Genomic DNA, 72,089 nt, shown 5'->3' on the forward strand with positions numbered 1-72,089 from the left:
AAGCAGGAGGAGGGACGGAAGGGAGCCCTTACAAGGAGCCCCTTCCGTCCTTCCTCCCCACTTCGCTGAGAAGCCAGCAGAGTAAGAGCAACAGACTGGAGCCATGGCTCCGGCTGCGGAGGCATCCCTCAGCTCACAACTGCAGCGGTAGCCGAGGGATCCCTCTGCCGCCCAGTGCATTCACTCCATAAGATGCACAGACATTTCCCCTTACTTTTTAGGAGGAAAAAATGTGTCTTATGGAGCGAAAAATATGGTATATCTTTTTTTCCTTGCCACCAACACAATGGAGATTCCACCACCTCCCAAGGGAGTCTGTTCCACTGTCAAAACAGCACTTACCACCAGAGAGTTCTTCCTAATTTTTAGTCGAAATCTCCTTTCTTCTAACTTGAAGCCATTGCTTCATCTCCTACCCTCCAGAGCAGGCGAAAACAAGTTTGTTCCATCTTCCATGCAACAACTCTTTAGAGATTTGAAGATGATTATCATATCTCCCCTCCGTCTCCTCTTATCCACATTAAATACACCAAACTCTTTATCCAGGTCACCCTCCTCTGCACACGTTACCGGTTGTCAATATCCTTCTCAAATTCTGGTGCCCAGAACAGGACACAGTACTCCAGATGTGGTACCACCAAGGCAAAATAGAGTGGTACTATTACTTCTCTTGATCTGGACACTATACTTCTGTGGATGACATCCCCTCCATCATTATGGTGACAACTCCCTCTGTACACACTTTTGCTTGACCAGTGTCTGGATCTGAGAGGCTTCTTTCTTTGTTTGTTTCCCCAGGAAAACCCACTGTTTACCACTGAATTGGAACAAAGGTGCCTTTCCTCAAAAGGCATGTGGTTTGGCTTGCATTCTTGAGCGATCTAGGCACCAAACACTCTTTCCAGGTAAATGCCCCAACATTTGTCTCATAGACCCAAGTCCTAAAGCTTGCTGACACACTGTCAAGTTCATATTTCATATTTATGGATGTTTTTTGCCTTTCCTCCAAGGAGGTATAACCTGGTTCTTCCATAATATCTTCACAACATCTCTGTGAGGCAGGTTAGGAAGAGAGATAGTGATTGGTGCGAACTCACCCAGATGAGTAAATCATTATAGCACATTGGCTCAGAGGACAAATAAAGTTCTGGGCACCTTTCCCAGGTAACTGAACAATTTGAGTAATAGTCATATTTTCTTCACCTGATCCTCTACATATTAATGTATTATCCAAGGTTAATATAAGGATATATTTGACTCCCAGTTATTAATAAAGGGCAAGCTCTTTGTGGCAGGCCCAAGCATTACAGCAAGAATGGGAAATTGCTTTCAGCCTTCATAAAAAAGAAGTTTTACAATGGCAATGAAAACCACTAAAATTAAGAGGGATGGTGAGCTTTATTTCCCCATCAGAGTGGCATGTTTTGAATCAGAAATTTCCTGCATCTCCTTGGAAGACTGTAAGTACGACTTGGTTTGCTATCAGTTCAGTGACTTTAATAATAGTGTGGGGACTTTAATGTGACAGCACTGAACTGTATAGGCTTTAATAGCATCTTTTGGAAGCTGTGATGGGCTTGGGCTTGAGCATGAGCTGTCTGTCAGGGCTCTGAGTTCTCGTAAACAAGTTCAGCAGATGACCAGGTAATCACTTCACTCTCCCTACTTTCTCCAGCTTGTGAAGGAAGCCAGAAGCGTGTTTATCTAGGGTTGCCATATGTCCAGATTTCCCCGGACAACACTGGGATTTCAAAGGTGGAATTGAGGTCTGAGGGGAATTTGCAAAAGATGGCACTTTGTCCTAGATCTTAGGCAAGTCAATCAAAAAATTGTGGTTTTTTTGGTGATGCAAAATGCAAAATGGCGGCAAACACAGTTTTTACACTGAGGTCCAGCTCCGAGGGCCTTCTGGAAGTTCCCTTCCTATGAGAAGTGAGGTTACAGGAAACCAGGCAGAGGGCCTTCTCGGTAGTGGCACCCGCCCTGTGGAACACTCTCCCATCAGATGCCAAAGAAATAAACAACTACAGTGGAGCCTCGGGCATGATGCATGCGGGAGGCACATTCGCAACCCGCAGCATTCACAACCCACAACGCCACGTCTGTGCACGTGCGGGTCGTGATTTGGCACTTCTGCACATGCGCAAAGCACAATTTAGTGCTTTTGCGCATGTGCGAGTGCAAAAACCTGGAAGTAACTCATTCTGGTACTTCTGAGTTTGGTGCAGTGCACAACCTGAAAATGCGTAACCTGAAGCGTCTGTAACCCGAGGTACCACTGTATCTGACTTTTAAAAAACATCTTAAGGCAGCCCTGTGTAGGGAACATTTTAATGTTTGATGTTTTATCATGTTTTTAATATTCTGTTGGGAGCTGCCCAGAGCGGCTGGGGAGGCCTGGACAGATGGGCAAGGTATAAGTAATTGTTATTTATTTATTTATTTATTACTGCAAAACAAAGCAATGAAGAAAGAAAGAAGTTGTGCTATTGCAATGATGAGTCCCATCCCTGAGAACTTGTTGTTTTGTTGTTTTCATCCTCCTGGAGAAATTCAGTGAAAAGTTCCTCCCCCCCCCCACCCCAATTCTGTGCCCACAATTTTGAGAGACCATTTGCAGAGTCTGCATAGAACACATGCAAATTCTCAACCATTTTTGGGGAAAATGTATAGATGCTCAGTCAGATACATAAGATTCCAGTCAGATCCTAACTGGTAGCATTGGTCTGTGGGCAAGCAGTCTTTCAGAGAAGCATGTTTGGTGGTTCCCCAACTGTGGAGTGCAATTCCTAGTAAAGCTAAAAGGTAAAGGACCCCTGGACGGTTAAGTCCAGTCAAAGGTGACTATGGGGTTGTGGTGCTCATCTCGCTTTCAGGCCAAGGGAGTCAGCATTTGTTCACAGACAGCTTTTCAGGTCATGTGGCCAGCATGACTAAACCACTTCTGGCGCAACAGAACACTGTGACAGAAACCAGAGCACACGAAAATGCCATTTGCCTTCCCGCAACAACAGTACCTATTTATCTACTTGCACTGCTGTGCTTTCAAACTGCTAGGTTGGCAGGAGCTGGGACAGAGCAATGGGAGCTTACTCCATCGTGGGGTTTCACACCTCCAACCTTCTGATCAGCAAGCCCAAGAGGCTCAGTGGTTTAGACCACAGCGCCACCTGCGTCCCTTGTGATGTGTGCCTGTCTCAATCATTATTAACTTTCAGAAGCATTTCAAATACATTCCAGTTTACCCAGGCATTGGGTGGCTGAAGAACCCTGAGATCACTGGGGACAACGTTTTTAACTGTAACTACTTTTAGTTGGTTTTAATTATAATTGCTTTTAGAATGTTTCAACTGCTTTAGAATGTTTTTGATTTGTTCTTAAACTATTTATATGTTTGCTGCCCTTGGCTCCTTGGGGAAGAAGGGCAGGATCTAATTAAATTATTATTAACAATGATAATAATAATTACTTTGCTGGTTTTCTGACTGGGGACCCATTTACTAGCATCTAAGGAATCCAAGCATTTTCACCAGCAAAACAGAAAACATTGGATTCATTGCATTATAAAATGGCTTGCAAACCTCAGAGAATTGATTTGTCACATCTCTTAAATATTGCTAAGCATTATCTCAAAATGTGACCCAAGAAATATTTCTGACGAATGCTGCGTTTAAGGGAAGGGGAGAAAAAGAAATCCAAATTGCTTAAGTCATTTGCAGCAATGAAATTCTTTCAGCTTCATTGCTTACCTTCATTCCCTGACCTTCATTTGCCCTGCAGTTTGAACAGCTCACAGGAATTAGATCCCACACAGATTAACTTCCACTTTGCCCGTCTACTGTTTTGCATCAGATTTGGACCTCTCATCTAAACTTCTAATACTTTCTGGACAGAGGTCTGAAAATAATGGACTCTGTTAGAAGTATAAGAGAGAAAGGAAGGGAAAGGCATGGTAGGAAGTGCAATACCCGAGAGTCCTCACACAGGTGTAAAGAGAGGCAAATATGCTATCAAATGTACCTGTGCTGCAGACACTGACATAAAAGCAAAGATAACAGCTAAAAATATATGTAGGGTTGCCTCTGAAGATGGTTTGGAAACTTCAGTTGGTGCAGAATTCAGCGGCCAGGTTGCTCACCAGAGCAAGATGGTTTGAGCATATTACACCGATCCTGTTCCAATTGCACTGGCTACCAATTAGTAAGGTAAAGGTACCCCTGCCCGTACGGGCCAGTCTTGACAGACTCTAGGGTTGTGCGCTCATCTCACTCTATAGGCCGGGAGCCAGCGCTGTCTGCAGACACTTCCGGGTCACGTGGCCAGCGTGACAAGCTGCATCTGGGGAGCCAGCGCAGCACACAGAATGCCGTTTACCTTCCTGCTGGTAAGCGGTCCCTATTTATCTACTTGCACCCGGGGGTGCTTTTGAACTGCTAGGTTGGCAGGCGCTGGGACCGAACGACGGGAGCGCACCCCGCCACGGGGATTCGAACCACCGACCATGCGATCGGCAAGTCCTAGGCGCTGAGGTTTTACACACAGCGCCACCCGCGTACCAATGAGTATCCAGGCCCAATTCAAAGTGCTGGTTTTGATCTACAAAGCCTTAAACAACTCAAGACCACAAAATCTCAAGAACCGCCTCTTTCCATATGAACCTACCCGGACCCTGAGATCATCTTCTGAGGCCCTCCTTCGTGTGCCTCCTCCTCAAGAGGTCCGGAGCGTGGCAACACGAGAACGGGTCTTTTCTGCAGTGTCTCCCCGTCTGTGGAATGCTCTCCCCAGGGAAGTTCACCTGAAGCCTTCATTATACACCTTTAGGTGCCAGGCAAAAATGTTCTTTTTTAACCAGGCCTTTGGTTCACCTGATCAACATCCCATACCCTTTTCAAATGTGGCTCTTTTTTGGGGGGGAGGGGGTGTATTATTGGGTTATTGCTTTTATTTTTATTTTATATCCTGTGATCTTTTTATTTGAACTACCCTGAGACCTCTGGCTTTATAGGGCGGTATATAAATTGAACATCATCATCATCAACAACAACAACAACAAAGCCATTGATCAGGAATCAAAAAGTACAGTGGTACCTCAGGTTACAGAAGCTTCAGGTTACAGACACTTCAGGTTACAGACTCCGCTAACCCAGAAATAGTACTTCAGGTTAAGAACTTTGCTTCAGGATGAGAACAGGAGGCCCCATTAGCTAAAGTGGTACCTCAGGTTAAGAACCGTTTCAGGTTAAGAACGGACCTCTAGAACAAATTAAGTTCTTAACCCGAGGTACCATGGCACCTTGTGCTACACTACTTATAAAGGAGACTTTTCGAGATTCCCTTCAACAGTAGCTCTGAGCACCTCAGAGCTGCTATGGAAGGTCCCATAAACTTTGGGTCAGCATTTGATAGGCTGGAATGGTGTCTTGCCTCAGTAATGGACTGGATGAGAACCAATAAACTGAAGCTCAACCCTGATAAGACTGAAGCAGTAGGCTGCTCCCTAGGCTGAATGGATGGGAGGTTGCCTGTTCTTGATGGGACTATAGTTCCACTGAAGCCGCAGGTACAAAGCTTGGGGGTCCTTCTGAATTCATTGCTGTCGCTTGAGGCTCAGGTGGCCTCAGTGGCATGGAGTGACTTCCATCAGCTTGGGCTGGTGGCCCAGCTGTGCCCCTATCTGGACAGGGATATTCTAACTTCTGTCACCAGTGTTTCATCAACCTCTAGGTTAGATCACTGCAACACATTATGTGGTGCTGCCTCTGAGGATGGTTTGAAAACTTCAGCTGTTGCAGAATTCAGGGCCTGCTTTAAAAAAAAAAACCTGCAGAAAATTACATGTGTAAATATGTATTTTAAATATGTATTTAAATGCATGCTTTTAAAGGTATTTCCTCGCCATACAGACATTTAAAACGTATTTTTAAATACCTTTTTTTGAGCAGCGAACTGTCAGAACCTTCCAAAGAGCAAAAGCCAGCAAATCACTAAATTCCAACCAGCACTTTAGTGTGGGAGCTGCATCTCAGAGTTTACAAAGATCGAAGTCATCAAACATCCTTAATTGTGCATGTCTCTTTAGATCTTGGACAGTTTTCTTGGCTTTCCCAAAAGCTTTAATTCTCTCTTTCTTTGTCAAGCATTACAAAGTAAAATGATTCACAAAGAGATACAAAGAGCAAATGGCTTTTACTTTTTATTTTGTTTGCTGTGCATTCAGGCTGTACTTTCCCAGAGTGGTCACATAATAAAAAGGAATGAAAGAGGAATAACCTTGGGGAAAGGTCCCCCCCCCCCCCCAATGCTCTTTTGGCCTTGATTTTTTGCTACTTTGTCTCTGATTCTCTAACTTGAGCCATTCAACCCAAATGCTTCTTTTGTGATGCAATTCCCTGTTCCCCATCTTCTGCCAATACACTGATGTTTAATCATAATACAATAAAGCACTTGTGATGGCTTCAGCAGTTTGTATGTTACCTCTTAAATGTTTCCTCTTCCCATTAAATAAGTGTGCAACCTTTGCATGACTTCAGGTTGGCATCAGGAGCAACATGAATGTGGAAGAAATGAACATACGTGCTATGCCTCCACCTGGAGCATGAGTATCGCCACAACAGGAGCTTCTGCAGACATGTTAATCCTGGATATCTCAGTTGGTTAGAGCATGGTGCTGATAACGCCAAGGTTGCAGGTTCAATCCCTGTATGGAACAGCTGCATATTCCTGATTTGTAGGGAGTTGGACTAGATGATCCTCAAAGTCCCTTCCAACTCTACAATTCTATGTTTCAATCTGGTTGTTATAGAGGAGTAAAGGTAAAGGACCCTTGGATGGTTAAGTCCAGTCAAAGGCTACTATGGGGTTGTGGCGCTCATCTCGCTTTCAGGGTGAGGGAGCCAGTGTTTGTCCACAGACAGCTTTCCAGATCATCTGGCCAGCATCACTAAACCGATTATGGCACAACAGGATGCCGTGATGAGTGCCAGAGTGCATGGAAATGTCGTTTCCCATTGCGCCACAGTGATACCTATTTATCTACTTGCACTGGTGTGCTTTCGAACTGCTAGGTTGGCAGGAGCTGGGAAAGAGCAATAGGAGCTCACCTTGTCATAGGGATTTGAACTGGCGACCTTCCGATCGGCAAGCTCAAGAGGCTCAGTGGTTTATATACTTATTATATTTTAAAAAACACAAGTGGGTGATTCTCTTCTCCATGTTCCTGCCACTGGGCAAGTGCTTCGCCCAAGGACACAAACTGGCAGAGAGGCCCTGGGGAAAGACCAGAACGGGCTAGGAAAATTCCAAGCTCTGACTGGCAGTTCTGTCCCTCTTTGGCCCCAGCTGTGAAGGAAAGGGCACCTTGGAGCCTCCTCCTCCTGGTCACCAGGTAAGGGATGGGAGCCTTCCAAGAGGTCTTGACTCCCACTCTGTGGCTGTGTGGGTGCCTTTGGGAGAGAACAAGTAGCTTGGGCATTCCTCCTCTCAATCTCTCATTGAAAGAGCAAGCAGGAGGGAACATGGCTGGGTGTGGGGTTTTATTTGAACACTGGAGCAACAGGTAGAAGTAAATTAATAATGATGATAATAATAATAATAATAATAATAATAATAATAATAATAATAATTTATTTATTTATTTATTATTTATACCGCACACATCTGGCTGGGTTTGCCCAACCACTTTGGGCGGCTTCCAACAGAATATAAAAAACACAATAAAACATCAAACATTAAAAATTTTCCTAAACAGGGCTACCTTCAGATGTCTTCTAAAGGTAAGGTAGTTGTTTATTTCCTTGACATCTGATGGGAGGGCGTTCCACAGGGCAAGTGCCACTGCCAAGAAGGCCCTCTGCCTGGTTCCCTGTAACCTCACTTCTCGCATTGAGGGAACCACCAGAAGGCCCTCGGTGCTGAACCTTATTGTCTGGGCTGAACGATGGGGGGTGGAAACACTCCTTCAGGTATACTGGGTCACCTTCAAAGGTAGCCCCACGTGGAACACATTGCAGTAGTCCAAGCAGAGGAGGACCTCAGTGTCCGAGCTGAACGATGGGGCTGGAGACACTCCTTCAGGTATACTGGGCCAGCACTGTTTAGGGCTTTAAAGGTCAGCACCAACACTTTGAATTGTGTTTGCAAACATACTGGGAGCTAATGTAGGTCTTTCAGGATCGGTGTTATACGGTCTCAGCGGCCACTCCCAGTTACCAGTGTAGCTGCTGCATTCTGGATTAGTTGTAGTTTCTGGGTCTCCTTCAAATGTAGTTAAGGGAAGGGAGGATGGTGGGAAGCGTCACATTTTCTTCAGCACTTTCCAACTTCCCCTTGATGCTGAATGGTCAAAACTGGCTGTCCTTTGTGGTTGAGGTTTGATGCTGGTTCCCCCCACCTCTATTTTCTTGGTAGTCACCATTTTAAGTAGATCAGTGTGTGTGTGTGTGTGTGTGTGTGTGTGTGTGTGTGTATATATATATATATATATATATATATATATATATATACACACACATAGAGAGAGAGAGAGAGCTCCCATATGCATTTTGTGCCCCTGTGGCCCTGATGCTACGCCACCAGCAAATACATACGTTCCACAATACTTCACCGTCCTGACATTCAGCTGTGAGACTGAGGACCATGTCACACATTGTGTGTACCTAAGATTTCTTCCAGCAGATGCCTAAAAAGCTAGGTATAAATGTAGCAAGCATGTCTTTGCAATCATACAGATCATGCAGGTACTTGGAAAGAGCACCTTGAACAGCTGGCGGTGGCGACCAGTGAAATTGTGCTTCTATAGGAAACTGCACCTTCCACTGCACTGCAGAGTAACACAAGGAGAGTCGAATTTATATCTGTATCTGTAATGGTTGGGAAGGCAGACCAAACCTTGGTCAGAACTATGCATGTATGCAGGAGGATTGCTGACACATCCCTGCAGGTATTGGCAGCCATCTTCTGTGCCAGGCAGTGCTAGTCAGCCAGGAACCATGTGCTTGCACAGAGCTGGCTGAGATGCGTTCTCACACACACTCCTTTCGATCACTGCCTCCATGATGGTTAGATATTCTTAGTGGGGACGCGGGTGGTGCTGTGACCTAAACCACTGAGCCTCTTGGGCTTGCCAATCAGAAAGTCGGTGGTTCGAATCCCCATGACGGGGTGAGCTCCCATTGCTCTGTCCCAGCTCCTGCCAACCTAGCAGTTTGAAAGCATACCAGTGCAAGTAGATAAATAGGTACCACTTTGGTAGGAAGGTAAATGGTGTTCCCGTGCGCTCTGGTTTCTGTCACGGTGTTCCGTTGTGCCAGAAGCGGTTTAGTCATGCTGGCTACATGACCCAGAAAGTTGTCTTTAGACAAACACTGGCTCCCTTGGCCTGAAAGCGAGATGAGCACCACAATCCCATAGTTGCCTTTGACTGGACTTAACTGTCCAGAGGTCCTTTACCATTTTTACATTAGAAATTCTTATTAGCAAACCCCTTCATCAGTCTTTGTTTTCCAGTGGCAAACTCAGGATTGCCTCTATTTCATTGCAAAATGGTCGCTTGCACTAAGTGACCAAGTCATGAGGCCAAGCAAGATACATGTGTGTGTGAACAAGCTGATAATTGCCTTGCAGTGTGTGAAATGGGGATCCATCTGAATGTGCATTTATTGGCAGGGTGGGGAGAGGTCCGGGCTGTTTTGTAAGCAAAGTGCGAGACAGAAAGCAAGCAAATGGAGACTACTGCAAAAAGTGCAGAGAAACAAGAAAGCACAGCACTACAAAGTTCCTTTCCCTTTATAGAAAATCCTTTCATACAAAAAGGAAATGTGACTAGAAATGGCCCTTGCTTTTGGTGAGGGGGGAAAATTAGAAGTAGAGGCACGAGTAGCTCCTTCAAATGCAATCACAAAAGGGGCAGCCAGTACAGCAGCTGCTATTTTAAGGCCAGGAAACGTTGTGTTCTGTTTGAAAGACGAAAAGAACCAGCAAATATTCTGGCTGCCCTTCAAAAGCAAGCTGTCATTGTTAAAGGCAGCCCATGATAGTCAATAAAGCACTAGATTGTTTTGCATGCTCCATGCAGGGAAATTGAAAGGAGGAAGCTCTTTGTTCTTCCGGTCCTTCTCTCAGTAAGTTGCAACTTCTTGAATTCTGAAGGAGTTTTTGGGTTTGATTCTGTGCTTGCAGAGATAAATCTCTGTGCCCACGTCCATCTTTAAATATTCCCTGTCATTGGTAGATTCACCTGGGGCACTAGATTTGCTTCACAGATATTAACATCGGCACAGTTGTATGAGTCACCCAGGAAACTGCACAAATAAGAACCCAAGTATAGCCTGCTGAAACAGGTGATTGCCCCACCAAATACAGCATTCTGCTCTCAGAGTGGACAACTGGATGCCTATAGGAAACATGCAAGCAAGACCAAAGCACATGGGCACGCTCCCCTCCAATGGCCTCCAGAATCCATTGTTCAGAAGAACTACTGCCTCCAATTGTCATAGTCTTGGGCTGAGCAACAGTGAGCAGAGCTCGGTGGAGTGGGAGACCAGCCCACCAGAAGAGTCTCTGAGGAGTACTTGCCTGGAGGTAGTGCCAGTATCCAAAGTCAGGTCCAATCCTAGGGTCGGGCAAACAAAAAAATCACATGATCAGACATCCAGGGGGCAGGGAATCTGATGATCATAGGTTGGGCCAGGAATGACAAGCATTGTTTCCAGCATCTGACTGCTGATGGAAGTTCTCCTTAAGAAGGCTGAAGTCAGATGATTCTCATCAGCACCTTCTCTGAGTCCTTGAAGGCTGATCAGCTGCAGGTAGAGTCACTCTGCCCTCTCCCCCTTCAGGCTGCTGTTTAGCTGGCAAAGCTGACTCCTGGTGCATGACAGGTAGTGCTGGAAAATGCTCCCTGTTTGAAACCCTGGGGGGCCACAGCCAGTTGGTGTAAACTCTACTGAGCTAGATGGACCAACAATCTGCCTTAGGCCAAGACAGTTTCCTATGCTATTTAACTCACAGTTAATTGAAGTCTTTCTTTTAAATCTTCTTTTGTCTATTTTTACTTTAAACCCTCATTTTAAAGTGCTAAGAGACCTAGCTCCAAGTCAGCCTGACACCTGCATGCATTCACAATGATTTGGTGCACATGACTCATAGGAGATGATGAAGAAGAAGAAGTGTTGATACCAGGAGAGGCTGGGCTATACATGTCTAATTGTAAATAAAGTATATGAGCCCTCCCCTCAAGGTATTTGGATTTCTCCACTCTACCTTCACAAGAGGAAAAAGAGAAATCTGTGAAAAGGAGGACCTGAACCCAGTCGTAGACACAAAGGAGTTTGTTTCTGGACCTTTAATAATTATGAAGAAGAGCACATTTAGCTAGGGCTGTCATGAAAGAGTGAGAAAAGCTGCCACTCACAAAATTCCTTCTTTTGTATAATATTTAAGATAGAAGAGCCCCATCTTCCTTTTCATCTGGGTGCCCTAACTGCAGAAGATAACACTTTGAGAGGGACTTGTGAAGACTTCTTCAGAAGTCCGTTTCAAAGCACTATCTTGCCCAGCATTTTGAAAGCGGCTTCTGAAGATTTGACAATCAGCTGATGGTCAAATCTTCAGAAGTGCCTTTAAAAGCATGACCACACAAAGCAGCACTTTGAAAGGGGCTTCTGAAAACCTCTGTGGGCAAAGAGAAGGTCAGTTGAAGTCAAAGTGGCATCAGGTGACCCCACCTGTCAAACTTGGTGGACGAAGGGTCAGAGAGATAACAATCTGGCCTGCAAGGGTAAAAAGGTTAAGCATCCTTGTCTTAGCACATTTGACTTCTGCATCTCCATACTAGAACTGTGCAAAAATGTCTTTTTTTGTCATTTCTTTGAGTGGGGCAAAACAAAACTTTTCTGAAAGATCACTGGGGAGGGTGGGGTAAATTTCTCCAAAATTCTTGGAAGTGGATTGTGCCCTGTGTTATATATTGTTATGAGGTTGTTAACCCCCCCCCCCAGTCTCACATCACTCAAAGTCATACAAGGCTTTAGCCCAGGCATAAGCAAACATGGCCCTCCAGATATTTTGAGACTACAACTCCCATCATTCCTGACCACTGGTCCTGTTAGCTAGGGATGATGGGAGTTGTAGTCCCAAAACATCTGGAGGGCCGAGTTTGCCTATGCCTGCTTTAGCCACAGCTGCCCACCAACCACACTGTCTTGACTGTCTGCTATATCATTTTATACAATGCACTTCCAAGGCATTCAGTTAAAGTGTGGTCAGCAGGAAATCATGTGAGATACTCTCCACAGCTTCCCAGTTGCCAGGATCCCACCCCAAAACACAATAACAGCCATTCTTACTTGAAAATAAAGAAGATATCCTTATTTAGGCTAATAGAGGGACAGATTCAGCACCAAGGACAAGGCCAATGTACCAAAATTCCAAGGTACACGAAAAAGGCAAGAGGAACTGAACGGAAGCTACAAATACGTTTAAACTGTTGAAAGGTCCTTCCTGCCAAACTCTTAAAAGATGCAGTGAGCTCACTCAAGGGACACTCTCGCCTTATGAGTCTGCTGCATGGGCACACACATGCTATGGCTGGGTGGGTGCATCTGATTCTATCTACAAAGGTGTTTATTGTGTCTGCCCCCAGCTCCACTGCAGCTCCTCCTGTTCTGCCCCACCTTCTGTTTGGTTAAGGCTCTGCTACCCAACGAGGCTCAGTTTTCTGCCAGAGGGGAGGGTGAACGAGCCAGCAGATCTACGGCTGCTCCTTCTCTGACGTCTAGATTCACAAAGGGAAGACCTCTGTCACCCATCCCTGCCTGCTGGTAATCCTGACCATGATCTGCTCATTCTTCTTCCTCCTCTTCTCAGTCTGCCTGGGGCCACCAAAACATGTCAGGTCCTCATAGAGTAGAGAGACCCATAACACCAATGGTCACACTATCTGCTGAGTCCAGTAAGGTATCAAAAAAAGAAATTCAGAAAACAGCAGGACATCAGCCCCTATTTTCATAGAAGAAGAATATGTTTGGGAAATACGGGGAGAGTTCAGCCCACCTTTGCTTCATACCACTTCTTCTCTAAGTCTCTCCCTTTCTCCCCCTCCAGAGTCTTTCCAAAATGGTAATTTTGTAATGTCTGGATATGGAAATGTGCAGCGTAAGAGTTTGACATTGCTGAGGCCGTTTCGCCAACTTGCAGAGCCGTTATGCTAATGTGCTATTACTTTTGCATGCAAATAGTTGAAATGAGCGCACAGGAGTGCAGCCACTTAAACCATATATACCCATTTCCATTTTTCCCCTCCTATTGTGGAATTTGCTTCTCTTTTTTTAATACTAGTAAAATGGTTCAGTTTTCCTCTGTTTATGGAACTCAATTTTACTTGCGCATCTCCATTCCCACTTGTCGATGTGGCAGTGGCGATGGTTATGTTATGGGAGTGTATAATTTCTTTTGCAGAGCCAAAACAATTTGTAGAAACTGCTACAGAGTGCATTCCCAAAATGGAATGCAAGAAGAATGAAAAGGAAGCTGCGGGATCGAGGCAATTTGAAGAAACATAACATGCAGCTAGGACTGCTGCTTTAGGATCCTACGTGTGGGAGCTATGAGTTTCAGAGCTCCCATTTCTAACCCTATCTCTACTAGAAACTCTATAGGGTAGATCACCCACTGTTCACTCACACACAACCCTTTCTCTGCAACATGGGAACAACTGTTATGTATTGAAGTTCTCACCCTGGCCACCAGGGGTATTGTGTATATAGTTTTCACTCAGGTCCACGTAAGTTAATTTAGGCAGGGAACCCTGGGTTGTTGTTGTTACAATGTTGACAGTTGGCTGCCTATAAAAGCAGGCTGGCTGAGCTGTTTGCAGTTCAGTTCAGTTCCAGCTTACTTATAAAGAATTACTTGGAGAAACCTCTGTGTCGTCTGCTATGTCTACCCACAACAACAACAACAACATAATAATAATAATGAAGTGCTAGTGGTGGTGGTGGGGTGTTCATGACCAATTTCACAAACAGCCCAAAATAGCAATTTATGAAGCAAAACTGAACCCTACACAAAATGGGCACATCTTTCATAGTTATATTGGCAGGGATGCTATAAGGTTTTTGACAAAAGCAGGATGAACGTGGGTTGTGTTTGCGCCTTTTAAATATGCTCCCATATGTGCTTTACCCAGTTCTTTTGCCTGTCCCAGTACTGGATTAACCATTAAGTGTCAGGGGCTGGACTGAGGAGGAATGGTAGGGACCCCCTCCCCTTTCTCCTGAACCTTCCAGAGAACAGGAGGACAGTATAGATTTAGAACAGTGGTTTGCAGAAGGGCATAGTTCAGAGGCTGCAGTGGGCAGAAGCTGGGAAATACTGGAAGAGGAACAGCAGAAAGAAGGAGAAGCATCAGGGGAGAGACAGCTGACAGACTCAGTGTCCTTGGAAAGCATTCCTGACCCCACCTCTCCCAAAACCAGACGGGCCTTGAGGGTATTAGAACAGAGAGCTCAGATGCAGAAAGCTCAGATTAACTGGCATAGGAGTGACATCGAATAGGGGAGTGACGCTGAATAGGAGAGACGTAGGGGGTGAGACTTTACTTAGAGCAACACCAATTTTAGGGAAGCCTGCATTCCTTCGTTGTTGTCTGTGAGTTATTGAATAAATTGCTTGGTAGAACTTTTATCACTTCTCTGATTGTGGGCTGCTACTGTGGGAGGGATCTGATTCCTCAAAGCCTAACACTCAACCAAATAAGCACATGCTTAGGGCATCAAGGGAAGGGGGCCATCATATTGCCAGATTTACCACTGACTGTATGGTGCAGCTGAACCAGGTACCACTAAAAGGCTCCCACAGTACACACAGACACACACACACACACACACAAAAAGAATAACAACATAGTAATAATAATAATAATAATAATAATAATAATAATAATAATAAATGATATGCTGCAATCTTGGAAATACAACGAAATTGGAATCTGGTTACTAGTTAACTGCCACTTGGTCCACTGAGGCTCACGTGATCATTCTTATTTTGGTCAGCTGAGCTGGATATAGATGGGGGCACCAAAATATTTTAAGTGTTTATTGTCTGTAAAGGTCTTAATCTGGCCCTGACCTTTTCCTCCACATGTCATAGTGAGAGATTATTTCAGGCAAAGGAATGGAGAGGGAATTGGAAATAGAGCTAAGCAACCCAGGAAGCTGCTTTAAACTGAGTAAAATCATTGTTGACCTAACTGTAGTGTAACCTACATTATCTGACAATGGTTCACTAGGTTTGGGGGCAAGGAGCATTCCAAACTGTACTCTTCTTAGTTTTTAATCTTAATTTTTGCAAGTTGCTTTGAGTTCATCTTTTAAAAAAGTGACATCATAATCATCCCTGGATATGGCAGGGATTGAACGTGAGATCTGCTTCATGCAAATGTTTTGTCACTGAGTTTTAGCCCTTCCTTCATAAGCCGGCATTAATACACAGCTTTCCTTTGCCTATATTCTATATACTGTAACATAATATAAACACAGGGATGGAACATATTATCAGTTTCTATCTCAATGTGTTTTACAATAATGGGGATAAAAAATCTTCCGTACCGTGGCCAGGTTTGCACATCATAGTCAACCATAGTTTATCAGTCTGTATACAATGCACCTTGGGCTTGTGCACTTCTTCCTCTGTTCTTCCTGTGTATGTGGCAGAAGAAGCCAAGATGCTTTCACTTCCTTTTAAAGCTTAACCACAGTTTGTTGTGTCATTTGGACTGACAAACTGTGATGAACATAAACTATGGTTAGTTTCATGTGAGCCAACTTCAACCCATTGTTCTGGAAACTGACTTAGCTAACCATAGTTAAGATTAGCCACTGTCTTGAGTCCAGACCACAAGGCAAACTACAGCTTATCACAAGCAGAAGAGAAAGCTTTTAAAATTCTCACACCCATGCAGGGGACAGGGAAAGGATTAAATTATGGTTTAGCAGGTTAGAAGGTTATGAATGCAGCCATTGCATAGTCTAGGTTCGCTTCAGCAATGACTATTCAATCTATTCACATTAAGGAAAAAGGTTTTCAATACTATGTAATTATTCAAAAGTGAATCATATGCCATAATGCTGCAGTCTATTTTAAGCAGACAGTTCAACCTAAGTTAAAAGAAGCACTCAGAGTTCCAGGAAACTACCTTTTGATCTTGCTCCCTGGTCCTGACCATATGGCTGAGCTACTGCATTAATGAAACATTCCAATTTTTTTGATGAAAGGCAGCAAGGTACTGATTTATGCCATTTAAAAATAATTGTCATATTGACTGCTGCTATAATATGAAAGGTTGTTTTTCTTTATTATTATTTTGCTTTGTGTACAGTTTGGCCATTCTCTTCCAGGTTACTTAGGGAAAAATTTTTTTTAACAGATTCAAAGTATTCTGTCAACTTCTCAGGAAAACAAAAGGGTTAGTATTAATGCCTCTCAGGAGTTACTGCTTACTTACCAATGGTTTTGAACTGTTTTTCTAATTACCTGGAGACTTCACCCGAGGCATATGATATTGAACTTTTGCTGTAGCTTTCCAGTGCAATTTTAACCCCCATTTTGAAAGATGAAAGATTCTGAAAACCCAGCAACAACAAAAGCCATTTAAAAGACTTATGGGTGAGAGGAGCCTTTGAGAATAGTTAGGTTCAACTAGGGGAGAGGGGGCAAACCAACAAACCTTGTTGTGTAACAAAATAAATCCCAGATATCAGGAACCTTAGAAACTGCTGTTACTAAAATGCTGCACAGGACACCATTCAGAAAAGGTTTAACTTATAAACTTTGTCTTTGAGAGTTTCCAGGATGTTATGCCTCATGTTTCAAAAACAGGAAAATGGTGCAAATATCCCAAATAAGGTGCCTAGAGGGCCTTGCCCTTCTTTTACAGAAGGGAAACCAAGGCACACCGTTTTATTGCTAAGCCCCTGCTACTGGAGTTCAGTACTGCTGGCAAAGAGGAGTAGATTCTGAGATGAAGGGGCACATTAAACCTTGTCTCGAAGGCCCACCCACTTTTGGCTGAGGCAAAATTACTGTACATAAGGCTTCTTTGCCCCCAAGCAGAGGCATCAGCTTATAAGGGCGATAGGGGATGGGCAAATGTTGTGTGTGTGGTGTTGTGATGTCCCAATGCTGCATGCCTGACTTCAGGACATTGGGAGAAGCCGGTGGTGGAGTCAAACCCAGTGACCACACAGCTTCAATGGGCAGTGGCTCCTCCTCTGCCTCCTCCATTGGGTACATAGGCTGAGACCCTACCTGCCCACAGACTGTCTCAACAGAGTGGTGCATGCTCTAGTTATCTCCTGCTTGGACTACTGCAATGTGTTCCACACGGGGCTACCTTTGAAGGTGACCCAGTATACCTGAAGGAGTGTTTCCACCCCCATCGTTCAGCCCAGACAATAAGGTTCAGCACCGAGGGCCTTCTGCTGGTTCCCTCACTGCGAGAAGTGAGGTTAAAGAGAACCAGGCAGAGGGCCTTCTCAGTAGTGGCATCCGCCTTGTGGAATGCCCTCCCATCAGATGTCAAGGAAATAAACAACTATCTGACTTTTAGAAGACATCTGAAGACAGCCCTGTTTAGGGAAGTTTTTAATTGATGTTTTATTGTCTTTTTAATATTGTGTTGCGAGCCCCCCAGAGTGGCTGGGGAAACCCAGCCAGATGGGTGGGGTATAAATAATAAATTATTATTATAAATTATTACTCCTGGTGCCACCACTGGCAGGAGGCTGCTTCAAACCGCCATCCCCTCTGCAGCAGGAGAGGAGAAGAAGGAGCTTGCCACTAGAGCTGCACTATGGTCATCTCCACACTTAGTCCCCTTGTGTTTGGAACATTGCGGGTGAGGGCCGACCCTGACCCCCAAAATAGAGGGGGCCAAAAGGGCTCGCTTATCTGGAGCTGGCGCCCCTGCCTACAAAATGTTCATGGATGGAAGGAAGCAGACATCCTTTCTCATTCAAATGTGTAAATCTGCACCAAAAGAAACTCACGCACGAGAAAGTGGTATGTGGCAGGGGGTGTACACACACACACACACGCACACCCTTTCTACACACCGATTGTGGCGTTCGTACAGAGCCCCCAGTCGTTTCCCAGACTATTGACCTGTACGTCACTGCTTTATTCTTCTGCTGCCACCAACCTGATTTCTTCTGGTGAAATACTGAGTCTCAGTCAGGTTGTAAAGTCAAAAACGAAGCTTAAAGTTTATTGAAGAACAAACACATTTTAAATATATTCAGAAAGGTTTCTCAAATGCGCTCCCTTAACTAGATGTGGCACTATTTCACACTGTCACACTCTCCTCTCTCCTCTCTCCGTTCTATCCCTGTCTCTCACTCTTGCTGTCACAACCGCTATGTTCGTTTTACTGGCTCAGTCTGACTCTGACTCCTCTATCTCCCAATGGTAAAACCCCTGGGCTGAGCCTCAAAACCAGGTAGGCTCCGCCTCTGAGCTTTCTCATTGGTCAATCTACATTAACCATTTCCATCCCCCTGTACAAACATAATCACAAGGAATGCGCAAACGCCACACCGATCAACCCTTGTTATACACAGTTGAATGCTCCCAGTGCTCAAAGTGGGAGGCTCTGATTTCAGGTTAGGGGAGGTGGCTTCCAGACAACTAATCTATTGAGCATTCCTTCTATTTTTTTGTACAAAGTTTGTGGAGTTGTTTTATTACATTAGGTGTTTATTAAACATTCGTTTTGATTTGTTTCTGAGCAGTGATGCTATATGACATCACTATAAGCAATCATCCCACACTTTACAGTACATTTGCCTGACGCAAAAAGCCCAACATTTCTGTGGTGATAGTCAGGTGAGCTTCACATGAGTGCCAGATAGGCTTTGATCTCATAACCTGAATTTTCTTGTATGTGATTGAATCCCACCCAGACTGGGAGCAGACTGGGAGATGGAATGGTTTATTGGTCTAGCTTCTTATTTAAATCATACAAAGTTATTTAAATCATACAAAAAAGATACACCATAGCTTGTTTCAGACCTTTAAAAAAGTTAATTTATTGCTGCATTTCATAAGGCATAATCTTTGCATCTAAAAATCATCAATGATTTAAGTTTTTTATACCTCAGCAATCTCTCCCCCCCCCCCCAATTCTTGCCTTTGGTAGATTAATACTTCAAGGTGCTGTTTTGTTAATGCTGTATGTAGCACTAAGCCCTGTGACTCCTCTTGAATATGTGTGATAGTTCTGGTGAAAAGCAAGGCTATATCTTTACAAAAATGACATTCAGATTTAATTAGCTGACAAAGCTCTCTTTAATTAACTTGAAACTAGTTGTATAGTGGCTGATAATACCAATTATTAGGAATAACTGTTTTAAGACTGTGATTATTAAGTCCCATAAATTAAGACCTAAGGATTAATGAAGTATTGTTTTAAGCATCTGGGATACTGAAATCTTTCTGAACTGTTTCCATGATCCCCTCAAACACACACTTTATTAGCTAAGATATTCAGTTTCCACACTCAGCTGTTCTGTAAATCCTAGAGTCACCTTTACATATATATATTTCTCATGCATTTTATTAGCACACCTTGCTATACTTATCAAGGAACTGTGAGCGACCGTTTTATGTTTCATGAACATAAGATTTTGTAATCTCCATAAGGCACACACTGAGAGACCATCTGCTTGTTTACTTTAGCTCTTTAAATGAGAGGCCGAGCTCTAAAAACTGATATTTTGCTTTTAAATGTTTGATGGCACACAGTGTTCATCGCCAATATGGTGTTCATTTGAGTGTGTCAGAAAAGCATTATTTGCAAATTAACTGCAGAGACTCTAACACAAAATGTTCCCAGTCTTCAAAGCCTAGGCTCATTCTTTTATTTTGGAAGGAGTTTTGCAAAGGAGGGAAATGGGTGACGCCACCCCAATTTCAGTGGGTAAGGGTAGAGGGAAATATAACCATAGGTAGGCTGATTTTAAGCTGATTATGTGTCTTACTTACATTTCATGATGCCGTCAAACATCAAAGAATGAAATTCCATCAGAATTGTGTGTGCTTATTTTTCCCCCCCATTTCTGCAGAACTCTCAGACATTTGAAGGTAGAACTGGCTGAAGTGGTATCAAAGCCCACAGAACCAGTTGGACCAGAATCCCTGGTGAAAGAGGAAATAATTCACATGCACCATATTTATTTATTTAGTACATTTTTATCCCACCTTCCTTTCATCAAAGAATACAAGGTGGCATGAAGGCAATCTCCCATCTAGAAACAGCTGTACAATAACATCCTCAAGTCTCAGAAAACTTAACCACCCTTTGCACAGTTACAGAGTGCTTCCATGATGAGGCTTAGCACCTGTCCCAAAGGCCTTATTGCAAAGTAAAGCACCAGGGATAATTTTTTGCTTTGTATGCATACACCGTGGAGTGTTGCTCTAGATTATCATAATTTTGTTACAATAAAGCAGATCACTTTACCAGGAGTGATGCTAAAGGCTTATCATGATCTGCGTTCTCTAAGCCTGAAGCCATTTAATGAAACTGGACAGATCCTGGGAAATGAATTCTTTTCTGAATTATTTCCAGAAATCCAGTGGCCTGAGAACCTGTTTATCCACAAATATTACTTCGCCAAGTGACCAGGGGGGAAAAGGGAGGGGGGTACAGAATTTACCTCTGGGCTGATTGCCAGGGTTTGTTGTTTTTTTTTTCTGCATAAAAGTTAGACTTTGAGGCTTTTTGCCCTAATTTTAATTTTATTTTAAGCTGGATGTGTTTAAAATAAAAATAAAAGTAAGCAGATTCATTTTCACTTCAATAATGTATATGGTAGATTAGACAGTTCACTAAACAGCCAAGCTGTTGAGCTGAACCTCATGTGCATCATTTTGCACACAGAAGCATGGCCAAGCTTCTGCCACAGCTACACCCACCCCCCACCCCCAGATTTTGGAAGAGGGAAGGCTGGTGGCAGAGTAGCACATCTAGTTATCAGTAGCACCAGTGAGGGTTGCTTTTGTCCTTATTTCCCTGCAAATGTCCTTCAACATGGTTTGGAGCCCAGCCACAGATTTGTCTCCCACTATCTGCCATCACCAACCACAGAGTGAAAAAGCTTTTGTTATTCCCTACCTGCAGTCTCATTCAGTGGCCTTGCCCAAGTACCAGAATTGCTGAAATCAAAAGCTGGTGACCCTACAAAGTTACTGGAGCCCTGTTAAGGCAATCAGTTATCCCACATGACTGAACTGCACGAGGAGGAGCAGGGATGTGCTTCCTAGCCTTGTTCCCTCTGCCACATGCCTGTCGCCGGGCTCCACCACCCTTCATGCTCTGTAGAGTGGACATCTACAGAGGGAAGATGCTCAACTCACATGGGTTCCTGAGATGATATAGAACCTTGATTCTGTAAATCCTCTGCTGTATGAAGGTTGGTGGAGCTGAGCAATGGGGAGGCGATGGAGAGGTCAGAACTTGCAAGCACATCCCTGTTGTCCCTCATGGGATTCTAATTGCATGGTGGAATCAAATGAACAAATATTAATATTACTAGCAGCCTTTCAATTTATTACGAGCCCCTCACCCTAGAGTCCGGGGGGAGGGAGGCTTACCACAACTGAGACACAACTTATTATTAAAACACAATATTAAAAACAGTTTGAGACAACTTAAAACTACCAAAATAAAATGTGAGTTCTAAAAATATTCATCTTGTGTGTCAAAAGCCAGAGTCAACAGTGTGTTGTCAACATTTGTCTGCTGTGGGAAGGTATATAGTGGTACCTCGGGTTACAAACACCTCGGGTTACAGACTCTGCTAAGCTGGAAGTAGTACCTTGGGTTAAGAACTTTACCTCAGGATGAGAAATTGCATGCCAGCGGTACAGCGGTGGCAGGAGCAGTGCCAGAGCTTCATGCTCCAGCACTGGAGCGTGGAGAGCAGGCAAGGGCGGGGCTTGCACATGTCCCGGGGGGTTGGTGCGCTGCCCACACGGGCATGGCACGCGTCCCGGGGGCATGGCATGCTGCCTGCAGGGGCGTGACGCCCGGGGCAGCCACGATGGCACCCCACCAGGATCGCGCTGCCGGGGACCGTGTGCTTCCCCGGCACTCCTCTTCCTCCGCCAGTGAGCAGGAGACCCCATTAGCTAAAGTGGTACCTCAGGTTAAGAACGGTTTCAGGTTAAGAAGGGACCTCTGGAACGAATTAAGTTCGTAACCAGAGGTACCACTGTACCTCTCAACCGTTCCACTTTAAGCAGGATATCCTAAAATTACAGAAGCCGTGCCAGCTTCTTACTGGATCCCAGGATGTCCCATTTTCACTCCCATGAGATTGTGGCCTCCAAAGACACACATTTTGGGGGGGCTGTGCTCTTGTGTGAGTCAGCTGGCTCCCACAGGAACATGGCCCTGAAAGACACAGGTCCTGCTTTTCCTCTCCCAGGCTAGGACCATTTATGTCTCCCTCTCTCCTTGCCTTCTCCCCTTCTTCCTTAGCCCTAGATATACTGGTCTCCTCCCCTTGACCTGTTCATCTGCTCATCTTCCTCTCACATTTGAGGCCCTTGCTGCTGCTGCATAACTTCACCACCTCTCTTGGTCTGTCCTGGCATTTTTTTTGCCAAGCACAGGGAAGGGTGAAGGATGCTGCTTCCAGCTGGCAGTTAAGTAACTGAAAACCTGTTAGCTGTTTGCTGTGTCTTTTTGAAATAATGAGCTCAGTGTCCCGGCCGGAGCTGGAACAGACAGGCTGCTGTGTCTTGCAGCTTTCTGCTTAGTGTCCTCCTGCATCACCGATGCCAAGGACAAATGCCCCCTTCATCTCTTGGGCAAGCTGCTTCAGCTGTTGGTATGAAAAAAATAGATGGAGGCTCTTCCACCTGTGAACTGTTCATCATTTTGCTCTTAAGGCTGTGAACTTACAGTATGTGTAAGCCTGTAAGGTCCAATTTGTCTTAAACATATTTCAGTGAAATTGTTCCTGTCAATGGCTTTGGAATTCCACCCCTTTCCCCCATTTCCTTTTCAATTCAGAAGATTTTCAAAAGGCACAGCAGGGACTACAATACGAAGCCCGCAACTGCTTCCCACAGCCGTCTATCTATCCCGAGGATCTTTGCTCTTCATTAGTTTCTCTATGAACTAACGAGCAACGGCCCATGCACAGAGCTAGAATGAACCATAAAACATCATTGCTGTTAATGGAGGACAGTCTGTGAAAATATGCCGGTTCCACCATAGGGTGTGCAAGAGGGAGAACTGGAACTCTTACTGTACCTCATTCGAATGATGAATGAAAACGCTGAGCCGTTTCTCCAAGACAGATGAGCACTCAGAGTTTGCAAAAGGTTGTCTGGGTAGGGCACATCTATAAAACTTGCTGTTTTGAAAGATGACTGCAGAACCTTTCTGTGTGGGTATTAATGGTGCTTAAAATGTATTCTTGAATATACACATCTGCTTACCGTTAAGGTAGATATAAAATAGCACGCCATGCTTCACAACTCTTTCCCTTAATAAATAGATTAGTGCAACGGGCTGCCAGATTTCAGCTTCATAACTTTACTAATGTAAATGGGGAGGGGGGGGAGTTTAGTTATGGATTTGACAAATGCTGCTATCCACTGCTGAACCACCATAATTTTTATCAGGAGATGTGCCGAAGTACCGGTGAATAATTTGGGCATCTGGCAAATTGTAACTTCCATTTCTTCCTCAAAAGAACCATTGCCTATTGTCCGTGCCATCTTTCCACTCTGTGACCAGGAAATTGCTGCCCACACTGTGATGCCATTGCTTCTCGAGCAGAATTTTTATTTCATTCATTATGGTTTCTTTTTGTGAGATGTGGTATAATGCACATTAAAAGAACAGAGATATGTGCCCGTTAATGCCTAAACAAAACCATCTCATTTATGCGATGAAGCTGAACCTTGAAGGTCTTCTTAGTTTTTTGTTTTGTCTTTTTAATAATATTACTTTGAAAGTCATGGATTGTAAACTTGGCATGTATTAGGCAGATGTCATCAGGGTTTGACCTCTGAGGTCATGCAGGTCACATGTTGATTCCCTCTTCCCTTTGTTGCCATTGATGCTGGTGGCTGGAAGTCAGGATGCCAGCAATGCAGCCCAGAATCCCCCAGATGTGGGAATCAGGTGATCTCAGAGAGGCAATCACACATTTCTCCCTGTTACGAACACCTCTCTGAATTGTTGCATGTCTAGACCATCCCCTCGTTGAAGAAGAAAACACATCAGGACACAGATATTAGGTTAATGTTATTGGGCAAATTTTGGCCACAACTTTATTGATTACAGAATTTGAGCGGTAATTGGCTTAGGCATTGAATGGACCAGACTATATCTAACTCTTGTCCGTTGCGCAGGGAGTCCAGTAAGGGTAAACCACCAGAAGGGGGAGCCCGGTCGATGCAGACCAACTCGAGCTCCCCCAGGTTTTCCCGATGGAGTCATGTCATGGCCCTAGCCCCGCCCCAGACTTCGGACAAGATCCACACCCGCAGATTCCTTTAATGGAATACCCTTAAGCTTGGAGAGGCAGGTGATGGCCACACCTCCCCTCCCCCATCAAAAGGTCAAACAATGCCTAACCGCAAAACCTTACAAAGTTGTGATGATTGCTATGAAGTAGGTGAGAACCAAATGGCCCATACCAATTTGCCAAGTGGAAAAATTCCTACCAGGCCCCTCAATGGTGACCAACCAAGGTCCATAGCAAGGCCAGTGTAGAAAACCTGCAAAAAGGGAGGGAGGGAGGGAGAATGAGGAAGCGAGCCAAGAGGAAGCTTGCACCCCCAATTAAATGGTCCCGGCCACACCCCCACCAGCCAGCAGATTGGCTGGCTGGTCGCTGGCAAAGCCAGGATCCCCTGGGTAACGTGGGACTACATCCCCCATCCCCAGAGGAGAGTGGGTGGCCACGCGGTCCACCGCAACTCCTCCCCACAGTGAAGTGGGGCGGACTTGCATATCCTCAGTCAGGGCAGCTAGTTACAGAAGTTGGCTCTGAAATCCTGCCTCCCTTGCTGATTCACTGACTCAGATATTTGTTGGCATGTGGACCTGAGTGACCAACAGTACTGCTGTGATTTATTATTTATGAATTGGTTAGCAAGATGCCCATCTTTATGACTCGCTGATGTAATTAGTTATTTAATGGGTAGGATGTAAATATTCAGGTAGTTGTATCTGATACCACCAGGAAGACATTCTCAGTGCAGTCCTGCATTCTGCTTACATGTTGTTGTTAACCAGGAGTCGAATTAGTTCTGTACACACACACACACACACACAAATGTGCAAGATTTCCCATTCTAAACCCCAATGCTAATCTTACCCAAGACCTAAAAAGATTATGATTGCTACACATGCATAATTCAGCCCTTATTTAAAGGTCCCTCACCCTCTATTTTCTTCCATTGACCTTCATTGATTTTCTGCTGCTTGCAGTTTGCGGCAGCTCTTTGAATGTCACCTATTTCATTTTAAATTGGTAACACTATAGAATACATAGGGGATTTCAGTAATGCAAAATGCAAAATGCATGCAATTTGAATCCTCAAAAAAAGAGAAAAAAAAGTTCCCTGTAGTCTAGCTTCACAAATCCTCGTCTATAAAAGCAATTGCTTTTAAATATCAACTAACCTACATATTGAGAGCTAGCACAGTATGGCAACTAAGAGGATGAATTCCATGACAGGAAGTCTCTGATTCACAGCTCACCTTTTAAATGGCATTAGACAAGCCACAGTCTTTCTTAGCCATAGGGTTAATAAAGTTGGTCTGCAGAACACAGACTTTGTAAGGATACCTGAGTTAATGATTGTGAAGTGGTTTGAATTAGGACAGAGTCCAAAGGGAAGTCCCTTTCTTCTTCTTCTTTTGCCGAAGCACGTGGTGACTTTGGGTATTGCTCCAAAAGCGAATGGAAAATCGATCTATCTATTTATTTGTCTATTTATTCAGCTTATAGCATGCACTTCTTCCAGAAGGAGCCCAGGGTGGCAGAGTGGGATTGGTCCATTCAGAGAATGGGCAATCCTACTCCGGAATGTATTCGCTTCATTTTCAACTGGATTTGTCAACTCTTGGTAACGTTGTGTCAGGAACGTCCCTTCCCAGAGTAACAGCGAGGACCCCAAAGGGGAGGGATGGCAGGCTGGGGAAAACAGGGGCTTGCCTTCTTCCCATGCTGAGGGTGGTGCAAGCCCCTCCTGTCCTGGAATGCAGGCTGTAAATTCCCGAGGTAGCAGACAGAGGCAAGTTCAGAGGAATTGCAGCCTTTAGACATCGCTCTGAGGGGGGTGGAGATGTCTCCAGAGGGAGATGGGCAAACTGTCCCCATGGACACGGCAAAGGAGTAGTGTCCAGGCTTGGCTTCAGTCCAACAGGAGGAAGGGCAGCCGATGGAGGATTTCCTGTTGGAGGAGGACCCACTTTTTAGTGAGCTCAATGTCATCTTTGGCAGATGATTGAGCTGTGAGCTTGGACTGAAACTACTGTGTAAATACTAATAAATCTAAGTGCAATTAAACTGCCAGCTTGCCGTGTTCTTGGTGTGAGAGGTACATCTGTAATCCTGACACGTTGTGCCTTTGTTTCTCCTCTTACCTTCCTGCTCCTTTTCCTTTTGTGTGATTTATTTTCTTGTAAGCTTAGGGGAAGGAATTGTCTCATTAAAGTTAGCCCCACAATAGAGGAATGGCAGACCAAACTGATGGACTATGCAGAGATGGCAAAAATGACGGGGAGAAACAGAAACCAGGAAGACCAGAATTTCAACAAAGAATAGGGGGAATTCATAATTTACTTTGGAGACCACTGTAAACAATTGAGCTCTTTAGCAGGATTTGAATAACACTTGTAGTGAAACAAGAACTTCGGATATATGGGATACTTAAAAAAAATTGGAGTAAAATATGCAACGGAAAGGGACTAGTGATGGAACCCACAGAAGGGTGGGGAGAAGTCCAGAGATTTGGGTGAATCTTTGTTTATTTGCCTTCTTATTACAGTACTTATAACTTTGAATATAAATTGTAATATGTAAAACCAAATAAAAACTATTATATATAAAAAAGCAACCATCAGTACAGTGGTACCTTGGGTTAAGAACTTAATTCATTCTGGAGGTCCGTTCTTAACCTGAAACTGTTCTTAACCTGAGGTACCACTTTAGGTAATGGGGCCTCCTGCTGCCGCCGCACCGCTGCCACACAATTTCTGTTCTCATCCTGAAGCAAAGTTCTTAACCTGAGGTACTATTTCTGGGTTAGGGGAGTCTGTAACCTGAAGTGTCTGTAACCTGAAGCATCTGTAACCCGAGGTAGCACTGTACATCTGAAATAAAATATATGACAAAAGCTTTTTAAAAAAAGATATTTGTGAGTGGGGCAGCCCAAGTCATTTTGCTACCCGAGATAGATAAGATGGATACTTTAGGGGCACAGGGTGCTGCATCAAGCATGCAATGGATATAAATTTCCATGAATCTCCCAAAGAGACTGATCCCTGGTTCCTTCAACTGCACCAGCTCACAGCTGGTTTAGGGAAAAGTACCAGTCTTCACAGGAGTGAACCAGCAGAATCATTGACTCAGTGGTAGGTATATTGCACTATTTCTGTCTGTGCAACATTAGGATTGCCATGCCATTCAGGGTGGAAAGGTAGGTAAGGTAGTTTAGCTGATGCAAATATTACAAAATATTACCTTGCTGGGCTATTGACAGCAATACGTCACTGTTGGAAGAGAAAGAATGATATTTTCACTGTGTGAACGTAGAGTAACATGGAATATCAATACTTCCATAATAATGTTTCTTGGTTGACAAAATACAGAGCAAAGCTAAAAGTAGAACCCATTCTCATAGGGGAGATCATATCATGGTAAAAATCTGTGCTAAGTATAAAAAAGATTTAGCATCCTCACAGTCGTCTGTTGCCTAGGTTCTTTATGTTTGTTGCTTTATATGTTAGCCATTTTAGTTTGGGGAAAAGAGCTACCATGAACACTATCATTTGCATATATGTGGCAGATTTATGCCATAGAACACCATCAGGAAGAAAATGCAAGATCATCTCCTTAATTGTTTCTCTCTCACACACCCTCTCTTTGAAAGAAAAATCTTGCCATGTCTGAAAACAAACAGTGGTCTTCTTTTAAAACCTAGAATCATAGAATCATAGAATCATAGAGTTGGAAGAGACCACAAGGGCCATCGAGTCCAACCCCCTGCCAAGCAGGAAACACCATCAGAGCACTCCTGACATATGGTTGTCAAGCCTCTGCTTAAAGACCTCCAAAGAAGGAGACTCCGCCACACTCCTTGGCAGCAAATTCCACTGTCGAACAGCTCTTACTGTCAGGAAGTTCTTCCTAATGTTTAGGTGGAATCTTCTTTCTTGTAGTTTGGATCCATTGCTCCGTGTCCGCTTCTCTGGAGCAGCAGAAAACAACCTTTCTCCCTCCTCTATGTGACATCCTTTTATATATTTGAACATGGCTATCATATCACCCCTTAACCTCCTCTTCTCCAGGCTAAACATGCCTAGCTCCCTTAGCCGTTCCTCATGAGGCATCGTTTCCAGGCCTTTGACCATTTTGGTTGCCCTCCTCTGGACACGTTCCAGTTTGTCAATGTCCTTCTTGAACTGTGGTGCCCAGAACTGGACACAGTACTCCAGGTGAGGTCTGACCAGAGCAGAATACAGTGGCACTATTACTTCCCTTGATCTAGATGCTATACAAAAAACCTAATGGTATTTTGATCGCTATGCACCACACATTGCAGGCAGTGCAAGAACTCCCAGCCCTATGTACCTGTTACCCAATGGAGATATATCTGCCTGACAGATCTAGCAATCTCAACAAACATACTAGTTAACACAGAGAAGGCATCAAGTGAGTAAGCCCCTGCAGGCTGCTAGGGCTGTTTTGGAGGGTGGGAGGTATATTGATTTCTTGAAAGCACATTTAAATGAAGAAATATATGTTTGCAATAATGTTACATACCTGCAATATTTTTAAAAAAATAAAAAATAGAATTTCAGGTGCCTCTTTAAGGATCCTAGGTTTTAAACAATTTTGATGGGACATGATTTATTTTCAAAATTCATTTGCCCCGCCTCACCAAAAAATCAATAAAATCCCATGTATACCAACTAAATTATACAAGGGATGATTTTTAAAATGTTATTAAAGCAGCAACAGGAGATGCTCATGCCACAGGCTGGATGATCTGAGAAACGGCCAGTGAAAATGAAACGTGGGACATTCGTTAGTAATTTATTGGAAAAGGGCTTTTTGAAGAAAAGTGAAAATGTCAATCCAGCAGCAGAAGAATGGTGTAGAAAGACATAGGTTTGTCTCCAATACTAATCCTATTCAGAGTAGACTTGCTGAAACTATGGAGCCTAAGGTTAATGTTAAAAGTTAATGTTCATTAACTTCAATGAGTCTGTTCTGAGTAGGAAGTAATTGTCTACAACTGATAGAATAGTAATCTACAATTAGTAGTTATTAATGCACAGGCAGGACAATATTAATGAAATAACTGACATTGTGCATAATTGGGAAAATTATTCTATAGTGGAATAGGAATATCCCTTAAGAAAATGCATTCACAAAAATAATAGAAGTATTGTAAAGCTGGTGTTTTGAGTACCTGTGACTTTTTTGCTCACAGTTTAAAAATCGTTTATTCATTCATTGTTGTAAATAAATGTCCCGGACAACAGGTTTGAGAATATTGTTAGATCTTCACTCCATGCACCTCCAGCAATGATTAGGGTTAAAGATGGGGTGACAGAATGCTTGAAATATTCTTGGGAACAAAGAGACAAGTTTCATAAACCGTCAAGATTGCAGGAATGTGAATATTATTGCAACCCATCCAAATTGTTGATTGGCCAGTGCTGTAGTTTATCTGCTTGGGCTATAAAGCTGGAATTGTAATACTGTTTAGGTGGGAAGTTTAAGTTCCATTAGAATCCTTAGGCAGGCATCCTTAAATAGGATTAGGAGTTAATTCGCAAGGTTGAAAATCCATTTTTACTCAGGAATCAGGCTACTTGAAAATGTAGCAGCATCTACATCCTTACCCACCTGCTCTGCTCATGAAGACAGCTCCTGGGACTTAAATCATGGCAATCTCTAGCATTTATAATGCATTTTAGACATTTCACATTATTGTGTTGTGGTCCTTAGACCAAACGTCTAACACAGGTCACTGCTATTATTTCCCTATAGCACCTGGTTATGAAATCACAGTGGACTCCCCTAAAGCCCCCTACTGAGTTCGCAGCTGCAGCAAGATTCGGACCAGCGGCTCTTTGATTCATAGCTCAGTCTCTTCTCTGCTACACTATACCAGCTACCGGTATGTTCATCCATCATTATATTTCTCCTACATTGCATTTGTCATGTATGAAATGTGAGCAGGGCTTTTGCACAAGTAGGCTGGCAAATAGGTCATTTGCATCTGTTCTGAACTAGCATCACTGGTTGCAGGGGATGCCTAGAGAGAAGGAAAGGGCATTGCACTGCCATCTTCACTAATGCAAATTCAGGATCACTTCTGAAAGCCTATGCAATTGTATAGCCTGCATAGGCTGTGGTCATGTGGGACACTGCAAAAGGCTGCAGCAGATATGACTCCTCACCCATCCCTAGGTGTGACAAGCAGCTTGTCACAGATGAACTCTAAAACTGCACCTTGTTGTTGTTTAGTCATCTAGTCGTGTCCGACTCTTTGTGGCCCCATGGACCAGAGCACGCCAGTAGCTTTGAGAACACTGTCCAACCATCTTGTCCTCTGTCGTCCCCTTCTCCTTGTGCCCTTCGTCTTCCCCAATGTCAGGGTCTTTTTCAGGGAGTCTTCTCTTCTCATGAGGTGGCCAAAGTATTGGAGCCTCAGCTTCAGGATCTGTCCTTCCAGTGAGCACTCCATTTCCCTCAGAATGGAGAGGTTGGATCTTATTGCAGTCCATCGGACTCTCAAGAGTCTCCTCCAGCACCATAATTCAAAAGCATCAACTCTTCAGCAATCAGCCTTCTTTATGGTCCAGCTCTTACTTCCATACATCACTACTGCACCTACAGGTGCACAACATGGCTGAATAAATCAGTTGGATTTAAGCAGCTTAGCTGGAGTCATCGGTGTAAATCCATAAGAAGTATACATTGATTTGATTCTTTTTCTAACCTTTCCCCTCCCCATTAAATTACTGGTGCTGCTTCTTTAGCTGTCTCCGCTCCAGCAATGTTTGGTTTATCTCCCTTCTATTTTATTTTATATTTTTGCTTTCTTTTTGTAAGCTCTAGGAGGTGTATAGCCAGTTCGGGGTGGAGGGTAGACTTGGAAGCCCTTGTTGATTTAACCTGGTGATTTGAACTAATTGGGCAACTTTTGTTTCCTTTTAGAAAACTGAGTTAGCCAAAATAATAGTTGCCTTTGACTGGACTTAACCATCCAGGGGTCCTTTACATTTTTACCTTACCTTTATAGTGATACATCATTTAAATAGCTTGGAGTCTGTATTTAAAACAAAAATGAAAGTTGAGACAGAAAGCAAATAGTGCTAGTTTACACATCCTTCAAGTGAGTAAATTTGTGTTCTGTGAGCTGATTCAAACGTTTAAGATAGTCCTCCTGGGACTGCACCATTTCAGAGTGCAGGTAAGGTGATCACATTTTAGAATACTTCTGTGCACCAGAAAATGATTGGGCGTGGGTTACTGGCCTAGAGTTATCCTGTTGTGCTACTTTTTATTGCTGAGTGATGGAGCATTTTAAAATGAAACACCCTTGCCTGAAGTGGTGAAGTCCCAGGAGCAATGTACTATGTGCTTTCCCCTCCGAATGTTTCAATTGGCTTTCAGGCCCAAAATATATGAGTTTGAAAGTTCCACAAGTTAATACTAATGTCATAAAATATTGACCAGAGGGAAACTTCTTCTTTGCTGTTCCTGAGGGCAAGACTATAGCTCATGGGCTTAAGCTACAGGAGAGTAGATTTTGAATGAACATTAGGAGAAACATTTCGGTAATAAGTGCAGTTAAAAAACTAAACCAGTTACCTAAAGCAGGAGAACCTTTGACCTTCCAGATGTTTTCTTGTTGTTTAGTCGTTTAGTCATGTCCGACTCTTCGTGACCCCATGAATGAAAGCACGCCAGGCACTTCTGTCTTCCACTGCCTCCCGCAGTTTGCTCAAACTCATGCTGGTAGCTTCAAGAACACTGTCCAACCATCTCGTCCTCTGTTGTCCCCTTCTCCTTGTGCCCTCCATCTTTCCCAACATCAGGGTCTTTTCCAGGGAGTCTTCTCTTCTCATGAGGTGGCCAAAGTATTGGAGTCTCAGCTTCACGATCTGTCCTTCCAGTGAGCACTCAGGGCTGATTTACTTAAAAATGGATAGGTCTGATCTTATTGCAGTCCATGGGACTCTCAAGAGTCTCCTCCAGCACCATAATTCAAAAGCATCAATTCTTTGGCGATCAGCCTTCTTTATGGTCCAGCTCTCACTTCCGTACATCACTACTGGGAAAACCATAGCTTTAACTATACAGATCTTTGTTGGCAACATCTGTTCCAGATGTTGCTGAACTATAATTCCTGTCATAGTTCCGCAACATCTGGGGGGCCAAATATTCCCCACACCTGGTCTAAATGAATGAGGGGGCCTCTATTTTGTTTGGAGGTCCTCAAGCAGAGGCTGCTTGTTTCTTTGTTTCAAAATGTTATAATCTAGAAATCCCACTCAAGGAATGGAGAGCCTGAGGGGTAAGGGGCTTTAGTTCCTTGTTCCCGCCCCCCCCCCCACTGCAATCCCATTCTGAATCTGAAATTTGCAATAGGAGCGAAACTCTCATTTCCTCCAATGGGCTCTTATACTATGTGTTTCACACAGTTGTTTGTAAAGAATTCCCTGGACACAATTGGGACACCCACTTGACTGGGTGTCCAAATAGCACTGAGTCCTCCTTATTTCAGACAACTGTGCTCAATACACAGTTGTTGGAGGAAGAAGACATTATGTCAGGGTAGGTCTAAAAACGCAGCCTCACTCCAAGGTAAACACAACTATGTCCTACATGTTAGGAGAGAGAGGTGAATCTGTTTCTCTCCTGCCCTCATTTTCCCCAATCTTAAGTTTTGTTTGCGCATTTCCACATACATTTGCATTTAAAAATAGATAAAATCCAGCATAAATATTTGTATGCCTTCCTGTATGCATTTCTCCTGTTATACACTTTCTGTATGCATGTTTGCCCAATACACACATATTGGCAAGCAATTTCACATAATTAAATGCATTTTTGCATGTTATTTTCATCACTATACAAATTTGTGTCCACATATGCTTGCTTCACTAACATATGTACTCTTGTATGCATTCTATGGCTAGAGAGCTACATTGCAAAATTCAAAGAAGTTAAAATTTCAAAATACAGCAGCTCTTCAGTTTACAAATTGGTTTGAGAAATATGAACTTTTGTAAATTTTCATTAATACATGCACCAGTGTGTTTCTCCTCATCCCTACGTAAGAGTAATATATGAACAGGGCTACACACTTGCTGCTAAACGACAAGCCCTGCATTAAATTATCATCTGCTGTCTATGTGTCTCCCAATACACTTTTTGCTGGCAAGTTATGCAAACAAAGCTTAATCATTTTACGTGCAGTGAGAAAAGCCCACAAAATTATCTAAACAGTGATCATAATGAAACACCCACTGAAAAGAGTCTCTTGATTATATGACATCTCAGTTGTCCTTTGTCAGCTTCAGAATGAACAATAATTACAGTTGTTCAGCATAAAGGAATGGAGGGAGGGAGGGAGGGAGGGAGGGAGAGAGAGAGAGAGAGAGAGAGAGAGAGCAGTGTAAACCATGGACAAACTCAGCTTCTCTCTACCTAAAAGGATGTAAGGAACTGCACTGAAACATCTAGGGAAATCAGGTAACAAGTAGCAAGGCAGGAGTTGAAGAACCTTTGGCTCCCCAAATGTTGTTGGCCTCCAGTTCACATCAGTCCCAGCTGACATAGCCAGTGGTCAGGGATTATGGAATTTGTAGTCCAACAACATCTGGAAGGCCATAGGTTACTCATCCCTGGTGTCAGGGCAGTGTTAGGACACTATATTAGATGTTCTAGCTCAGAGGTTTTCAACCTTTTTGAGTCCCTGGCTCCCTTGACCAACTATATTCTTTCTACGGCACCCCTGTGAGGCTCAGGAGCCCAGTTAGGTCACCCCTTGCCTGCAGAGCTGGCAGCCTCTCACCCTTTCCTGAACACCCTCCCTTGTGGAGTGTTCCCTCGGCCTCCTCTTCCCTCTCATTGGGAGTCCTTTGGGCAGCCACTGCTGCTGCTTCTGGTCTCTGAGCTGCCCTCTGACCAGCCCCAGAAGAACCATTTGCCTGTGAAGCTTGTAGCTAGGGCTGTCTTAAGCATATGCAGTGCCGGGGTGCAAAGATCCACCGGGCGCGACCCCCCCCCCCGGTTGACCAGTCCCAGGCATGCAGGAGGGTGGAGCCAGCCGGCCGCCTCAGCGTCTCGCTGGCTCGGTTGCTCCCCAAACTCGCAGCGCAGAGCCGCCTGCAGCAGAAGAGCCCGCTGTGGCGCTCTGACTGACGGATGGGCTCTTCCCTGGACTCAACTCTCTGTCCCCGGACTCTCGGCCTGGCGTCCCTGAGAGCCTGGCACCCGGGTGCCCTGCAACCCTAGTGCCTATGGGTAAGACGGCCGTGCTTGTAGCCTGGGCTGATGTAACAAACAGCTGTGCAAGCCTTTGAGAGGCAGAGATGTGGGAGGGCATCAGTTTGAAAAAAGAAGGGCCTGCATTCATCAGAACATAATCCATGAAGTGGAAGGGTTCAGATCCATTTACCTGTGCATTGCTTGTATTTGGCCTGAAGCAAGATGAACGCTGCACCCCATAGCCGCCTTTGACTGGACTTAACTGTCCAAGGGTCATTTACCTTTTATTTTTTACCTACTTTTCTTCTCAAAATCAAATTCTTCTCCTACAGGTTCTAGTCACACCAGGCGACATGGCTGGGCAGCTGCCAATGGCTCAGCAGTGTCTCCCCGCTATTTCTTCCTCCTCCCAAGCCGTGATGCCACTTCTGCCATACTGCTGGTGCTGTCACCATCACCACCTACTCCTGTTATTTCCAGTTGTGTGTATGGAAGACTTGGCCATCCACCAAATATGAGCTCAAACACAGAGTCGTGATGGCAAAAGAGGGGAGTTGGTGCCAGTTGTTGTCCATTGTAAGGAAAAGCATGGGCATGTGTTCTGAGGGCCCATGGAAAACTGCAGCTCACCCAGAAAACCATCATAATATTAATACACAATTAACTAAAGTCAGTGTGTAAATTTGATTTGATAGTAAAGAAGCTGTCTTACAGTGTAGCCTGTAAAATACCGTGTGGAATTATGTACAGAATAATTGCAGGGGTTGAATCTTCTGCGTTTCTTATTTCTTTCCTTCCCTTTTTCGTATATAATTTTACAAAGTTTTCCGTTTTACAATTTAACATACTCATTTACATCCTTAAGATATCAACGACTTCCCTTCTTCTCTTTCCATGGTTCATTTTACATATCATAAATCGCTGCATGTTTTATGAAAGCTATACCATTCAGTATTCCATTATTGCATCCATCAAACCTTGTTTACACTGTTGAATTTCTCTTAATGCTGCCAGCGCATTTCTTTGTGCCAGAGAAGTGGGGTCCAGGCTTCCTAGTGTTTGTTGTTGAACATGTAGCTCTGGGCTGAAAGGCATTTTCTCTACACAATAATCTATTTTCACTCACACCAAAATGCTTATCAGATGACTTAATATTTACATTCATTTTTTTTTAAGTTCATTATCTAAATTCATAGTGCAAAGCAGATAGTGCATATTCTCATCCAAACTGCTGTTTTTCTGCTCCAATATTACACAAAATATTTTGCATCTGGCCAGCATCAGAACATCCCTGGCATCATGACCGGGTGACACATTAGCCTGGCTGAATGAATGATGTGGGCTTTGGAACACAGCAACTTCAAATATTTAAAACCACCAGAGTCTCAACTCACACACCACCTTTTGACTATCATGACTATTTAATGGCAACCTCCACTGACTTGATTGCAAGGACTATTGACTCATTTTAGTAACCACAATGTAAAAATATGATGGCGTGTTGTTGTTTTTTCTTATTCCCTGTGTGTTGGCACTGATTCTCATGATGCAAAATATTTCTCAGCAGAGGTCAATCCATTTGCTACCTCTCTGTCATGGGGATCTAATTCCTCATGTCTGCATACCAAATTCTAGGTTATGGGTGGCTGGATGAATTACATAGGGGCATACATAGAGGAATGTCTTTAGAGGAAGGGTTGTAGCTCAGCCAAAGAGCACACGCTTTGCATACAAAAAGTCTCAGGTCCAATCCTTTGCTGCTTTAGTTGGGGCTTGAAAGGCTCCTATTGGAAATCATGGAAAGCAGCTGCCAGCATACATACCTAGATTGATCAATGATCTGACTCCAGTGTATTGCCATCTTCCTGAGTTCCATTTGACATGGACATGATCCAGGTCCCATGGAGGGTGAAGGAGAAGAACATTTCCACTCACCTCATTTGTATGGTTCTTCTAGCTAGAGAGGAATACTGGAAGAGATGTTTAATATGCCCCCTCCGTGATAAGCTCCATGAAACTCAACCCCAACATTCCTCTGAGGATTTGTCTGAGGAGCAACTTCCAAATGAAGTTTCACTTTTAGGAGAAATCCAGTGGCAATCTAGGAAAGTGCAGAACCACTGCCCCCTCAATAAAACTAACCTTAACCTTAAAAATTACTCAGGCTTAAACAAATCCACTTCAAATTGTTCTGTTGGCATCCATCTGTCTTGAGAGATAATGGAGTGTGCCTCTGGGGGTGAAGTCAACCTACTTCATTAGCAGCACTGAAGTGACCTCCCTGGGACACAAGCCTTGGCAGTGTGTATGGAGGTCCTGGGCTGCCCAGAGGACAAGACGTCCTTCTTGGCCTCGCTGATGTGGTCTAAAGGAAAGCAGAGCAATATGTTTGGCACCAGGTGGGCTGCAGGAGTTGCCAGAACGAGGCGTACAAGGTGCCATTCAACCACCTTAGGGACTCCATTTCAGAATTGTGTAGGGTTTAACCCTTAGTAATTTAGACAGCATCTTAAAAAGCAGAGACATCACCTTGCCAGTGAAGGTCTGTATAGTTAAAGCTATGGTTTTCCCAGTAGTGATGTACGGAAGTGAGAGCCGGACCATAAAGAAGGCTGATCACTGAAGAATTGATGCTTTTGAATTATGGTGCTGGAGGAGACTCTTGAGAGTCCCATGGACTGCAAGAAGATCCAACCTCTCCATTCTGAAGGAAATCAGCCCTGAGTGCTCACTGGAAGGACAGATCGTGAAGCTGAGACTCCAATACTTTGGCCACCTCATGAGAAGAGAAGACTCCCTGGAAAAGACCCTGATGTTGGGAAAGATGGAGGGCACAAGGAAAAGGGGACAACAGAGGACGAGGTGGTTGGATAGTGTTCTCGAAGCTACCAGCATGAGTTTGACTAAACTTCAGGAGGCAGTGGAAGACAGGAGTGCCTGGCGTGCTCTGGTCCATGGGGTCACGAAGAGTCAGACACGACTAAACGACTAAACAACAACAACAAAATTTGGCCTAAATTCTAGTTTTTTAGAAGGAGGGAGAATTGCCTCCATAGAACGATGATCAGACCACCACATGTGTAAATAGTAGCAAAGCACACTGGTGAGATATTTGGTGCCAAATATAGCAGTCTCTATGGTATTGAGTTTGGGAAACAAATGCTCCAAAGCCTTGAATATCCTTGAAATCCATCAGCGACATAGACAACCATGTCGTTTTCATATATTAAAATGCCTGAAATTATCCTGTATGGAAGATTACAAATATTTCTTGTCTTTTGAGTAGTAGACTCTCCCCACATCATCTGTGTCATAACACCATACAAGTTTAGTTCACAGTTCTTTCAGGAACATCTGAGGGATTTAAATAAGAAGAAATGCATCTGAGGAAGGGAAGACCACCCTAACGTTTTCCTTTATGTGCAGGTGTGTTAGAAAGAGTGAGAGAGATTACCAAGCCCCTGTCCCCATTCATCACACACACCAATGGCTCAGAGCAATTTTCTTCTCCCTTTGTGTCCCAAGGGTCCCAGTATAGATTTTCATTTCTGCCAGCTGGCCTGAGCTTAGGAACACTATGTACCTGACACTCTGCCTTGATGAGCTGCTTTTTATTGTCCATGTAAATACACATTCTTATGCCAGAACTGTAGAGAAGGAGATTGTCCTCCTACACAATGACCCTCTCAATAAGAATAGACAGATACTTAGTCCCACAAATAGACGAGTTTTTGTTGTTGATGAACAGCATTTCGCCATTAGTCCCCTCGTCAAGAGTAGATTTGCGATAGGCAGTATTAAGTGTTAAGCCAAAACTCACTGTTGTTCAGACACATTTTCTGCTAAAGGGTTTTTTTTTTTGGGGGGGGGGGTATATTTCTTCCCTTTCCCACTCCAATATTAATATTTTACCAAATTGGTATTTCCCCCCCAAAAATCACATGTTGATAACATTTAGCTACAGCCCTACTAATAAGTGAATTTCATTTAGTCATGCCTCCCCCCCCCCCCAGAGAGATGCTATCATTTCTTTGGCTCTGATATATTTCTTAGAAATGCAGTGAAATACAACCAGCAAAAGCTATTTAATTTCAAAAGCTACAGTTCAGTAAAGCATGCCAAATACTGAAATATACTTAAGTAGATCAAGGGATATTTTACGTGGTCTGCTGTTTAATCGGGTCATTCAATCTGTAACAGAGGTTTCTTCATGTTTGATGGGCTTTTTCTTCACTGCAGACACAAATATGTTTAAACAAGGCCTCTGTCTTCCTTTGAGATGGCAGTGTGGCCAAAATGAGTAAAATTGAGATGCTCGCTTAAAAGTAATTATTTTGAAGATGATATAAATGTCTAATACGCCACATGTTTTATCTATTTCTTTGTTCCTAGGAAGGCATTTAGATCTCATAGCTGGGTTAATCTAGTTCAATCAAATGGTAAAATAAAAGTTGATGGAAACTTTTGTCTGCAAAAATGCAAGACACTATTAACTATGTTCTGAAATAGCTTCACCCCAATATTATGTATCCTCAGGGAACATAATGCTGGTAAAGCTTAAATCTTATGTCGGTTGTAGACTCTCAGGGAGCCTGTGTAACTTCTGATTTTCAGAAGAAAGACTGCTACTTCCGATGCAATGTAAAAGTGGGTTGAAAATTGCTTTCCAATTTCACAGATCATAAGAACATAAGAAAAGCCTGCTGGATCACACCAACGGTCCATCAAATTCATCATCCTGCATTTGTAGCAGCCAACCAGATACCCATGGGAGGTTCATAAGCAGGACCTGAGTCCAGAGCACTCTTCCTTCCTGCAGTTTCCAGAAAGTGGTATTCAGAAGCATAATGCCTTCAACTATGAAAGCAGAGCATGTATGCCGTGGCTATTTGCTACTGATATCCTCCACGAATATGTGTAATCCTCTTTTAAAGTCACTCAAGATTTACACTGAGAAATTTGTCAACTGCAAAATTGGGGAGTAAATTTCTGCAGCTTTCCTGGGCTGTAGCATGGGTGGTCCCAAACTTGCAGAAGACAAGGAAGCTGAGGCCTCACACAGAAGATTACCAAACAATGATGGGATAAATGAAGCATACAAAGTCAAAGACATGTGCTGAGCACATGGCTGAAGTTTTGAAAAGGCTAGAAAAGAATAAAGACTCCACAACCGGTGCTGTTTTTCCTAGAAAAAGAGGTGCCAGAACTCACCGTGAACACCTCTCTTGTTATCTTATAATGGCAATGGCGCCTAACTGAGAAGTGCCAAAACTGAGTTCCGTTGCGTTCCGGCTGAAAAAAACACCCAGTCCACAACTATCTCATACACTTCATAAGTGTAACACCCCTGCCATACAAACCTCAAAGTTTTCCTGCCCTTGACCCTCTTCAAATGCATCTTTGATTTGCCCTCATCCTAGTCACATGACCCAAAAAGGTTCAAATGGCCCAGATGTTTGGCTCGATTCTAACAAAAAGTGACTGTTTCCCTAGGGCACTGCTTCCCAATTTTTGAGTAGCTGGGACATATGAATTTGAAGAGAGAGAATCTTAACTAAAAAAAAAGTTAAAAAAGGATTTATTGCTCTGTTCCTAGAGTAACAGGCATTCATCTTCCTTGCAGCTGAGCGATAAACTTAGCCAGCAGAAAGGATGTCCAAATTCCTTCTGAATGGAGTTTGTAATGGTGGCAACTTAAGTTGTCCTAATTTACGTCAGCTTGCTAAAGGTAGGATTCCTTTTCTCAAGCCTCAGGGATGAGGCCATATTTTTCTGTGCAATAATGATGCCTTTTGAGATTTCCCTCCTCCTATCAGCTTTAGCATCAAGGAATCCAAGTCTCTCCTCTCTCCTTCATTCAGTATTACATTATTGCTCATATGCTGGAAGAGGTAGCTGGTGTCAGTGACACATAGGATCTTGTTGCTCTAAAGGGACATAGAGTGGTTTGTAAATCAGCATATGCACACTTCGGCTCCTTTTGCAGCACAATACTGTGTCTTAGCTCGTAGTCTGAGGACCAGCGCTCTGGCTACCAGTACATTTCCGAGCACAATTCAAAGTGTTGGTGCTGACATTTAAAACCCGAAGGAGTCTCAAAGCGGCTAACATTCTCCTTTCCCTTCCTCCCCAACAACAAACACTCTGTGAGATGAGTGAGGCTGAGAGACTTTGAAGAAGTGTGACTAGCCCAAGGTCACCCATCAGCTGCATGTGGAGGAGCAAAGACGCAAACTCAGTTCACCAGATTAAAAGTCTACTGCTCTTAACCACTACACCACACTGGCTCTAAGCAGCCACCTTATCCATTGACCACTGCCCTGGCAGGTCAGAGCCCAGCCTTTCTAGGCAGCTTGCACCACCCACAAAGATAAAAATTAACAATTCATAACATTGTTATGCAGTATCCTCTGCTGTTTAATGTTATGAATTGTTAATTTTTATCTTGTCCCATGCATTAGATAAACTTAAATATCTGATTCTCAGGTGTAGCTACTCAAACAGGTTTAATAGACATGCAAATGGAAATCAGGCTTTCAAATGAATGGAGACAATCTGAAGCATGCAATATTAAAGGAACATGTTTAAAGATCAGACTTCTGTATCAAAGTGTTTTATTTTAAACGCTTCTGTAACTTGCCTTCCAGACAGCAAGAACCACTTTCAGCTACAAAGAAGATGCAAGAAACTAAGTTGGCTTTGGCAGGCCTTCATTATAAAGCTTCTGGAGGCTGTTTCAGGCAATACAATCATATATTTACTTTTTACCCTTTGAGCTGTCAGGCTTCCCCCAAAGAGTTTTGAGAACTGTAATTTATGGCGTTGCTAAAAATTCTCTGCTTGAAATTTTTGCTTCCTCTATACAGAACTACAAATCCCAGCATTTCCTGGGGAAAGAGATTGACTTTGGAACCAGTTTACATCTGTAATATGGACATGCCCTTAGTTGATAATAGTTTGGCCTGTATGATCAGCTGTGAATGGTCTTAGAGCAAGATTTGCAGAAAGTATGCAGAATGGACATACGCTTCTTCTTTTCATTCCCTTTCCCTCTTATTCAAAAAGAACTGTTCTATCCCCAGCCATATGGCATGCGCTGGTCCCAGAAATTAAAAATGGAGTCTTTGCACAGAAGCATAATGTAGCCCTGGGGAGGACAGATGTTACTGTTCCAGGCATTTGGACCAATCTATGAAGCAGACACATTTAAACATTCTACCCATCATTCCCATGAGAAAGGGGCTTTGATGGCAATCATTGATGGGAAGTAGCATTGTGGTCAGAGAAGTGTGCAGGATGGGAAACTCAAGGCTTTTGAACTTCCTGCATGACTAAAGCATTCTGGACTGGGGCGGGGATGCAATTGCACATTAGGCCAGCAATAATAAATGCTGGACTATGGCTTCCATCGTTCCTGACCATTGGCTATGCTGGTTGGGGCTGATGGAAGTTGGAGCCCAACAATCTCTAGAGAGAGCCAGGTTGACTACGTCTGCATTAGGTCATATTTTAAAGCTCAACAAGAACACAGACTGTAGGCTGGGGAACTTCTAGATGAGCAAAGACTTCGTCTGTGTCTTTGACAGATGTGTAGTACTTGTTGGGCACAAATCTTTTTTTTAAAAAAAGTCGTATAAAAAAAAGTAGTATAAACCCCAACAACTGGGAAACACTGGCCTAAAAGCATTCCAATTGGAGAACAGCCTTTACCAAAGGTGTCATGGGCTTTGAAGATGCTCGAACTCAGGACAAAAGGGAGAAATGTGCTAAGAGGAAGGCACGCTTGGCGAACCCTCACCATGATCGACTCCTGCCCAGAAACCTATGTCCCCACTGTGGAAGGACTTGTGGATCCAGAACTGGCCTCCACAGTCACTTATGAACTCACTGTTAAGACCGTGTTTATGGAAGGCAATCTTACTTGGCTACAAGTGATTGCCAAAGAAGAAGACTTGTTGGGCATTACACAAGAGCACGGGGCTTTTGGTATTGTCAATTAATGAGTGGCAGTGTTTTGTCCTGATTGCATTGGGATGCAGAACAAATTGGGTTTTGCCCATCCATAGCACAGAACACTTATGGTTAGGAATATTCCATGTCAACAGAAGATGACAAATTATCCTGCATCACACCTTGTGCTTGACTGCCAATCTTTGTCAGCTCAGCAGTCACAGGGCTGCAGTTATGCTTTCCCTAACTCTGTCGGACTGTGCATGTCCATCATGATCAGTGGAATCTATGAGTTTTCACTGCCCTTGAGCTGCTTTCAAAATAGAGACATTTCTCTGTGGGCTGGTGGCACTGCCTTCATGTAATTTGTGCTTGTATTTGCTAACATCTGCTCTTTTTCTCCCCCACTCTTTTCTTTTTATAGATGATACGATTTATACTGATGAATGCATATTTGTACTGTGGCCATTAATTACTTTGTTTTTATTTACACTTATGAATAAATTGAAATAAAGTTCTTATTCTGTCTCATTAACTAGCAACGCACACATTACCACTTGTCCCAGCAAACTCATTAAGTGGGTGCTTCAGGCTGGTTGGCGCTGTTGATTTAGGCTCTAATAAGAAGATAGGCTAGTCTGTGTTGTGTCGGAAGTGAGGCTAGTTAGTACTGTCTATTCTTAAGCTGCAGAAAGCAGAGAGAAGAACCATGCAGTATATCCTACCAGTGGTGTAGCATGGGGGTACCACAGGAGCAGTTGCCCTGGGTGCAAAATTGTTAGGGGTGCAAAATATCAACACACAGTTCTGCCTTAATACAGCCACACACTTCCATCACTGGGCTTTGTTGAAAACAACTTCCCCATGTGAATCAGGAAGTGACCTCTCCAGACAGTGGAACAACTCTTCTTATCTTATCTCTGCAGCTGCAATCTCCTGGGTGGCATGGATGTTGTTAGTCAATTAAATGCACATGTGTACCCTGTCCATTCCTCTCCCTCCCCCTCACCCGCTTTCCGTATGGCCCCGGGGGCTGACAAACCCTGCTACACCACTGTATGCTACTATAATTTGAGGTTTGCATTTGACTGGTAAGACAAATTGTGGGCCAATTTGCTAGTCAAATATTGCAAAATCATAGTCAAAGTAGTAGAACCTTAATTAGCCAGAACTATCATAAAGAAGAGAGAGAGAGAGTGCTGTTACAAAGCAAAAAGCAAGTTTCTAGGCAGGTGAGCTGGATGCTACTTCTGCTTCTCCATATAAGCATTAGCTATAGTTCCTCAGAAAGTGCTTCTATCCAGGGTTAGAGTCAGACTAAGAGGTGCTGTGGCAGTCTACTGACAGATTGACAGTTGTGGAAGGAAGAGAAGAAAAGGTTATTGACCTCCCCTTTACAATACCATCCCATTTGGCTTCCGTTGACTGTGTAGGGCTTGAAATTAACCTGAATCTCTATTTTATGTAAATTTAACCCCCAGCTTTGTCATGTGTTTTTATTTACTTCTGCTCTCTGCCCTCTACTTCCAACCCATGTGATTTTATTGCATGTTATCTTTTCAGATTATTGTAAGTCACCTTGGAATCGTCGTGGGGTAGAGTTGAATGACGGAATGAATAAAATGTATTCCAGTAAGTGATGGAGGCAGATCCTAATAGCTGCAATTATTTTGTTGTTTTTCTTGATTTAAGTGGAGGGAAAGCTGTATTATATATTCCTTGCCATGTTGTTTGTGGGTGAACATTTTTAATATTATTATATATATATTTACTGTTTTCTGCTATTTTATGGCATTTTTGTATTTATAATCTTTGTAAGTCACACTGAGACTCTTTTATGAAATATGTAAATAAAATTAATAAATGCTGCTACTGCTACTAATACTGATGATGCTCCTTTATCCCTGTTGCCCTTGTTGCAACTGTAACCTACTTTTCACACTGTATCCTAATAGCCAGTTGTTCCTTTGGGGAGTTTACTTAATGGGACATTATGGCAACCTGCAACTTTCTTCCAAGAACAATTTCCCAAGAAGCTTTAAAGAGCACCATGCCAGATCAAATGAAAGGCCCTGCAAATCTCACAGCTAATCCAATGAAGAAGGATGATGGCAGAAAAATTAATGCTTTTGAATTATGCCGCTGGAGGAGACTCTTGAGAGTCCCATGGACAGCAAGAAGATCCAACCTATCCATTCTTAAGGAAATCAGCCCTGAGTGCTCACTGGAAGGACAGATCCTGAAGCTGAGGCTCCAATACTTTGGCTACCTCATGAGAAGAGAAGACTCCCTGGAAAAGACCCTGATGTTGGGAAAGATTGAGGGCACAAGGAGAAGGGGACGACAGAGGATGAGATGGTTGGTGTTCTCGAAGCTACCAGCATGAGTTTGACTAAACTGCGGGAGGCAGTGGAAGACAGGAGTGCCTGGCGTGCTCTGGTCCATGGGGTCACGAAGAGTCGGACATGACTAAACGACTAAACAACAACAACAAAATCCAATGTACTCTGGTGAATGTGTTCTATAACACTGCCACTATGGCAACTGCTTCCAATGTTTAGGGAGCAAGAGGGAGGAAAACTGAAGACACCATTTACTTGGTGCAAAACTAATTGGCAGCCACTTCCTGTTCACCAAATAATTTTATTAGTTTTCTTGTAAATAGAAGAACAACATATAACTACAGTAACTTTTCCAGTGGTACTACATTCTTAGTAAGTTTCATATGCAGTATACAGCACACAAGTAATACATTTATTTATGCATCATCAAGTATCCTCCCCACAGAGATTCTTGTGTTGTGGGTGGAATAAAAGTATCTTCTGTCTCATTTATAAAGGAAAAAAATGGAAGCCAAGTCTTGCCCAAGTGTCTATCCTTGAAGTGCCTTTAATTACCCTTCTGTGGCGAGAAAGGCATTCCAATAGAGCAACATTCCAAATATTGTTTACCCAGATTTCAACGGGGATTTCTATAGATTGTTTCCAGTATTGTGCTATTGTTAATTGGGCTACTGAGAATAGGAAAAAATAATAATGCAAAGTCTCTGCATTTAAGGTTATTATTTAAATTTGAGTCTAATGATAACAAGGCAAGAGTCGAAATGGGAGGAAGGGATTGCTGTGTAATTTTAGAAATAATGTGAAACACCTTTTTCCAAAAGGAGAACACCGTTGTACAACTCTACCATGCATGAAAATATGAAAAAATAAATGCAGTCATACCTTGGTTGTCAAACGCCTTGGTACTCAGATGTTTTGGCTCCCAAACGCCACAAACCCAGAAGTGAACGTTCCAGTTTGCAAAAGTTTTTTGGAAGCCAAACATCTGACGCAGCTTACGATTGAGTGCAGGATGCTCCTGCAGCCAATCAGAAGCCACGACTTGGTTTGTGAACCATTCCAGGAGTCGAACTGACTCCCAGAATGGATTAAGTTCGACAACCAAGGTACCACTGTATCCTCAAAACTTTTGGAAGGGAAGGGATGAGGTGATTATCATCATTCTGCTGCAGCATCAGGTTGTTGGAGAGGAAAAAAGTTGTAAACACCCGGCTGTTAACCAGCAACCACCAGGCAAAGATCAGAAGTGGGTGTTATGTCTGATCCCTCCACTCCTGGAATGCTCCCTCCTAAAAATAAATACCGTATTTTTCGCTCTATAAGACGCTCCGGACCATAAGACGCACCTAATTTTTGGAAGAGGAAAACAAGAAAAAAAATATTCTGAATCCCAGAAGTCAGGACAGCAAGTGGGATCGCTGTGCAGTGATCCTGCTTGCTGTCCTGGCTTATGGGATAGCTGCGCACAGCCTCTCCCGGGCAAGGGGAGCCTTCATCCCCTGCCCGGGAGAGGCTTCACGCGGCTAATGCTCCCCCAAGAGCATTATGCTCTCTTTAAAGAGCATGCGGAGTGTGTGTGTGGCTCTTGGGGGCTTTTCCCCAGGGAGGGAAAAGCCCCAAAGAACCGCGCACACGCTCCACACGGCTCTTTTAAGGGAGCGCTGAGCAGAACCTCCCACCTGCATTCGCTCCATAAGACGCACACACATCTCCATTTACCTTTTAGGAGGGGAAAAGTGCGTCTTATAGAGCGAAAAATATGGTAGCTGAAATCAGTACTTTTTTCTGGGGGGACTCAGGGGTATGCATACCCCTAAACATTTTGTGAGTCTAAGTTTGGCCTCATTGAGGGGCAGTATTTTATTATGAGTAGGAAAATGAGAGTACACCTAAACATTTTTTTAGGGGGGGGGGGAAGCAGTGGCTGAAATTTTCCCTCTTTGACTCCTCACAAATGGGAAAGCAAAATGAGGTGTTGGCGTTTGTAACATCACCTGCGTTTCTATTCAGAACTACAGCACATCTAACTGGCATCTGTTTCCAGATATACCAGTATAAATAGTATAGGTGTATAAAAAGTACGAAAATCGTACCCACACTCTGCTGTCAAAATCTTGTCACACTTCTGTAAAGAAAGAAAAGCTGCTACTTTATTAGACTGAACCTGCTTCTCAAAGATGCAGGGTATTTTATTTGTTAAGAATCAGGTGCTCTCACATTATACAGAATATCCAAAATCAAGATAAGCATTTACCTTGTATTCTTTCTCTCTATAGATCTCTTAATATGGAGCTGCCCGTGTTTCAAGCTGGTATTATGAATGTAATTCCCTGTTCCAAGCAGGAATAAAAGAGACACAATGCGGCATTCACATCTTTCAAAAGTTGCATCAGACACACTGTTGCTTGCTGTTATCTGTTATTAAAATCTTGGTAGTTTATATATCTTTTTTTTCCCTGTTGAAAAATAGAGCTTCTGTCCTTTCTTTTGGTATACAAAGCCTTCATCCTGGTCCACAATATCCCCTCCTCCTCAAACTCCCTGTGCAAGTTCTTAATGCTTTGAAGCCATGCCAAACTTGTCCTCTTTCAATCCTCTTTCACTGACAGTGCTTTGATGCAAGTCTGGCATTTACAAAGCTTTTGCCATGCTGAAAAACCATTAGGATGAAATAAAATCAACAGCTCTTGTGCTCAGAGCTTTCTCTGTAAAACCCATTTGGTGACCAGAGGTATGAGTGGCTTCAGCGAAGCTGCCACAGGAAAAATGGTACAGGGGTGGTCAACCTGATGATAGTTGGAGTTTTAGGGTGATTCTACAGTTCACCAGAAGTGGCTTAGTCATGCTGGCCACATGAACTGGAAGCTGTACGCTGGCTCCCTCAGCCACTAAAGCAAGATGAGCACCGCAACTCCAGAGTCATCCGCAACTGGACCTAACATTCAGGGGTCCCTTTACAGTTCTTAAATCAATTGGATTTCCCTGGAGTTTCTTCACCACCTTCTAGAGTAGGTTCTACCATTTCTGAAGGACTGTTCACTTGCAATGTTTATGCACCACCCTTTCTTGGGAAGTATATATTTGACTCCCAGTAGTGTCTCATCCAGGTATGACCACATCTGCATTAATTTTAAACATCCTATAACACAAGGTGTGGGTGGCGCTGTGGGTTAAACCACAGAGCCTAGGACTTGCTGATCAGAAGGTCAGCGATTCGAATCCCTGTGATGGGGTGAGCTCCCATTGCTTGGTCCCTGCTCCTGCCAACCTAGCAGTTCGAAAGCACATAAAAGTGCAAGTAGATAAATAGGTAGCGCTCTGGCGGGAAGGTAAACGGCGTTTCCATGCGCTGCTCCGGTTCACCAGAAGCGGCTTAGTCATGCTGGCCACATGACCCAGAAGCTGTACGCCGGCTCCCTCGGCCAATAAAGCAAGATGAGCGCCGCAGCCCCAGAATCGGTCATGACTGGACCTAATGGTCAGGGGTCCCTTTACCTTTACCTATAACACAAGGTGGTCCCAAGCTACAGTTCTGGCCCTTGTGTAATACTATCAACCTTACTGTATGCTTATGGACCACTGATAAACGCCATCTCCAACTCCTCGAAAGATTCCATCAGCAGTGTCTCTGAAAAATTTTACACATCACTTGGGAAGGCAGACAAACTAATGCCAGTGTACTGGAAGAAGCAAAGATCACCAGTGTTGCAGCAATGATTCTTCAACATCAACTTTGTTGGACTGGTCATGTTGTGCGGATGCCTGATTACACTGGTCAACAACAAATTTGTTGTCTGCATTTTAGGATGAATCTGATGCGCTGAATCAAAAAATCACATTGGTTTTGCTCAATCAGGTCAAGTTTTTGAGCTATGGCCACATGTCGTTTTTTAATGTTTTTGTTCACATGTACGCTTGTATGAAGCATTTTAGAAGAAGTTGGTGGGGGTAAAATGCCATGTCGAATAATTGTTTTGATTGGAAATGATTATTTTAATGACAAGAAGTATTCAGGTTCGATAGTTCTGGGTGATTATGTCGAAAAGGGATAAATTCCATAAATTGGTGCGGCAAAGCATAAAGTTGGGGGATCAAAACCCCTGGCTCACTCGAGTACGCTGAAGGAGAACTATGAAGGGGTGAAGTATGTGCTAGAGAAAATTGGTTATGATCAGCATAAGTGGTTTATTTGTGTTGACCTGAAGATGGTGAACTTTTTGTTGGGACAACAGTCTGGCTTCACCAAGTACCCATTTTTCTGTGCATGTGGGATAGTAGGGACCATGCTCAGCATTACACGAAGAAGGATTGGCCTGTGCGGGAGGAATTGGTGCCTTGCAGAAAAAGGAACGTCATCAATGACCCTCTGGTGGACAGAGACAGAATACTCTTCCCACCGCTGCACATCAAGCTCGGACAAGGATGGTGACTGCTTTACTTACTTGTGCCAGGCTTTTCCAGGATTGACCATGGAGAAGTTGAAAGCTGGCATCTTTGACGGTCCTCAGATGCGTCAGCTCATCAGAGATCCAGAGTTCGGAAACTCAATGAACGAAGTGGAACTGGAAGCGTGGAAGGCATTTGTTCTGGTAGTGAAGAACTTCATTGGCAACAATAAGGCCAGAAACTACGCAGAACTTGTCAACAACATGCTGACTGCTTTCAGAAACCTGGGCTGCAACATGAGCGTCAAGATGCACTACCTATTTTCACATATGGACCGGTTTCCTGAGAACCTGGGTTCAATGAGGGACGAGCAGGGGGAGAGATTCCATCAGGACATAAAAGAGATGGAGACCAGGTATCAGGGTCCCTGGGACACAGTCATGATGGCTGACGACTGTTGGACTCTGAAGAGAGACCTCCCTGCTGCTGAGCATTCCAGGAGTTACAAGGAACAGAAGTTCAAGCCCTGAAGTTTGAAAAATGGTGAAGCAACATGCAAATTACGTGTACTTACCTTTATCAATGCCCACCATTCAGTTTACAGTAATCGATGTTTCTATCAGGTAATCAATATATGTTGTTGGAAAAACATTTTTTTCTCTTAAAAACAAATTTAGGATGATATGTGTTGACAAAAATCAGCTGATAATGCCACAAAAATGTAATCGATTTTGTCACAAGATCTGATTTTTTCAAATCAACATAGCTCAAAAACCTGACCTGATGGAGCGAAACAGATGCCATTTACTGATTCAGCAGTGCAAAAATACCCTAAATCAGTTGTAGAAATCTAGACAACATTCAAAAAGTAAAAAATTGTTGCCCAGTGTTATCGACTTCCAAAGCAACTACTCTATTCCGAACTTAAAAATGGAAATAGTAATGTCAGTGGTCAACAAAAGAGGTTTAAAGACTCTCTCAAGGCAAATCTAAAAAAATGTGGTATAAACAACAACTGGGAAACACGGCCTGCGAGCGCTCCAAATGGAGAACAGCCTTTACCAAAGGTGTCATGGGCTTTGAAGATGCTCAAACTCAAGATGAAAGGGAGAAACATGATAAGAGGAAGGTACGCTTGGCAAACCCTCACTGTGATCAACTCCTGCCCGGAAACCTATGTCCCCACTGTGGAAGGACGTGTGGATCCAGAATTGGCCTCCAGTCACTTATGGACCCACTTTTAAAACTGTGTTTGTCTTCCATACTTGGCTATGAGTGATCGCCAAAGGAGGAGGAGGAGGAGGAGGAGGAGGAGGAGGAGGAGGAGGAGGAGGAGGGAACCACATCCTGCAGTCATTTGAGGGTTAGTCGGTGACATCTGACAGGGTAAGAGGTTACTGATGAACCTCTCATTCTTGCAGTAAGTGGTCATGCATACACTAGAAGGCAGGGTGCATCTCATGAATGGAGCTCAGAGTTCCAGAGAGAAACACAGAGATTTTTGAAAGGTGCCAGGGTGTGCAGGTATTTTATTTATTATGCATTGCAGGAGGTTGGACTACATGACCCATGGATCCCTTCCAACTCTACAATTCTATGATTGCAAGTGTGTGTTCTAAGCATTCTCAGACAGCATACATTGTTACCTCCTGCACACACGAACACATATTTGTACTTACAACAACTTTGTGAGGTAGTTTAGGTAGGTAGAGAGTCGTAGGTCTACCAGTATGCTACTGAATTATCTGCAGTATGCCAGGGTTTGACAGCAGGTGCACAGCAGTTGTCAGAAGACCAATGGTGAAAGGATGTCTTGAAGATAGAAAGTTTCAAAACCACTGGACTGCAGAATCAACACTGGAAATGGAAGTGGGGACGTTTACAAGTGACTTTTCCTAAGAAACATTAAAGCAGAGGGAAGCTAATTGACTCTTTCAGTTGGGCGGTACAGAAAATAATGAGAATTTCTCCAAGGCTAATAGAAAACGGAAACAAAAAGAATGACAACCTCCTTCCCTAATGTGGCTGCAATCATTAAAAGTACCGGTGGTTGGAAGCACACGAAGTAAGAGTGTTTACAAGACAAAAATTAATTCTGAGATGTTGTCAAAGAGAAATCGATTGCCAAGATTCCCCACGCCTTCTATGCAAACAGCATGATCAACATGATTAGCAGGTAGAAAGTTGTGGCAAAGAGTTTTTTGTGTTGAATCTGTCTTGATTTATATCCCATACAGAGGATAGGTATTTCCAAATTTAAGCGGCTGCTGTATGTGTATATGCCAGGAAACTACTGGAGCTGTAATCTGTTTTGCAGGTCTCCCAATCTAGGCTACTGCAAAATAAATAAATAAAACAAAATAAAAATACGCAAGGATAATTTTATGGTCATTTATTCTTCATTATAGAATCCATGTGACCCAAGTACCCAAGGCTAGCAAATTAAACTTAATTAATAACTTCAGTCTTCTGAAGAAGGAGGGAGGCATTATCTGTGTCACCGCACACATGAATCTGCCCAGATGGGCCTGATCTTCTCCTCAGGGGCCCGTCTGTCTATTTGAGATGAGGCAGGTGGCAACAAAAGAAAGGGATGTTTCAGTGGTGACACCCATCTTTGGAATGCCCTTCCCATAAATGCTTGTCTGGAAAACCAGCACAAGATAAATACCTTTTTAAAAATTGCTGAAGCTTTTTCGAGTTTGTCTCAACCATAGGTCTTGAGTCTGGTTTTATCCTTTGTTTTTATTATTCTGCTCTTTTAGTTGTTTTACATAAGGCAGGTGCTGCCATTTTAACCTTTTGAGCTGTGAGTTCACAATGTATGAAACTAAGTAAATACCCAGTTGTGTGACCAGCTAGAGCAGGGAAGGGAAACTCCAGCCCACAGTCACCTTTGACCTTTGGTCTTGCTGGCTGGGGATGATGGGAATAGTAATCCAATTTCATCCAAAAAACCACAGATTCCTTATCCCTGGCAGAAAGGATGGCCATAGTTATTAGTTGGTTGTTCAGGGTATTCTAAGGTCATGATTCAGCAGAGGTAATTCAAGTTTAAGAGGAAGAAAGATGCAATTCAATGGAAGTTGAGAGAATGTGAACTGAATATTGACTCCCATCCAACAAAAGAATAGGACCCCCTTCTCTTGCAACCCATGCTGTATCTTCAAGATTCCTTTTCTGAAGCACAGCAATGGCACTGAGTGCAAACTTTTCCTTTCCAAAATGTTTCTAAAGAGAAGGGCTTGGTTCATAAACTGACTCTCTTTTCTTTTCATTGTAATATTTAATACCGGCTGTGTTTGTTCTAAAGAAGAAACTACAGGAGCCAAATAGAGTCTCTGCAGAAGATGATGCTTCTATTTATGCGGCATAGATTGTTTGGCACAAATTGCTAGAAACTGAAATGAATTTAGGCTCATCAGAGAGGAGAGGGATATTCCTCCAGATTTGTCTGACTTTTGAAGCTGCTCCAGGGCTCATTGCCGAAACTTCCATACAATATGGGAAATCGACTAAAGCAATTTCTTCCATATTTCATCTAAACATGAGGGGATAACAATTAAAAAAAGAAGCCAAATTCTCTTTATTGAATGTCTCTCTCCCCTTTGTTGTGCAAGTGGTATCGATGTACAGTATCCAAAGAGCCAACTAACCAGAGTTAGGGAAACAGGTACTCCTCAATTAAAATGCTATATAGCCCTGAGATGCAAAAATTAAATTAAGTCAGCTATGCTAATGTTGTTTATTGCTAATAACTGACTTCCCTGAGTAATGATTTGCTTAAAGCAAAAGGAAAAGTGGGGATGGATCAAATTCCTTCCTTTTTTCATATGTGGTGGACTTCTAGAAAGGTGAAAGGCTTCTTGGAAATGATATATAATGAATTAAAAAGGATGCTTAAAATAGCTATCCCCAAGAAGCCTGATGCATTTATTCCAGGGATTATAGGGGCAGAGGTTCCAAAAAGAGACGGTTAATTCATTTATTTATGCTACAACCACAGCCAGAATCCTGTATGTGCAGAAGTGGAAAGAAGAAGCCCCAACAAAAGAAGAATGGATTTTCAAGTTAATGGACTGTGCAGCAAAAAATAAGAAATCAGAAAGACGAGAACTTTATTGAAGAGTGTAGGTTCTTTTCGAACTATTGGAGAAGAAAAACTATAGCCAAATAAAACCATGAGCAGGATTTGAATAAAAGGCAAAGGAAGGAGAGAAAAGAAATGATTGTAATATAAGTTATAATGCTATGGAAAACAAATGGCAGCTACAACAGCAGAGAAAGGAACACAACAGGGACACAAAATGGGAAGTCAAAATGTATTATATTGAAAGTAAATTGAATATTGTCAAATTTTGTGTAGAAAACGAATAATTTTTTTTTAAAAAAAATAAAATAAAATATCCTTCCTTCTCAACAGCAAAGGATCTTAAGGTTTCAAATGAGAGAAAGAGTGGCTCTGTCCTCACACTCACCTCTCTCTTTTGCCCCTGTTCATTGCTCACAGATGCAGAGGGAGATGAGCCCTTCTGGAAGAAGGAATGAAAGACTCATCTTTTCTTCTGTTTGCAGACATAGGCAAAACAAGAAGCACATGGATGCTACTCCCATATGTTTTATCTCCATAGAATTGCAGCTATTGAGAGGCTGTGAGGGTAGGAAGTTCTGGATCAGAGTTTCTTATCTTTTCTTCTTCTTTTGGATACTCAAGAGCAGTAAAATAGTACAAGGTGGCTTTCCATTTGGCTCTGCCTGCCTCAATACTGATTACATATGATGTAACAGAAGACAATCCATTGACACTTTTTCCAACTTCCAAGGCGACATGACTCGCAGTTCCCTAGTGGATAATAAACACACGGACACAAGTATTTCGGTTTATGGGTTAAAATAGCCACAACTTTATTGGTTACAGATGTGAGCAGTTTGGCTTAGGTATTGGGGTGAAGTCAGGCTATATTTCGACTCCCGCCTATCTGCAGGGAGTCCATCTAAGGGTAAACCACGAATAGGGGGAGCCCTATGACTTACATCAAAAGAGGCCCAGTGGGGGCACTGGGGTCGGGGCATGGCCCTAGCTCACGTCCGGGCATTGGACCGAATCCACACCCCTGGATCCCTTTAACAGGATACCCTTAATGAGGAGGGGCAGGCAGAGGCTACCCCTCCTTCCAAACAAAGACTCACCCGATGCTTAATTTCACAGAGTTGTGACTATTGCTACAAGGTAGGCAAAAACCAAATGGCTGGTGCCAATTCGTCAAGTGGAAAAAATTCTTACCACGCCCCCAAAATACAGCGGCTGACATTTATTCATAGCTAGGTTGTGTTGTAGCCCAGCATAAAAAGAGGGCAGGTGGGTAGGGAGATCAGGTGAAGGGCACAAGAGGAGAGCTCCCTGGTGGCCACGCCATGGTTTAAATTTCCTGTGGCCACACCTCCTGCCAGCACTGATTAGTTGGCGGGGCCACCCCTGGGAGACACAGCGCAGACAGCAACAAGGGGGGCATCAATCTCCACCCCCACCGGATCACTGCAGGGGCCCTAATGTCTGGCCATAACGCCACCCACCAGAAAAGGTGAGAAGAAGAAGAAGAAGAAGAAGAAGAAGAAGAAGAAGAAGGAGAAGAAGAAGAAGAAGAAGAAGAAGAAGAAGAAGAAGAAGAAGAAGAGGAGTTTGGATTTGATATCCCGCTTTATCACTACCCGAAGGAGTCTCAGGGCGGCTAACATTCTCCTTTCCCTTCCTCCCCCACAACAAACGCTCTGTGAGGTGAGTGGGGCTGAGAGACTTCAGAGAAGTGTGACTAGCCCAAGTTCACCCAGCAGCTGCATGTGGAGGAGCCGAGACACGAACCCTGTTCACCAGATTACGAGTCTACCGCTCTTAACCACTACACCAGACTGGCACTTTCCAAACTACAAATGCAAACAGAGCTATAAAATCAGGGCCTTTTGTCAGGCTGAGTTAACCTGAGCTCAGCTCCAGCACCTCTCAGGTGGGAGAAGTTTGTGGTGAGCTCCGGAGCCTCTCCGGAGGCTACAATGGAGGCTACTATGAGGCTTGGGGTTGCTACCGTGGAGGGGTGAGGAAGGTATGGCAGTGGGGGCAAATGTTATAGGCGAAGGGGATCGAGATATGGATATGCTCTTCCAATCTGCCAACCCTTCCAATCTGCGCCTCATCCCGAGGGACGAGAGTAGGGTGAGCAAGGATTACTCACCTCCGTCACTGGTGCTGTACAATGCCAGGTCTATAGGCAACAAAACCGCCACCCTGACAGATTTCTTTATCTCGCAGGGGGTCGACCTGGCTTGTGTGACGGAGACCTGGGTGCGCGAAGGGGCAACAGTTACCTTACAAGAGATGGCGCCCCCGGGTTTCTCTGTCCTCCACCAGTCGCGGACTGTGGGCCGGGAGGGAGGGGTGGCATTATTAATCCGGGAAGATTGTCCTTTCAGGGCTCTGCCATCGCCATCGATCCCCGGCATTGAATGTGTTGGCCTAGTGTGGGGCTCCGAGGAGAGCTTGGCTGTCTGGCTGGTGTACCGGCCACCTAGCGCACCAGCAGCCACCCTGTCAGGCCTATTGGAGGCGGTGGCCGGCTGGGCCTTGGAGTTCCCTAACCTATTGGTATTGGGGGACTTCAACATCCATGCTGATGCCACTCCCTCCTCACAGGCTCTGGACCTGGTGTCTTCCATGGCGACACTAGGGCTCTCCCAGTTTGTTTCGGGCCCCACACATCAAGCAGGCCACACACTGGATTTGATCTTTGGCGTAGGTATAGATGTGATCATGTCTCCTTCGATGAAGGTGCCATGGTCTGATCAGTACGCTCTGAAAGCCAGGACTGACTTTCCACCCCCACCCTGCTTAGGTGGCAAGCCGATTTGGGCTCGCCCGCAGAGGCTGATGGACCCTGATAGATTCCGCCAAGCCTTGCGGGACCTTGCTCCCCCTGGTGACTCATTGACTGAGCTTGTTGAGGGCTGGAATATCCAGCTCCTGGCAGCCATCGATGAGATCACACCTAAGCGCCCTCTGCGACCCCGCAGAAACCGGGCTCCCTGGTTTACCGAGAAGCTCCGGAAAATGAAGCAGGACCTCAGACGGCTAGAGCGAGTATGGCGGGGTGCCCGTGACGGAGCATCAAGAACATCTTATAGGGCTTTTATGAAAACCTACGAGATGGCGGTGAAGGCTGATAAGAAGTCTTACTTCTCGGCCTCCATTGCATCCGCTAGCTCTCGCCCGGCGAAATTATTTAGTATAATCAGGTCTTTAACGTCCCTTGAGGGACAGCCAAATTTAAATAACAATTTGACACACAGCTGTGAGGCATTTGCGAGCTTTTTTGTGGAGAAGGTCTTGTTGCTCCGCCATGACCTCCCTGCCAATTTGGATACAATAAAGGAACTGGAGGCCCCTCGACTGTCCTCGGGTCCAGTACTGGACCACTTCAACCGGATATCCCCAGCCGATGTGGACAGACTCCTCCGAGCTGGAAAGCCCACCACCTGTCCTCTCGACCCATGCCCGTCTTGGCTGATTAGAGCGTGTCCAGACGAGTTGCGGGCCCTCCTGGGGGATATCATCAATTTGTCCCTTGGCACGGGGACATTACCAGGGGAACTGAAGGAGGCAGTGGTGCGCCCGCTCTTAAAGAAAACATCATTAGGTCCTTTAGATCTATCCAATTACCGCCCGGTTTCGAATCTTCCATTCCTGGGTAAGGTGATTGAGAGAGCGGTTGCTGAACAGCTTGGTGGGTTTCTGGATGAAACATCGGCTCTGGATCCATTCCAGTCCGGCTTCCGCGCTGGTCATGGGACCGAGATGGCCCTGGTTGCCCTAACAGATGATCTTCGTAGACAGCTGGATCGAGGTGGGTCGGAGCTGCTGATTCTTCTAGATCTGTCAGCAGCTTTCGACATGGTCGATCACGAACTTCTGGACCACCGCCTTGCCGACGTGGGCACAGTCCTTCAATGGCTGCGCTCGTTTCTCTCTGGTCGGGGACAGAGGGTGGCGCTTGGGGGGGAATTGTCATCGCGCCACTTCTTGGTGTGTGGAGTACCTCAGGGTGCGATACTCTCCCCGATGCTTTTCAACATCTTTATGCGCCCCCTCGCCCAGCTTGTCCGGAGTTTTGGGCTGGGTTGCCATCAGTATGCTGATGACACCCAACTCTATCTGTTGATGGATGGCCATCCTGACTCGGCCCCAGACACACTGACCAGATGTTTGGAAGCTGTGGCTGGATGGTTACGTGGGAGCCGGTTGAAGCTAAATCCTTCGAAGACAGAGGTCCTGTGGCTGGGACGGGACGATATGGGATTGGGGGGAGCAACTCCCATCTCTTGCAGGTGCGCAATTAGTGCCAGCACCGTCGTTAAGAGTTTGGGTGTAATCTTCGACACCTCCCTTTCCATGGAGGCACAGATTGCAGCTACAACAAAGGCGGCATTTTTCCATCTCCGCCAAGCTAAGCAGTTGGCTCCTTACCTCTCTCGCCCTGACCTAGCCACTGTGATCCACGCGACGGTCACCTCCAGACTGGATTATTGTAACTCGCTCTACATGGGGCTGCCCTTGAGACTGACCCAGAAACTCCTGCGGGTGCAGAATGCTGCAGCGAGACTCCTTACGGGGTCTTCGCCGCGAGATCACATTCACCCGGTGCTATACCAGCTGCACTGGCTCCCGGTGGAGTACAGAATCAGGTTTAAGGTGCTGGTTTTAACCTTTAAAGCCCTATACGGCCTAGGACCCTCGTACCTACAGGACCGCCTCTCCTGGTATGCCCCACAGAGAAACTTACGGTCTTCAAATAAAAACATCTTGAAGGTCCCAGGCCACAGAGAAGTTAGGCTGGCCTCAACTAGAGCCAGGGCTTTTTCAGCCGTGGCTCCGATCTGGTGGAACACTCTGTTACAAGAGACCAGGGCCCTGCGGGACTTGACATCTTTCCGCAGGGCCTGCAAGACAGAGCTGTTCCACCAGGCCTTTGGCCAGGGCACAGCCTGACTCCCTCCCTCGGCAATCTTCACGGAGCTCTGGCCCAATGGTTGCCAGTGGCTTGAATTAATTAATTTTATAAAGAATGATTTTAGAGTGTTGTTTGTGCTGTACTTTTGTACTGTTTTATTGTTGTTAGCCGCCCTGAGCCCGGCTTCGGCTGGGGAGGGCGGGATATAAATAAAATTTATTATTATTATTATTATTATTTCCCTAGAAAAATAGCACTGTATGAAACCGAAGACAACTGGGGATCTGACAAACTGCTGAGAATAAGTCAAAATCTGAAAGGGGATGGGGAATAATTTCGATTAAGCCAGTTATATTATGGAAACCAAAGCAGAACTTCAGCAACATTTTATGACCACACACACCCTGCATTTTTCAGGCTCCAACATCAGTGAAAACAATACCCATTGTTGGCTGTGCATTTGGTGTTATATGGATGGAATGCAAGTTAATGATGATCAATGATGAGTGCATTTAAACGAATTCCTCCATCGTGCTTGTGATGCCACATGTTATGTATATAAACCAATCTCAGTGTTCTCTGCTTTCAGTGGTTTCAGAATCAAGATGTGGATAACAATGCACACATTGATAACAATGGCTCATTTAACTCTGATTTCAGATAATGTGTGTGTTTTTCAAGCAATGAACAGGAGATTGCATGCTCTTATTTTCCTTCCTTTCAAATTTTATAAAACTGCAATCCGTAACAAAAATCTCATCAATCGACTTTCCCTGCGCTCGGCGTGTGCTTTCTGTCAAATTTGACAGCATATATTTGAGAACATATGCTCCATTTTGCAGTAGGAAAGCAAAAGATGGTAATGAATCTATTATCTCTAAATACAATTGAGGCATCCACTGAAAATTAAATCTTACCATTTTCAGCCCTGTTGAAGGTAAGCACATTTGGGGGACATATTTAAGATAATAAGAGTTGGTTGGGTTGTTGATAATGAAAATGCAGAGATTTACGCAAAAAAGATTGGATTCAACTCAGAGGCTTTCTGAAATCTCAGAAAGCAGTTGCTTTTCGAAAACTTTTATTTTTATCTTTAATCAGCTCTAGGTTCATATTCTTCATGAAGAAAAAGGAGAGTGAAAGCTTGCCAAAGTGATATATGCACTACTCTGAAGGAAAGAGAGTGAGATAATTGAAACAAGATCATTTGAGCTGGTGTCAGACTAAAGAAGAAGGGGGCACACGCTTCAGCCACGGAAAATGGTTCACTTAATTCCTCCACCCACCCGCCCACAAGGCCCACTTTGCACACCAAGCTGTTCATAAATGAAACAGCACCGTTTTAAAACAATGGATGGCTTTATAGTAGTGGAATAATAACTCTGAATAATGCAAGTGGCTTTCAAATTGGTTTCCATGGAACTCTGGGATGCCTTGGAGATATATCAGGAGTTTCTCAATTAGTCAACCTGCAGTGGGTGGTCAAACTTCTCCCAAAGATCTCTTGCCTGCTAATGCCAATTCCCCCCCTTCCCACAGCTGTGAGGCCAAATAAGCATGGTCCATATGTAATGGAACCATGCTGAGGAGGGCTGCATTGAGGGGAAATGGTGGTAGCCACCCCCTCCCCCTGCTCCTGTTCCTGAATCTTCCCAGGAGCAGGAGAACAGTATAGATTTGGAACAGTGGTTTGCAGAGGGACATAGTTCAGAAGGCAGAAGCTGGGAAATACTAGATGGGGAACAGCTAGGAGAAGAAACACCAGAAGAGAGAGATTTAACAGGTTCATAGTCCTTGGACAGCATTCCTTTGATCTCCCCAAAGTTGCAAGAGCTCAGAAAGTCTCAGAACAGAAAGCACAGAGGTTTCAAACTCAGATAACAAGATGTAGGAGTGACATAGACTAAAGGGACGGAAGGGGGTGTGATCCTTAATTGGGAGCATCACCATTTCTAGGAGATGTTCTCTCACTGTGATTACTAAAGATTCTAACGTGTAAGACTTTCCTTTCTTTGATCTTTATCTCCTGCCAAAAGGGGAGGAAGCTGATTCCCCGAAGCCTGACACCATACTTGCCCCTCTCTCTCAATAGTCTGTCAATATTTGGTGGTCACTAAACCTACTCAGTCCTTGTTAGGTCGCTTTGGAATCCTGCCCTTAATTTTATTTCTGGAGCTGTTTTGCATTTCTCCAAAACTTGGGGCTCCCTTGAGCTTGCTGACATTTTCCCCTTGCATGTGGGTGCTCCCATTTTGGCCATGCAATGATCCACACTTGGGGAATAAGTTCGTCGTTAGTACAGAGGATTAGCATTTCCAATAATGACGTTTTCTGAATGTCAAGCACTTTTTTGAATCAAGAGGAATGTTTTCTCCCTCACAATTTTTTATGGTGGCTTTAAACCTCAGGTAATTGAAACAGTTGGCGGGTAGCACTCCAAGGAATCACCCTGTAATATTTCAAAGTTTGAGCTGTTGATTTCCTTTGGTCTTCTGCCTCAGTGTAAAAGGGCTTCCTGCCTGATACAAGCTTTCACAGTCAATGGTCTCATAAAAGATATTGCTGTGCTCTCCCAACTTCCAAGCACAGCAAACTTCTAAAGTTCATTTTTCATTGGATGGGAGAATGCTATGGCATCTTTGTAATATTTTCTTTTATGTACAAATATACCAACAGATCAGAAGTGGGGTGAAAGGGCTTGCTTCTTTAGGAAGCAGAACTCACCTCCCCAAGAGCAACTTGTGCAATCCACTCCCAAGACTGGATCCCCAGTCTAGCTGAAGTGAAAAATGTTGCTCCTTCAATCTGTTTGTTCCAAGTCTGTGCCAGTAATTTCTCCTCTTTGCAATTCTACCATTTGTGCCAAAATAGATTGTCCTTGAAAATAGAAGGAAGTGGGGAATTTCAAGGGAACTTCAAAGAGTCCAGGAGGTTCATGTGTATCTTAATCCTTTGTAATATTGGAAAATGTGTGTTTGTGTACTCCATTAAAACCATTATTTTAGCATTCTGAGCCTCTTCAAAGCTCTTGGGTAGGTTTTTCGACAGGAACAGTCCAGGAAGCTGGCTGGATGTGGAATCATTGAGAGAATAACACACACAAACACACAAGTGTGTGTGTGTGTGTGTGTGTGTGTGTGTGTAAAGGACCCCTGACAGTTAAGTCCAGTCGTGAATGACTCTGGGGTTGCAGCACTAATCTCGCTTTACTGGCCGAGGGAGCCGACGTTTGTCCGCAGACAGTTTTTCCAGGTCATGTGGCCAGCATGACTAAGGCGCTTCTGGCAAAACCAGAGCAGCACATGGAAATGCCGTTTACCTTTCTATTTATCTACTTATCTACCTACCTATTTACCTATTTATCTATTTATCTACCTACCTATTTATCTACTTGCACTTTGAGGTGCTTTCGAACTGCTAGGTTGGCAGGCGCTGGGACCGAACAACGGGAGCTCACTCCGTCGTGGGGATTTGAACCGCTGACCTTCCGGTCGGCAAGCCCTAGGCTCAGTGGTAGTTCTCTGACGTAGTCAGTCAGGCTGCTCCCTTGAACAAATGAAGGCCAACTCCTGCTAAAGTTTGCAGAGGCAGAGCTTTGCTTACCTGTGTCCATTACCTTAGTGTGTTCTCTCTACCCTAACTTTTTTTTTTACAAGCTTTGACTGGTAAACTAGGTTTCAAGGTTTTTCGTTGGTTTGTTTGTTTTGAAATGTGAAAAGAACTGTACCTTTTAAGCTTCAGTTTTCATGTTCCAGCTGCTTTATAACAAAGGCAGATTATGGGCAGGTTGCTTCCTTGCCTCCCCCCGCCCTGCTTCGATGACGTTAGTTCCCTGGCTGCAAAATCTGTCATGAAACGAGTGCTCTTGCAAGAGATAAAAATAGAAGTTTTTCATGCCGAGTCTGCAACCCTGTTATGATTTTTCCATACCGAAGACCGTGAGGTGCTTATTTCCACTTTTCAAAGTGATGTCTGGAGAAAGAGGAGGGAGGAGAAAGCTCTTTTGGGTGGTGAAGAGAAACAGTCTTTGAAGAGAAATGTCCCGTCTACAGAGACGCTGGGGAAAATATTTGCAAAAACGTCTTGCTGAAAGGTGACCATAGTTTGAAGACCCATGCAAATGACAAGTTCTTCGATGTGAAGAACCCCCGGGACTTATTTAAAGCAGGATAAAAGGTGTGAAAAGCCTTGTATTCCCAGTCACAGAATGACCATGAATTGCTCTCATTTCCTTCCTTGTACACTGCCAAAGGCAGTTGCTACCTTCGCAGCAACAGCAAGTGATATATGTGACTCATCACAATGCGCTGAACAAACCAATGTTGTCAAAAAACCAATCTAGTTGTAAATAAGGGCCACGGTGCCGTCCCAGGGACCACATCAGCCTTGGCTGCGGTTGCTCAGATATCCATTGCTTTCATTTTCTCACTGGTACAACTACTGCCATTTACAAAATGCTTTCTATGAAAGCAGAATGTATTTTAATAGTGGCCAGAAGGAAAAATGGTGCCCCCCTTTAATGAGGGATATATACAGAATATATATTTACATATATAATCTCCTGGGTTATTTTTTTAGTGGCTCTCAGGTAATGAGACTTGGAATGAGCTCTGCCCCACACTGTGAAGAATTACTTTAAGTCAACGACAGAAGGCTACATCCTATGGGCAAGACATCTTAACGTAATGAATTATAGAGTACAGTGGTACCTCGGGTTACATACGCTTCAGGTTACATACGCTTCAGGTTACACACTCCGCTAACCCAGAAATAGTGCTTCAGGTTAAGAACTTTGCTTCAGGGTAAGAACAGAAATCGGGCTCTGGCGGCGTGGCGGCAGCAGGAGGCCCCATTAGCTAAAGTGGTGCTTCAGGTTAAGAACAGTTTCAGGTTAAGAACGGACCTCCGGAACAAATTAAGGACTTAACCAGAAGTACCACTGTACTTGGTTTGCACTGCAGAGTACTCAACAGAAAGCAGGTTCATATGTTTGCATGGAGACTGTTGTTAATGCTTTGTACACATATGAAGACTGAAAGCTGCCGTAGCGAGACAATCATTTATGCTGTGTGATCTGAGACAATATGGTTGATTCTGCGTCAAGGTTAGTGACCATATATGTAGCACACAGTCCCTTAGGAAATTTACTGACTGCGTGCTTGCTAATCAAAGAGGAACACCAACCCATTGCCGAGTTGCTAGTTAATGCAGGTCAAAGGAGGCTAAAAGCAGAGAAAAAGAATGCTTGAATCACAATACTTTGCATGCTCTGCCAGAAGAAACTGACCTAGTAAAGTAAATTGCCATGTCTTACCTACCAATTTTTGAATTGATCTGCCAAGGGAGGTCCGGGTAAGATTGGTACCTAAGAAAATGCACTAGGAAAACGTCGAGAAAGGAGGCTCTTGTATCAGAGTTTTATCAGAGTACAAATGAAAGAAATATAAACATACAATAGGCTTTGCTGAACAGCTGCCAGTATCCCCACGAGTCTAAAGTATCAAGTTCTTATACATGTTCAGCAACAAAATGTTATCAGCCCAGAGTTAAGGCAATAATATCCAATTTAAATTCCGGAAGGCTAAGCTTAACATGAATACCTAGACTCACAATCTTAACTCTCTTCCCTGATGAGAAGTATAAAAACATAATCAACTGTAGAAAAATGCCAAAATTATTCCATAAAGTGTTTGCATTTTGTATCCGCACTAGGCACAAGGTGCTATTTCACTTTGGTAGTGACCCTTTGAAGGCTTCTTCTTCTTCACACTACAATTGAAGCAGCAGATAAAGGAAGGAATTCTATGTAGCAGTTCCGCTTGGCAGATAGAGTGAAGCCCCTCCCCACCAGCACTGTGTGCTGTTCTTAGCATTCACCGGGCTCTTCCAGAGCCAATTTGTGGCAAATGAGGAGAGGAAAGGGGTGCAGGGAAAAACAGCGTTGTAGCCAGGGATTTTTCCCCCCCAGCGTGAGCTCAGCTCCAGAACCTTTCAGGTGGGCACCACTGCCATTCTAAGAGAACAAGGGACAAGTTCATGGTGAGCTTTGGCACCCATTTTTTCTAGAAAAAGAGCACTGGCTGTAGCATAGGTCCTTGTGTGGGCTTCAGCTGGTGGGGCTCATTTGCTGAATCTGCTGCCCTATGACTTTTTACACATCTTTTTTGTGTCAACACAAAAATGCTGTATGAGATCTGTGTGGTTTTATTTATGGATGCCCATTACTTTATTCCTCTGCATTTGACGAATGTGCACTTGAGTCCTTTGCAGATATTTGTAGAATGGCTTAAAATGGACTCAGCCAGCTCAGCCCAGCCCCCTTCCCTCTCTAGGCAGGATGGGGAGAAGCCAAGAGGAGGGAGGGAGGAGGCACTGTTGAGGTGTGTGAGAGGGAGAGGGGGGCAAAATGAATGGCACAGGGGGGAATATGGTACAGCCCAAACAAACAGTATCCCCACGCCAATCCACGGACAGTCCGCTGGCCGGATCCTGAAGGCAATTGGGCCTGATCTGGCCCCCGGGCCTTAGTTTACCAACCCCTGTTCTAGACCTTGTAGCCTTGCAGGAAGATTTGGAGGAGCGGAGGCTGGGGAAGGAAAGGATGGATTTTCCTTCCCTGCGTGCCATGATTCTGATAACAATCAGCCCCCTTCCTCCATCTGCATATAATGAAAGAAAATATGTAGTCACATGGTATACTTTTCAGTGTGTCATTGGACATAAAGCACATTTGGGATTGGATCATTCATCTTCAAAACCAAGAAACTTTCTGTTTAGCTGAGGATCACATACTTTATGCCCCCCCCCAAGCCTGATGCAACCCAACAGCCACTTTCTTCAGACCACTGTGATATCAGCACATCTTCTGGTCTTGCAGCTTTCCTGGACCTGCAGAAATGGGTCAGGGTGCAGAGCACAATTCCTCTTCTTCTTCTTCGGTGATCGCTCGTAGCTGAGTAAGATTCTCTTCCATAAACACAGCTTTAACAGTGAGTCCATAAGTGGCTGTGGAGGCCAATTCTGGATCCACACGTCCTTCCACAGTGGGGACATAGGTGTCCGGGCAGGAGTTGATCATGGTAATGGCTCACCAAGCGTGCCTTCCTCTTAGCACATTGCTCCCTTTCGTCCTGAGTTTGAGTGTCTTCAAAACCCATGGCACCTTTGGAAAAGGCTGTTCTCCTATTGGAGCGCTCACAGGCCAGTGATTCCCAGTTGTCAGTGTTTATACTACATTTCTTTATATTTGCCTTGAATGGCCGGTGACCAATATTTTCCTTGGTGAGTCAAAAGTTTGCAGACTTGCTTTCAGTGCCAGCCTAGAAGAAACTCTTGCTCCAGTCCTATGAGTTGCAAGAAGAGGAATGTCAAAGGCATGTAGGCAATGACAAAGTTAGATTCTCATAATGACTATTGATGCCTGATCTGCATGGAGATTGGAAGCAATAGATTGCAGATTATAAGAATTAGTTTAGGCTGAAATTCCATTTGCTTCAGTTTGGAAGTTGATAAACATGGTAGTAATCCTGCTAGTGTGCGAGGACATTGAGCAGGAGCATATATTTGATGTGCCCTGAGTGACATTCATCCATTCTCTTTCTTTCTCAATTATAGATTAATTGACACTAACACAAATGTTCTCAGCAGAATACAAAATATTGCTGAGTGCACAAAGGCATTCACAATTGCCTTTCAGAAACATAACGCCTCCATGTAGAAAATGCTGTTTTAATGTAGCATAAAAATACAATTTTAATCTTTAAGCAGGTGTGACTGTAATGGGAAGAAAGGGTAGTTACTCTCCCCCATTTAACTGACAACACTTTCTATTATTATTTTGTTCTGCTGCAGACATTATTTTCCTTGTAACATTACGGCTAATTCATATGACTGCAAAGGATGCAGATTTTGTTTTCCTTTTTTTCGTTTTATGCATATGTAATAGTGTCACATTTTTGCATTAGCAAGGGGAAAGAAATAATGTCCAGTGTGAAGCTGTTTTATTTCTGCAGTGAAATGCTTGCTTGGTGTGCCATGAACAGATGGTTAAGTGAATGGGCAGCAATAGCTGTTGGACCTTGACAATGACACATTCCTCCAGGAGAAGAAAGTTTCTTCTTTGGTCATTTGTTAAAAGTTAGCTTTGGATTTCTCCTTCCCTATCTTTGTGGAAATCTGAGAACTAGCTATTTTAAGAGTCAGGCTGTGTACACATTACTACTTGCTATGACTCCACTGCACTTCCGCCACTGATGTTTGAAGCCAAGTACACAATAAATTAGGGGACGTGGGTGGCACTGTGGGTTAAACCACAGAGCCTAGGACTTGCCAATCAGAAGGTCGGTGGTTCGAATCCCTGTGACAGGGTGAGCTCCCGTTGCTCAGTTCCTGCTCCTGCCAACCTAGCAGTTCGAAAGCACATCAAATTGCAAGTAGATAAATAGGTACCGCTCCGGCGGGAAGGTAAATGGCATTTCCGTGTGCTGCTCTGGTTCGCCAGAAGCGGCTTAGTCATGCTGGCCACATGACCCGGAAGCTGTCTGCAGACAAACGCCGGCTCCCTCGGCCAATAAAGCAAGATGAGCGCCGCAACCACAGAGTGGGTCACGACTGGGCGTAATGGTCAGGGGTCCCTTTACCTTACACAATACATTAGCTACAATCCATAGGTGTCCGGATGCTTTTTGTTAAATACCAGACCCTCCAAGTGCCCCTATTTTCCAGGGACAGTTGTGGATTTACAGAAGCTGTCCCAGTTTCTTATTTGATCCTGGAATGTCCTGCTTTTCCTTAGAATGTTCCAATTTTCATTGGAGAAATGTTGGAGGGTAAGGTAAAAAGGTAAAGGTAAAGGACCCTTGACAGTTAAGTCCAGTCAGGGACGACTCTGGGGTTGCGGTGCTCATCTCGCTTTACTGGTCGAGGGAGCCGGCATTTGTCTGCAGACAGTTTTTCCGGGTCATGTGGCCAACATGACTAAGCCACTTCTGGCAAAACCAGAGTAGCGCACGGAAACACCGTTTACCTTCCCGCCGGAATGGTACCTATTTATCTACTTTTACTTTGACGTGCTTTTGAACTGCTAGGTTGGCAGGAGCTGGGACCGAACAGCGGGAGCTCACCCCATCACGGGGATTTGAACCACCAACCTTCCAATCGGCAAGCCCAAGGTTTACACCACAGCGCTGTCCCTATTTTCATCAGAGAGATGTTGGAGGGTATGGAATTATGCGACTCCTGCGCCAAGTAGATAAGTAACTATATGTCACTCTCAGTCGCCAGTAGCTCCACCCTTTATATGGTGGCTGCATGAGGCCCTTTGTCTATTTGCTTTCTGCCCTCCTAGTCCTAGGAGAAGGGGTGGTGGTCTGGAATGCTTTCTAATGATAATGTGTCAACCAGTTATTCCAGCCCTTCTGCTCCCCTTTCCTCTCCTTCCATTATCTCCCAGCTTTCTCCTTCTTCTCTCTCAGAGTCAAGACCTTCTGCAAACCACCATTGTAAATCTATACTGTCCTCCTCTTCTTGGGAAGCTTCAGGAAGATGGCAGTGGCGGCCTCCAGCATTCCTCCCCTGACACTATACAACCTTTAGAAGACATCTGAAGACAGCCCTGCATAAGGAAGTTATTTGATGTTTAAAGTTGTATTATGTTTTTATATACAGTGGTACCTCGGGTTAAGTACTTAATTCGTTCCGGAGCTCCGTTATTATTCTGAAACTGTTCTTAACCTGAAGCACTACTTTAGCTAATGGGGCCTCCTGCTGCTGCCGTGCCGCCGGAGCACAATTTCTGTTCTCACCCTGAAGCAAAGTTCTTAACCTGAAGCACTATTTCTGGATTAGTGGAGTGTGTAACCAGAAGCGTATGTAACCTGGAGCGTATGTAACCCGAGGTACCACTGTATTTTTGAAGCCACCCAGAGACGCTGGTGCAACCCAGTAAGATGGACAGGGTATAATAATAAAAGAAGTGTTGTTGTCGTTGAATAAAACACCCCTATTTTCATCAAAGAAATGTTGGAGCGTATGAAATACTCCTGTTTGATGTGCTTTCCTTCAAATTAGCTTCCATCCAATTAAGAAAACAGAAGCCATGGTTAAGCTGAGGTGTGTACATTGCGTATAGGCATATGGCAGCTTCACTGAACTGTTGTTTGGTGTTGGGAAACAAATCCGGTCATGGGTGTTGTGTGAAGAGCCCACCTCAGCCCTCTCTGGTTTGGAAAGCAACATAAAAAAGCAACTTGAAACCCAGCAGGGGGGGAAACAACCTTGCTGTGTTTCAGGCCTCTAATGTGCACATAACCTCAGTGTGGTGCAGTAAACAGATGCTGGATTTGGTCTAGGGAGGCCTGTATTCAAAGCCCCAGCCAGCCAAGTAGCCTGATAGCTTCAAACAAGTTATTCCTTATCACCCTGAGTACCTTACAGCTTTCTTATGTGGAGAAAATTAGATAAATACACGTCTGCTGCCTTACATTCCTTGGAAGAGGAGCTGGGGGAAATGGCAGGATAAATTACAAATAGAACTTGCAATAAAAGGTTGCATTGTGGATTGCATGCAATCGTAGCCATGCTATCTCCCAGGATAGGTAAAGGTAAAGGTAAAGGGACCCCTGACCATTAGGTCCAGTCGTGACCGACTCTGGGGTTGCGGCGCTCATCTCGCTTTACTGGCTGAGGGAGCCGGCGTACAGCTTCTGGGTCATGTGGCCAGCATGACTAAGCCACTTCTGGCAAACCAGAGCAGCACACAGAAACACCATTTACCTTCCCACCGGAGCGGTACCTATTTATCTACTTGCACTTTGATATGCATTCGGGTTGGCAGGAGCAGGGACCAAACAACAGGAGCTCACCCCGTTGTGGGGATTCGAACCGCCGACCTTCTGATCAGCAAGCCCTAGCCTCTGTGGTTTAACCCACAGCGCCACCTGCGTCCCTTATCTTCCAGGATACTCCTTTGCATTTACCCATTCTATTTTTCCTCACAGTGTCTCTGAAATACTCTACCATTAGGAAAGTCTGGAAGACTCATTGTTTTTGTTCACTTTCTCATGAGCTGTGTTGTGGCCAGTGCTATTTTTCTAGAAAAAGAGGTGCAGGAACACACAATGAATGCCTTGCTCTCTTATACTGGCAATGACATCCACCTGAGACATGGTGGAACTGAGTTCCAGCTTTTTTAAAAAAAAGCCCTGGTTGTGACTTTCCGTCTGTCATTGTAATAGTATTTTGCCACAGGATTTTTGTGCTTTTTCTTTAACTGGATTTTATTGGGACTATCTATGCACATAGCAATCCCCAGTTTTAAATATAAAAAAGGATTTACTTTGCCTTGGGGCAAGCAGTTTTACAACTGTGCAAAAGCGACCTGAAATATCTATCTATCATCTATCATCTATCATCTATCATCATCTATCACCTATCACCTATCACCTATCACCTATCACCTATCACCTATCACCTATCTATCTATCTATCTATCTATCTATCTATCTATCTATCATCTATCTATATCTATCATCTATCTATCTATCATCTCTCTCTGTCTCTGTCTCTCTCTCTCTCTCTCTCTCATCTCCCAAATCAAGAACTGGGCTTTCATCGGCTTAAATATAAGCAAGACTGTGTGATATGCAGCAGCTTAATGGAGCTGCTGCTCCTCCCCACACCCATGTCCCCATAAAAATGCAGAGCGACCCAGCATCCATTTATATGCTCTCTCCTTTCTAGCTCATCAACATGAACATTCAATTTCTGGTGCAGCACAGAGGGCAAACTCAAAGGAGGAAAATGTTTTAACTCTCTAAGTCAAACGGCCATCCATCACATTGAAGGCCCCTGATGGCAGGGAGCACTGTGGACCTCCTTATGCACCAGAGTGTACCAAAACCATCTAAATTTCATGGATAGCATTAACTACATTCATTTCATGCACACAAAAGCAGTGGATAGGTAGGTTTGTCTTCCAGGACATTTTTAAAAATTTTTTAGCAGTGTCCTTTTTTATATTCATGACGAGAGTCTTACATACTCTATCCAGGTAATGTGTCTCGGGGCTTATTTTGAGCTTTGGCTCAGATAGAGAACCTTTTCAGAGAGAACTTCTCTCACATTAGATCCACACGGGAGAAAAAGAGAATTTGAGATGAGAAAGCTGGGGGTGGTAGAAGTCTGAGGTGGCAGAATGGACTGTAGCGCTTGGGACTGTATGCCTTTTGGTTTTAAAAGCATTTTACAGATTATAACTTCATCATATTATGGTTGCCATATTTCAAACAGCAAGCTTTCTTTGCCCAAAGTTGTTAAGCCAATTTGGAGCTATTTCTCAATGGAAAATCGGGCAAAAAAAGGCATGGGCTGCCATGTGTCCGAGTTTCCCCAGACATTTTCTTACCGATTTCCACCCGGACACTGCTAGAGACAGCAGTATTCCATATGTGTCCGGGAAATTCTGGACGTATGGCAATAGATAGAATAGACAGAACACTCTCTTAGCTTTTTCCATTATTCAGTAACCAATATAGTTAGGAAGAGAGGGGGAGACAGAGAGAAAAAGCAAATCCAGCCTCTGCTGCTTCTCTGAATGATTGGAATGTTTATTTTAGTAGCATCCTCATTCCTAGGCAAGTAATCATTCAACAGGTATTTCACATTTGGCTGTATAACAAAATGTGTGTGTGTGTGACTCATCCAGCACTGAAACTATCAAAATTGTTCTGGGTGGGGAGGGAGTGAAATACATTTATTTTAGACCCCACTAAAGTGACCCATGTCCTTCCTTGCATATACAGCTGCTGCTTCTGCCCTTGAAATGATAGCTGTGTGCTTAACTAAAGGCCACCAGCATAGCCAAGGAACAGGGGAGATGGGGGGGAGTCAAATTATGTACATTAAAGTCACGTTGAGTACATACAGCTTCCACCTGAAATCTTAATGGAGCAGAGAGGGAGAGAGACTATGCATTCAAGGGTGACAAACATGCTCAACAGTCAAAATAAGAAGTGAAGGAGGAGAGTTAAAGAACAAAACTTAGCATTTTATTATTATTATTTTTTAAAAAATGCAGGCGCATTAGCCGAAACTGCCCTCCATTTTCTCCCTCCCTCTCCCCGTTTTTTCCTTTCTTGCCTCAAGGGAAAAAATCAATTTGCTGTTATGCTAATTGGAAAAAGGCACAGAAAAGAAAAACAGTACAGTGTTCCTTAAAATAAAACCCACCCAAATCTTGAAAAGCATACTGTCGGGTTGTTGTTTTTTTTTTTGGGGGGGGGTTGTTTGCACACTTCATGATTCAGCCAGATGTTTTCATTTGTAGATTTCGGTGTATTTAATTATATGGCTTCAGGAAGACGTCTGAAAAAAGAGGGAAGAGGCTGGCCAAGCCATCTGAAAAAAAGGGGGATTGTTTAGGAATGATAATTTCAGACCCGTCTTCTTTTTTTAAGGAAGGTGTATAGTTCAGCTCATCCAGTCGTGATTGCAAACCTCTCTTTTCATGTGAGCTTGGTAGGTACTGCTGAAAGTAAAATTTGCCATACATAAATACATGGATTTACTGCACAGTGGTACCTCGGATTAAGTACTTAATTCGTTCCTGAGGTCCGTACTTAAGCTCAAACTGTTCTTAACCTGAAGCACCA

General features: G+C 43.9%; 1 long non-coding RNA gene across 1 annotated transcript; it reads left to right on the forward strand.

Moving 5' to 3' along the window:
• The first annotated feature begins 22,781 nt into the window (after nucleotides 1-22,781).
• LOC308482190 lies at nucleotides 22,782-35,221 on the forward strand. The gene is made up of 3 exons (XR_013989131.1): nucleotides 22,782-22,892; nucleotides 30,312-30,441; nucleotides 35,099-35,221. It is a non-coding gene; the product is annotated as an uncharacterized lncRNA (long non-coding RNA).
• The last annotated feature ends 36,868 nt before the right edge of the window (nucleotides 35,222-72,089 follow it).

Source organism: Podarcis pityusensis, assembly GCF_964106645.2.
Source record: "Podarcis pityusensis genome assembly, chromosome: 7".
In the NCBI taxonomy this organism is placed as follows: Eukaryota; Metazoa; Chordata; class Lepidosauria; order Squamata; family Lacertidae; genus Podarcis; species Podarcis pityusensis.